The sequence below is a fragment of the Camelina sativa genome, chromosome 1 (genome assembly GCF_000633955.1).
Source record: "Camelina sativa cultivar DH55 chromosome 1, Cs, whole genome shotgun sequence".
Classification (NCBI taxonomy): domain Eukaryota; kingdom Viridiplantae; phylum Streptophyta; class Magnoliopsida; order Brassicales; family Brassicaceae; genus Camelina; species Camelina sativa.
The window spans coordinates 21,760,953-21,833,041 of record NC_025685.1 but is presented as its reverse complement, the minus strand read 5'-3'; the positions used below and the strand labels follow the sequence as shown (position 1 = coordinate 21,833,041).

The following is a 72,089-nucleotide window of genomic DNA, read 5'->3' as shown; positions in this document are numbered from 1 at the left end:
CTAGGCCTGGGGTTATAAACCAAACCGAAATAACCAAACCGAACTGATATTTTGGGTGTTTGGTTATGGCGGCTAAACCGATCGATACAAATTTTTTTTTTCAAAAAACCGAAATATTTTGGGTTACTTCTGTTTTGTTTTCGGTTAACCGATTTTTTTTTTTTTAAATTTTTTTATTTTATTGTTTAGGAAAAATCTAAGAAAGCCGACATATACTTCAAAAATAACCGAACCACCCAAAAAAACCAAAACCTACCAAACCAAAATATTTGAAATAAAACAAAAAAACTGAATAATCCGAAATTATCTCTAAATAACCAAAAAATTTGATTTTTTTTGTTTATAAACAAATTTTGGTTAATTTCGGTTTTTAAATTTTAAAACAAAAATAACCGAGAAACCGAAATAACCGGTTCAGTTGAGTAAGATTTTCAAAACTCAAAAAAACAGAAAAACCGAAATAACCGAACTGAATTCACCGTCAAAACCGAAGTCCAAGGGCTAAACAAAAAGATTGTTTAAAAACTCGACATTACAAATAAATTAACATTGATTAAATAAGTCTAAAACATTGATATAAATACATATATATATATATATATATATATATATATATATATATTCAAAATTGTATAATCTTGAATTATTTATTTTTAAATTCAACAAAAATATTTTAATTCTTTTTCTTTATTCAAAATTTTAAGATAAAAATTTAATTTATGTAATCATTATTTAAAATAGAATAAATATTTTTTGTTATAATGTATATTAATTTATTCCGAATTTAAATTTTTTTAAAAGTAATATATTTATAAATTTGAATTACTTTAAAATTTAAATTTAGTTTAAAAAAAAATTAATTGTTAAATTTTTTTTAATAAAAAGGGTATACGTGTCTTTTTTTATTTCAAAATGTATAATTTTCAAGTAACTATAATATTGAGTGTAATTTTCAAATTTCTTAAAAAGTTAAGTATATTCTTAAAAATGTCCCTAAAGACTATGACAAAACATCTTAACATAAAAACAAAAAACACGTGGTGTTTGTGAAAATAGCTGTATAAACTAATAAAAAGTAGGATACATATATTTAGCTTCGTGAAGAACTTTGTGGTCTCTTATTTTTGAGAATTTGTTAAAAATACGTTTTTTGGGATACCCCTTTTCAAAACTACCATATTTTTTGAACATTTTCATTTTTACTCTCTTTTACATAATTTCAAGAGTTATTTAACGGTAATGCCATGAACAGTAAAAAAATTTAAGTAAAATGCCACAATGCTAACTTCTTTTCCGCAGTGCCACAAGAAGAATTTAAAATGATCATAATAACCTTTCATCATAAAGCATTTTCAATTGCACGTGTCTCATTCTATTCTTTTATTTTCTGCCTAGTTTTTATCCTCTTTTTTTTTTTTCATTTTTTTCTTTCTAATTCCTCAGGCTTCGTCTTCTTCTTTTCCATTTCACACTTTTCATTTTCTTCAACACTTAGAAGTTTAAGAAAACAAAAATGATGTTACTTTCTCAAATCTGTTCTTCAACATCTCACTTTCTATGGTGTTTATAGTCAGATCCATGGATTCCTCTTTGTTCATGGAGGTTGAAGTTTTTCGATCTGGTTTTATGACTCGCCAATCTGGTATGTCAGATATGTTCTCGTTTGATTTGTTTTATTATGTGTTATAGCTGCTTTTGAGGTGGTTTAGAAGAGTTTTTGTTTTGGTTTTATGATTAGATCTAAATTCTTTTATACACCCTCTCGTCGAGAATCTAGTTGAGAAAAAACACGGTTGAATCATGTTAATGGCGAAGTCACAAAAAACATGCCCAAATCTCAAATCTGAGTCGGAGTTTTTTTTCTAATGGACCAAATTTTAATTGTATGGACAACTTTAAGTATCAATGGACAACTTTAATCATCAGTGGACACTTTTAATCTTCCGTAGACAACTTTTTTTCATGGACAATTTTTAATTCCCAATAGACAATAATTTTGACTTATTTTCTCATCTTTTACTCATATTTGCTTGTAAAGAATTTCCATAGACAACTTTAATACTCAGTGGACAAGAATTGATATGAAATCCACTATTATTATCTCTAATCTTGTCCACGACCAAGCCAATCGTTAGTCTACTGATTCTCATACTCTGTTTTTTTATGGACAAGTATGTCTCGAATTTAAACTTGTCCACCACTTAAGCATTTAATGTCATACTGCATTTAATATTTTCTTCCTTTCTTTTTAATTATATAATATTATTATTGTTCAGGGTTAGTTTTGTAATCATACAGATACTATAAAAGATGAATTATGACATTTTTAAAAAGTAAAACAAAATGTGGCATTGCTGAAAAGTTTTTTTGAGAATGTGGTTTTTTTTGGGAAAAATCCCTAATTTCAATATGTTAAATTAATTTTTAGAATTTTTTTTTTAGGTTTGAGTTTTCATTTTACATTTAGGATATAGTTTTGAGGGGTTAGAGTTTAGTATTTGGAGTTCAATGTTTAGAATTTAGTGATTCTATTCATAGAAATGAGGTATTATTGAAAATGACTAATATTAAAGGGTATTTTTGAAAATTGGGTAACACGGTAACATCTTAACAAAAAAAGAAAAAAAATGTTATTTTGCAAAGTCGACGCATTGAAAGCAATATATATGTGTGTATGATTAACCAGCGTGTATCAGAACCAAGCACAAAGCTAGGCTTGCTAATGGTTAATAATAGGTGAAAGCAAAATGGTCACCTTAAAGAAAGGGTGTAGTTATAAGTTATGGAGGGCTGTCACTTTATATATATATATATATATATATATATATATATATATATATATATATATATATATTACTATATTAGTTTTCGGTTATTTATAATAGAGAAAGTGAATTTTAGGTACTTAAATATAAAATTCATATTACTGTAGACGACCAAAAGAAATCAAATTTGTCAAAATTCATATTTGATTGTCCGAATGTGTCTTGCACTTAAATATATGTATATTAGTAGCTTTTGAGAGAGAGGCCGCAAACCCATAAATATAGTTTATGAATCATATCATCATGTGAGTTGTGCATGATGTCGTGGATGTATTCACATGCGAAGCTAGCCTATTAAAGCTTCCCTAAGGTAGGAGATAGTAATCTGAACATGTAAACACAACAGAGGAAAGTGTTGTTGCGGTACTGACTGTTTTGGTCTTTCTGCACTACAAGAAAACACGTCATTTACGACTCTTATAATAGTCGTTAAGTAGTCGAAAATAAGGGATTCACTATTACTTAGCGACCATTTATTTTTTTCTTTTTTGACAACAAAATATTAGCTCATATAAACCAATTAGATGGAAAATTGTTTAAATACAAAACATGATACGGAGTTGTACGCGCCTTACGCGCCAAAACATCCACACATACATTGAAATTTCTAGAAATAAAAGATAAAAAGAAGTGGTAAACTCCTCCCTGTCAATCTAGATATTGTCGAGGTATGTCGAGAAAGCCGGCCTGTCCTGAGCAGAAAACATAATCTTCACCAAGTCTGAACAATCAGTATAGAAAGCCACGTCATGGTAGTCATGTCCAATCGTGCAACACATAGCCCAGATGAATGCTTCTACTTCAGCATATAAGGGGGAGAAACTTCGCCGCAAATTGGTAGTTCCAATAGTTGACGAATCCTGAGACAACGTACAAAACCATCCTGCACCTGCAAACGTGTTACCGACCTTCCAAGATCCATCAACGAAGCACCGATAACCCGAGTAAATGGTATAAATTGGAACGGCCGCCACCCTCAGCCGAGGGTTAGAGTCGACGGGGACAAGGGGGAGATCCTCACCCTGACTCTCTTCCTATGCTTGCTGCCAAGATAACGCCTCACCCGCTGCTACCCGAATTAGCTCCTCGGGTTGCTCATCCTTATTTTTGAAAACCCGTGCATTCCTTGCTTTCCAGATGTACCACAAAACCCAGGAAAATATTGACGCTTGAGAACCTGGATTTTTGTGGTCCGTTTGAAAAGAAAGTGGCCCCACCAGAACATTGGATAAAGCCCACACTTGCCGAGCCGGTGGACAAACAAAAACGGCATGATTTATCGTTTCGTCATCGGCTCCACACCGTGTGTAACACCCCCAAACCGTTCTATGACCAAACCCGCCCAGAACGACCATGGATGCTACTATAGGAATATTCACCAATGATCCGGATGAGGTTCTAAAACTCATTTAGAACTTTAGCCAGTTCATCGATGATATTCTCACCACTTTAGACATTACTTAGGCTTGCCAACCCTTGTGATGCCCAAGTGTTGAGCCGACCCGGACTAGGTCATTATCAGCCAATACTCGTACACGAATATAAAACCGATTTCTTCATGAATTAAAAATATTTCACAAGTTTAACATAAAGATTTAAAGAGTTTATGGTCAGGCCTAATGCCAAAAAGATTATACATATTTTTCTTTGACGAATAAAACATACTTTTACTTTACACAAGGCACAAAAAGTATTTCTGGGCTCCTGTCGTCCAATACGCCCTCTAGCTTCTCACTACTGGTTACCTGTAGGACAAAATTCTATCATAAGTAATCTAAGATTACTTAGTGAGTCTTTGGGGTCCCTGCAGAAGATTAGATTCCCATCCCAATCCCAAATCACAAGGAATCAATCAATACACACAACAATCAATCAGAGAAAGCATGAGGAAGGTACTGATCCTACTATTGCAGATTGCTTGCATTTGGTTCTCCTCACATGCAATAGATCAAACAAACGGATCTCCATCAACGTTTGTGATCTACCATGGAATTCTCCTCACATGCAACAGATTAAACAAACGGATCTCCATCAACGTTTGTGATCTACCATGGAATTCTCCTCACATGCAATAGATCAAACAAACGGATCTCTATCAACGTTTGTGATCTACCATGGAATTCACCAACTAAAATGGAAAACCACAAGAAAACTAACAAGAAATCAAGAAGAATGCAACTATATGCACATGCAGGTCGACTCTAGTTTGGCCTACCAACACCAAAGTAGATCGAAGATATACTCCCTGAACTCACAGTTTTTTTGCAGATCTTCAGCTACTCCAACTCAGTCTCTTCCTCGCTTCAACAACTCTTCTTGCAGACTAAGCACATAAACGATCCAAGCTTCACACTTGCGAAAATTTCTCTCTGCTTCTCTCTACTCTCACTCGAACAACCTTTGGGCGAAACTCTCTTTTTTTCTTCCCCAAGTGAAAAAATGAGTGACTTATATAGAGAGTGTGAGCGACTTCTTCATGACACACGCAGGGGGTATGTGTCGCCACCACATTCACTCTTCTCACACTTGTCCAAAGTGTGGAGATGAGGTGTCTCTCCCTCCTTCTTCCATGTCACAAAGTCGAGTGAAAATAAGAAATATTCCCCTCCACTTCTCCCAAATTTGATTAAACAATCTCTTAGTGGAATCCTCCACTATTGATTAATTAATTAATCATCCACTAACTCCACTAAAGCCACTAACTCCACTTTGATTTAAATATTATTTAGCAGGTTCCTTCCCGTTTCCCGTAACCCTCCTTGGTTACGGTACTGTCCGCTGGTACGTCCGTTGGTTTGACAACCTGATCGGCCTGTTGCTCGATTTACTTTTCCTCGAATATCTCTCGGCAATTCTTTTCTGCTTTGATCTCTCTTCCTTTTTGAGCCTTTCCCTGTTCAATTCCTTAGGAAAGTTTTATTCTGTAGTGAGGGCCACTACACCGTGCGCAACCCAAATCACACACGAAACCCATCTGTCGCAAATTCGATGAAAAGAAAATGCACCCAGACAAAACTTGCCACATAAAATGCTGTATTTTAGGTGGGCATTTAACCTGCCAAACACTGGCCAAGAGAGGAGTAATCTCTGCACCACAACCAAGAACCTGAAATGTATGTGGTGCTGCTCGTCGTGCCGTATGATAACTGGACTTAAATCCGTCGTAAAAAAACATCGCAACATAGTCTCTTATTTGCGACTTAGTTCCGACTAGAAAGTATAGTCGTATATAAGTGACTAGAAAGTTTAATCGTATATAAAGTGACTAGTAGTGGGAGTTGCACATTTCTGACTAAAATGCAACGAAGTTTACTGAAGGACTATTTTTTGACCATATTTGAAGTTCTATAGTGGGAAAGTTTTGGGATTAATTACAAGAGTCTGAGTTTAGAGTTTTTATTTTTCATTTGGTTTGGTCAGAAACTGGTCACATGTTTGATATTGGTTAATTTCCAATTTAAAACACTATTAGTTAAAATGAAATTGATAATTAAAAATACTAATCATACCAAAAGATAATCCTTATCATACCATAATATCATCCTAATCATACCAAAAGCTCATCCTAATCATACCAAATCATCATCCTAAGAGAGTTTAGAACATAAAAGATCATCATCCTAAAAGAGGGGAAATACAAATAAGGTTCATACGGTGGAAGAAGTGTTAGATAAAGGAGAATTGGCAGCTGAGGTGTTGGCTGGTGTGGTGACTAATCCGGTCGCTGGTGTGGTGCCTACTCTCGTGGCTTGTGTGGTGGTTGTAGGGATGGCAGGTGTGGTTCATGGTTAGTAGGAGCATAAGCCATAAAAATCGGCCAACTCAGGACCAATGCCTCTTTAGGAAAATACTTGCGGTTGAACTCCTCGATGAAGTCAGCCCAAGACATCTCCCTCTGCACTCTCCTAGCAGCCATTGATCTCCACCACAATTGAGCATCACCACTCAGGTTGTGGACCCCTATGTCCACCCAAAACTCCTCGTACTCCACGCATCTACAATAGTAGGATCAATACCTCCCAAAAACCGCTCGGTACCAATGTAGTTCATCTCCCTCAGCATACTGATATATTGAGAATGAACTCCTACACCCGCAGCCACTGGCTGCACCTCTACCGCCACTGGCGGTACTACCTAAGCCTGAGACGGTACCACTCCCGGTGTCCACTCCAACAGTTGTTTCAACAAGCGTGCCAGGTCAACACCTTCTCCAGGAGATCTACGTGTTGGGACTCCCGCACCCGGAACCCTAGCACCACCGGCCACTCGAGCAATGACACCACCCACACCGACCCCCTCGGTGCCTATGGTCCTATCAATACCACCACCGGCCACACTCGTGGACCCCTCTTGGAAGCCCAGCGATTCGCCAACACCCTCAACTATCTCACTCTGCTCCACAACATCACTAACCACTGGGGCTCTCCCCCTACCACGACCACGTCCGCGTCCACGATCACGTCCGCGTCCACGAGCACGTCCACTTCCACGAGCTGCAACAGCACCACCTCTAGCCATCTGCACTACTCAAAATAGAAAGCTAAGCACACAATTCACAACCACACACAAAGCACACATCTTACCGTGGAATCTCACTGAAGGCTCGAAGAGGATGACACTAGGATTCCATACCACATACAAATTGACTAATTACTCATAATCAATTCCATCACGTATCATCATGCATCAACCAACAGGAAAATAATTCAACGAATTAAATTCCCTTAAACCACTCTAATACCAATCCACTTAACCGCCCGAGAACCGTAAGGGCTCTAAGACCAAACTGAAACAACCCAACCCGTTTTTTTTAATAATTAATACAATATATAATTAAGCATCCCATACTACTTAATTAACCCAACCCAACCACAACTCATTAATAAACCAGCAATAAACATAATGCACGGCGGGAACATACCAATAATACAAAACCAATGTATCATCAATCCAATAACATTCCTATCCATTCTATCCAACGAACTAACAACACTCTAACCAAGGTTCAAAAATAAACAATATCATAATCAACAACACACAAAGAGACCCTAGGTCATTTCCTCCTCATCGCCTTGATTCCATGATCACACATTGCCTTTACCTGCACCACAAACACAAATTGAGGTGCATGAGTATTGTCATAAACACTCAGTGAGGCCATCCTCCCATCTACTAGGCTATACACACAAGCAACTAAGATTCTAATATTAAGACAAACAAACCAAACAAAAACATTACATCAAACCAGGAAAACAAGTCTCAGTTGAGTCCGGTGTCGATCGACGCTAGGTCTGGTGTCGACCGACACTAGGTCTGGTGTCGACCGACACTAGGTCGGTGTCGACCGACACTAGGTCTGGTGTCAGCCGACACTCAACAAACATGGTGTCAACCGACACTTAACTGGTGTCGATCGACCTCACCTTCGCAGACACGATCTGCACGAAACCAAACGACAAACCTCCGCTCCAAAGCGCCTCCAATCCATCCCAAACTCTCCCAAACACCACATGAACCTATAGAAACATGAAACTAACCAACCCACGCAAGCAAAAAACCACAAACAACAAAGAACAACCAAAACAAAAGAGAACTCAGGCTTAGATCAGCCATGGTCAAGCACTCACCTCTTTTACAGGAAGATTTGGTTGAGAAACGGTGGAAATAATCCCTAAACAAGCTTCTCCTTCGTTCCCAGCAACAACTCTCCCTTCCACAGCTACAGATCTCACCAAAATCACCTAAAACAAGCCAAAAACCTCTCAATCCCCAAGTTATCTCCTTTCTCCCTTTTCTTCTGCAAACGGAGATATAACACTCTCTCTAAACCCTCAATTCGTCGCTTCCCACTTATATATTTGGTTTAGATAACCCAAATAAACCAAACTAACCCAAAATCGCGAATTAAAACGAACTGGTCGAACCAAATATTATTGGTGTCGACCGACATCCCTATGGTGTCGATCGACACCCCTTCCAAAAACTCACATTTTGGTTCACGGATGTTACACTAAACCTCTATATTTTAGAAGCTTTTTTCTGTTGTAGCACATTGGGTAAATTCCTCTATGACTGTAAATATTAATTTACTAGTACTGAAAAAGTTCTCTAAATATCATTACTTGATCAGTATTGATGGTTGTAAAATTACCTTAATATTAGCTTAACTTAAGGGGTGTTATATGGTTCTAATTTCTAAAGAATTTTGATGATTTGAATAAAATCATAGAAAATGAATAAGTGAAAGATTTTAAAGGATTGCTAGAGATTTTTCTACAATCTTATTGATTAGTTTTTATATAAATTTGTAAAGTCTCCCAAACAGTATCTCCATTTAATGATACTTTCTATTACTTTATTGTGTGAAAATGTGTATAAAATAATAAACCAATAATATAATAACTGAATTTGTCTACAATCCTAGATTGTTTTTTTTAGTTGAATAACACAAAACTTTTGTTGTCTATATAAAATTCAGAATTTAAAATCCCTAGATTTATTAAGATTTTAAGTGGTTTTATACAAATCACAAACTAATAACACCAAAATTTAACAAAGTTTTAAAAATCTTGATTAAATAACAACAGATTTTACATAGTCTTTAACTGAAATTATTAGTAATACCCTTTTATAGATACCCCTTTTCAAAAATATCATTTTCGCCATTTTAAGTTTTTTTCTCTCTTTTGCACGACTACAATCTGTTAAATTGATTTTCAGAAATATTTTTAAGGTTTGGGTTCTCTATTTTATATTTAGGGTATTGTTTTGAGGGAGTAGAAATTGAGATTTGGAGTTTGGAGTTTATAATTTAGTCATTTTGTATGTAGAAAAAAGTATTATTGAAAATGGAAAACAAGAGAGAGTATTTTTGCAAAAGTGTATAGCGAAGGGGTATTTTCAAAAGGGTACAGAACAATGGTATTTTTCAAAAGGGTATTTTTGAAAATATCCCAAAAATCTAAGTCATTATGAAAACATCAAAGAATATGAAGAAAATAATTCTTTAAGACATTACTTATTATGAAACATTATTTATTATGAAACAGAGGGAATATAAGATTCAGAATAATATAGTCAATATATGAAACACATACACTATTTTTTAATTTTCTGCATTTCTATATTCAATTATTAACTTATATTAGCTTTTATTAAACTTGCAGAAAATCTATGGCTTGAAAATGAATCTAACTTTGATCTGGTAAAGTTTATGTACTCCACTCTAGATCTTCTTTGTAAATTCAAAAACATGTGAAAATTATAGATTTATATTTTTAAACACATACCAATAAATGTGATTACATCATTTCATCTTAGAAGTGCTAGTTATAATATCAAATAGTCTCACAACAACATCTTGATTTACCAAGACAAAAACCATGATTATATCCTATATTAAAACAAGTATGACTGCAGAGTTCATTTTCACACTCGTTATCCCTGTAGCATTTGATTGGTGATCGCGCAAATCGGCTAGGTTGATAACCTACATACAATATTGAAAATAATCACTACCCAATAACAAAGAGTGAAGTCATCATGATGATAATTACAAAAGGAAGGTATGAATAATAATTAACAATTACCTGGACTTTTAGCAGTTGTATGAAGACAATGAACAAAAGATATGATGAACATAATGGTAAAACAAAATGTCATGAAAGTTTTCATAGTGATAGCAATTATTTTAGTGATATTCCCTCAAATTTTTTTTTATGAGTTGTTCTTCACCTAGTTGATTATATATATATATATATATATAATATATAACAACACTAAATATGTTAAATATTTTTTTCCTGGTCAAAGATGCAAAATAATATAATCTTTTGATTTATTTCCTTACAAATATAATTTCTTCAAATATATTTCTTTTCAAGCTATTTATTTTCTTGCTTTGATGTTGGGAGACTGACTCACTGAATAAACAATATCTTTCCTTGTCAAATATGCAAAATAATATAATCTTTTGATTTATTTCCCTATAAATATAATTTCTTCAAATATATATATTTTCCAGCTGTTTATTTCCTCCCCCTAATGTTGGAAAGACTGACTCACTGAAAAAAACAGCCTTTGCATCTCAAGATATTCAATCATCAAGAAAGATTTATATCCAACATATTTCCAACATTCTTTCAAATACCATCTTAATCAATGTGGTGGATCAACTTTACATGTGTAACACATTCAGATGGAATATCTCTTGTTTATGATACAAACCAATTGTAATGGAGAGTACTCATGATAATTCGTTGGCCCGATACGAACTTTGACATATAGAGTCATTTATGTCAATTACATAGCATGGTTTCACTACCATCATCAATTAACTAAATACTCTCGAAAAATCAAGGTTGCATATTGATAACAAAAATATTTGGTGGATGATCAGTCCACAATATCTACTTGTATACGTAATAGAAAATTGACACTATTCAAATTCATGGGATTAGTGAAAGCCTGAAACGACCGACCCATTTTTTTAAATAATAATAATAATCTAGTGATCTTATATTCACCAACTACCTAACCACAATCAAACCAAACAGCAGAAATAACCAAATATTAAACCAATGAATTAAATAACCGAATAAATAATTCAGTAATATCTAATCATCCATACCAAATAACATAACCAACTCATAGAACAATGAAACCGCAACCTAAAAAACAGTTCTAGACCACTACATTCCATCATAGCAACCTAACAACAACATAGAACAGACAACCAAGCCTCTAGATCATCCTCCTCTTTATCCCCTTGATTCCACGATCACACTTTGCCTTTTCCTGCACCACAAACACAAATTGAGATGCATGAGTATTGTCATAAACACTTAGTTAGACAATCCTCTCATCTACTGGGCTATACACATAAGCAACTGATATTTAATGTTAAATAAGCAACAAACAAACACAAACAAATCAGGGAAACAAGTATCAGCCGCCTGCTGACAAGGTTGGTGTCGACCCAATTGTAAAATAAATCAGTTTTTCAGTGGGATAACATCATTATTTTACCCATTTTAGCTATCGTTTTAGTATACATGTAGGAAGAGTTTGATATGATTTCAAGGCTTTAATTTATATTATCAAGTATTCTAGGTTTCAAGAAAATTTTACAGGTTTTATAGCAAAAAGGACCAAAAGACAAGGAAAATATGTTTCATGAAATATTCAGAGCTTTACGGCCACTTTTGAAGAATTTCCAGAACACACATTTTGACGTGTTATACACAATCTTTCTTCTCGAAGTAGAATCAAATCAATCTGTTCATTCACTAAGAAGTTATGCCCGATTTACCGAGATGTGTCATAAACCGACGATAAGATAAGTTTGAAGCCAAGTGGACTTTAATGACGGCCCAATTAGCAACCATCACGGCGGCCCGACGCGGAAGAGTCATGACGGTCCAAAACCTTCCTCAGTCACCCCTTGTCTGCACTCAACAAGAAAAGACATTTCTATCCTTATAAAACCCTAAGCCTTCAAAACCCCTATAAATACTCTTATAAACCTAGGGTTTAGTGTGTGCAATCATTGGAGCAGCCTAGAGACACGACAAGAGGAGCAACCGACAACCTGACGCTCTCTTTCATCCCTCTCTCGAAGCCTTTGAAGATCCACCAACTCTTTCTATTTCTTTGTTCCATCGTTTGTTCTAGTTTTCTAAAGGAAGAAGATCCTTACAACTTTGTTTGAAAATCATTGAAGTTATATCTAAAACCCTTTTCTCTATTTATTCTTTTATGTTTATGAATTGTTTAAACCTAGCTTTGATGATTCCCTTAAACATGCTAGAGTAGTTTTCTAGTTGGGTCTAAAGGGATAATCAAGGGGGGGGGGGGATGATCTTAATTTAGGTGGCAATTTTTAGGATTTGTTAGATTTATATTGTGTTTATTCTATACGTTAATTCTAAGTCTTTGCTTAATGCTTTAAGTTAGCCTCATGAATTAACTATGATCTAAAGTGTGTGTCCGTCACCAAAAACTTGCACTTGTGCTTAACCTAGCTTAGATGTGTGTCGTGGCATGGATTAGACTCCAACCTGTTTTAAATGCTTTGATCTATGCGTCGTTGCCTGCGAAAGTTGAGCAACAAAGTATAGAGATCTTAGACAGCTAGCTTGTGATCTATAAGTTAACAGTTCATTTGTGTTTCGTAGTCCGAGTCTTAGATAAACAAACTAATCTTAAACTTTCCTAGATAGATAGATCACTGATCCCCTGCGACTTCCCTTGATGCCCAACGCTTGTCTCATTTATTTTACTTGCTTTTTATTTACGTTATTGCTTACTTACGTCCGTGACAACCAAAACATCATTTTTATTGAGTCCTAGCCTTGCATATCTTCTGGTGGATTCTCTAAACAACAACTCTCTCTCTCTGTGGGATCGATCCTTAAATACTACTACCGATGAACTTTGCACTTGCAGTAGTCGTGTGATCTTTTTAAGGTAAAAGATTTTGAATCGAAATATCACACGCATCACAAGCTTTTTGGCACCTTTGCCGGGGAGAGATTATTTGTTTACAAGAGTCTGGGAACTAGAGTTACGTCTAGGACACCGTGCTTTTAAATTTTTCTTTTTGATTTTCACTTGTTTCAGGAGACCTTGAGGATGAACATCGACGCTCTCCCAAGAGATTTTGAGAATCTCACAACCGCACAACTCATCCCACATTATCGAGCCACGGACAAGGACCCATCCAGTCCACAAGCTCACTCGCTGCAAGGTCCTTTCCTTGGTCACTCTCGACCAGTTCATGTACCACCACTTAGGCGTCCTTGTCGCCGCTCTCTGATATGTCTATATTTTTCCTCTGCTTAGCATGTATTTTCCATGAATTTAGCTAGGATAACTAGTTGTTTTTCATCATTTTCTAGCCTTTAATACATCTTGCATGTTGAGGTAGTTCTTGCATCATCGTTGCATACATTGTGCATATCGGAGTATTTCAGGTATCTAGGAGATGTCGGAAATGTATAGCTCGAGCCACCCGCTAGAGCCACCCGTTCGAGCCACCCGTTCGAGCCGCTCGAGCCGCGCATCACTCAACCTCGCTCGATCCACCTTGCTGCACCGAATTGATCGCACATGTTAGGAAGAAAGATGCTTGTCTCACACACTTCAGGAGATTCCCTAACCGACTCTTTACCTTGTCGTTTTAAGTTTTAGGGCTTTCCATGTTTGACTATATATACATTTTGTTAAGTCTTTGCTCAGTACATCTCTTATCTCGTTTTTGTTCTTTTCCTTAAGGTTTACCTAGCCACCTAAATGTTTTGAGAATTTGTAATCTGATATCTTGGAGTTTATTCAGTTTTTGCATTTAATTTCTTCTACAAAGTTGTTCATCCCATTTTTATCTATCTAATGATGCTTGATTCAATGTTTTTTGAGCTTTACCATTGATGATGATTTCTAGATCTGAGTAGTGTTAGAGTTCTCGAGGATGGGATAGATCAGGTGGATGATCTTCGTATGTAGGTTGTTCAAGTGTAGATTCGTATGATTCCCTTCTGGACTAGAATTAGATATACTAGTTTCTCTCTGATCAATTGGAACTAGGTCTTAGACATAAACACACCCAAAAGGTGTTTGATGAAATGTCTGACCAACTAGTGCCAGAGACTTACATTCCTAGCCTAAGAGATTAGTTGCCTAGGATGTTTGTTGACGTGAATGAACTTGTTCGTCATGCCTGCTTGATCATGTTTCTCTAGCGAGAGCTAGGTTTGGAAGTGGTTGAGTCTGAGTAGCTTCTGTCAAGAGATTGGATTAGCTAATTTGTGATGTTCATTGTTTAGAGATAGCTTGCTTGTGGCTTGTTAAACACTCTGTAGGCTAAGAGACTCTAGTGACATCAATTACCCTATCCTTAAGACTTATATCTTCCTGATTGATATTGCATTCCTGAGACCGTTTCTGATCTTGCTATCTAGTTCTTGCTTAGACTCGTTTTCGTTTTCACTCATGTTTACTTCTTATCATACATAAAACCACTCTTTGAATTGGCTTGACTTGTGATTCCTTGATTGCATCTAAATTGTCAGTAAAGTTTGCCAACTGAATTGACACCTTAAATATTACAACTGCATAAGGTTAATTAAACCTGCTAGGACATACAAAAATACTAGTATCACTCTCTCACTCAACAATCTCAAGGATGGATCATTCATGGGACCAGCTTACTACCCAGCTGACCATTCTTTCACGTCGTACCATGCGGATGTGCCATGCTTTGCAACAGACCATCACTTTGATCCGAAAGAAGTCATGAATGTCGATGTGAAAGAAATTTTTTTCTATGACACTCGAAAACCAATCACTTCAAGGAGTTCTCACACTGAAGACAAGCTCATGATATGATGGAAGAGCTTATATCAAGTCAAGAGGAGGCTGATAAAGTCCAAATGCAAAATTGGATAAGATGAGTATTGAGACTATCACCAAGGACGTTACACGCTTGGAGGAACAAATCAATGCTGTCAACAATCAATTCTTAAACAACATGGAGTATATTGATGATTATAGGACGAAGATTATCAACATGGGTTACACCATTGACACCATCGAGAACCGCCTAGAATGGAATATTGAAGCTTTACAAACCTTATTCAACAACCCAGACGAACGCAACAGCTGGAGTTATGAACAATTCTTTCAACCTACTGATGCGGAAGAAGGATATGGAGTCTCACATGATGACCCAACCGATCCTAACAAGTCGAAGGAGTGGACTAGAGAAAAAGATTACCCAACCGATGAGGAAGAAGCTTATTTCGAGGAAAGAGCTATAGAATGCCATTATGGAGATTTGCCATTAGAGAATGATGAGTCTTATGATCTATCAACTACTAGAGAAGATGAAGAAGAATAGTTCAAAGACTTCTACTGTTGCATAACATATCAGATCCCTAATGAAGAAGTTCCCGAAAACAACAATTTTCGACGATTTCAACATCAAGAAGAAGCTTTCTACCAAGCTAACCCTAGGACCCGACCATCCCCAGCACCATATGATGTTTATTAAGATTGGGAACCTGTCCCAATTTACCGTCCAAGACGCTTTCAAAGACCCTATCCATGGAGAGTCGAAACCAATTTAAACCGCTCATACCATTACCGAGACCCTATTCGATTTCCCCATCAAGTTTAGCAAGATAACTTTCATGTGTCTACACAACAAAAAGATGAATAAGAAAGGATGTTGAACCTAATAAGTCAGTTAGCAGATCTTCAAGATGAGACTATGAAGATGTTACATGAGAAGCTTGACAAAGCCCAATCTAATCTTTTGGGAAAAATGGATGACATTTCTGTTACAGTTAGAAGCATAGAGGATCAAAGATCTAAAGAATCTGAAGCCATGGAGAAGAAGCTCCATTGTCTTGAAGAAGAACATAATCAGCATTGAAAGGAGATAAGAGAAAACGCTAAGGAGATTAGCGATTGCAAGCTAAGAACTAATGCCTTAGAGAGCCGTTTCTATAATAATTCCAAAGCCATTCTTAAAAAGACCCTCGACCTATGCAACCATATGGAGGAGTATGAAGAAAGAGCTAAGAAAACCGAAATCAAAGTGGAAGAGATTGGTAATCAACTTGATACCTTGGGAGACACTCTATCTGCAGAGTTTACTAGTCTTCTTGTTCCACTACTTTAGTCTAACATTGGAGCTAAGCAAGTTACCATTGAAAAGAGAATCAAGTCTCTTGAAGATAATCTTGAGAGCTCAGTCTCATGTGTTGCTGGACACACCAAAGAAGAAACTCCAATCAATAGAGAAGAAGAAAAAAGAAAAAAGGAAGTCCTTGACGAAAAGGGAAAACATTCATGTTTCCTTTTTGAAAAGGAAAACTTTGGCCGTAAAAAAACAAGGGAGAATCCTACTTCTCCTCTACAAAACCATGACTTGGGAGCAACCTTAGAATCCAAAGAATAACTTGAAAAATTCGTTGGAGGCAAGGTAAAAGGTTTGATGGAGACCAAGAGTTCTAAACTCAATTTGCAAGAGATCTCTAGAGAAGAAGAAGTTCCGATCCTTACCAAGGATTGTTTTGTTGTAACAAATCTTGAAGCCTCATCACCACGAGACCTATAAGGTCTAGGAGAAGAAGAAATCGCTGAAGAAGAAGAGGAGTATGAAACCGATTATGAGAATGAGTCCATTGGAGATGATGGATCCGATTTTTCTAACCCTCAACAAGGAGAACCAGAAGCTGAGCCGATCGTATGAGAAGGAGAGGAGCACCAAATCGTCAAGTTTTCAGAGATTCAAACAGTCTCTAGATGTGATGAGCCCCAAAGAGACAAGTTTAAGACTTTGATGAAAGCTATTCCACCCCACATCTCATTCGAAAAAAAAATGGAGCAAAACCTCATTGAAGCGTTTCTTCATGGAGAGCTATATTACTGAGGAACATGTGGAGGATCACTTTAGAGAGGCGAGACTCTCTCTCTATCCAAACGCACCAGCCGAAACACAAAAATTATGGCGTAGAAGACGCATTAGCAAGGAAGACTTGGAGAAGTTCAACAAAGCCATTAAAGCTTTACCCCTTGGTACGTCTTATATGAATGCTTGGTGCCAACATGATATTTATCGTTTCTTTTTGGAAAGCGGAGAATTAGTAGAAGACATTAGAGATCTGTTCCTAAAGATTTTGGAACCCAAAGATTTGCGAACACTACACAAAGTTGAGAGCCCTGGCCGATTCCTTATCACCTGTTCTATCAATGGAGTTAAATTCGAAGATGCATTATGTGATTCTGGTTCATGTATCAACATCATGACAACCGATGCTGCTAAGAAGATAGGTTTGAGACACTTACAACCTTCAGACATACGCATAGGACTCGCCAACTCCTCATTCACAGTTCCCGAAGGAATGGTCCGAGACATTCATGAAAGACTCGGAATCTGCAATGTCCCAACTGATTTTCAAGTTATCCATGCTGAGAAAGGAAGGTTTACACCACTTATCATTGGAGAAGCATTCCTAGCCATAGCTGGAGACGTCATGGACTGGCCTAACCGACGAATGACTCTCACCAACATCATTGGAGAAATTTTTTATGAAGCTAAACCATTCATTTCAACAACTCAAAGATGTAAAGAAGAAGATTATGCAAGAGAGACACCTGATGCCTACACTGGAGAAACATCCAAGAGAGCTTGTCTAAGGACAACCAACTCTCCTCACCCTGCTTGAGAAAGCAAGCTAACGTCGAGCCAACGACGTTAAACAAGCGCGCTTCTTGGAAGGCAACCCATGTCTAGTAAGTTTTTATTTTTAGGATTTATTTTATATTATTTTTAATATTTTTGCATTTTAGGTTCAGGTTTATAAAAAAAAACACAAAAAATAGAAAACAGAAAAGCTAAAAAAAGGGGAAGAAGAAGGTCCACCTACTGACCGACCATTTTCAACATGACCAAAGTACGCTGAAGGCAACGGATCAATCACAATCCTCATGTGATCGATGTCGAGAGTCCCCACCAGCCATACCAACCGTAGCCAATGCCATGTACCATTTTTTATATGTACCGCGTACCATGCCCATCGTATCATTTTCTGATGTCCACGACCGTTAATCCGTGTACCGTGAGACAACTCCAAACCAACACCATCCTACCACCATCCATCACCATTCATTTACTTAGGTATGTTTTACTATTTTTATTTTATCATTATTATTGATGGTTTTAGGTTTTTGTTTCAAGGAGGATGCATTTAGAGATATATCAAACACAATTTGAATGGACTTAGCCTAGTTCATATTCGATGTCAAGCAACCAAAGGAAGTACAAACGGTTAGTCACCACACATCATTCCACAGCCAAATTCTAGATAATTTTTAGGCAACCTGAAAACGTCTAAGAGTCGACACAACATCATTCCATCAAGGTGACATTGTTCTTAAACCCTAACCTTTTCCTTATGATTTTTAATCCTCAACTCTTTTTTTCCCACCGAGGACGGTGTGATTTAGGTCTGGGGGGAAGGATGTCCATCCTATAATAATGCTACTTTCTATTTTGTTGACTTGAGATATTTTTCCACTGTTTACATCAATAATATGACGTTTTTATCGAGTCACATTTTTTTATTGAGTCAAAACTAGTAGGGGATTATGATCTTATTCTAGCTATTTATTTGATTTGGATTAACACCCTTATGAATCTTGATTATGCTTGACAACATAACCAAAGTTCGGAAAGACTGTTAGCCGACTCTACAATCCCCAAAGTCACTATTCGATGGATATTCGGATGATCTAACGTTGTCTCTAACATTTATAGGACCTAAACCGGATTTAATTATCAAGCCGTGGGATTTGGTATACATGTGACTAGATCTCTACATTCAAGCCACACAAGACATTGCACTTCTTCAAAATTATGTTCCCCTCTCTCTTCCCTTCGTAACTCTAAAAAAAAGAGAAAAAGAAAATAAAATAAAATAAAAAATAAAAAAGAGAAGAAAAGAATAAGAATATAGGTAACAAAGAAGTGAGCCAAGGGATGTCGCGTAAACTCGTGCATACTTTGGATTTCATGGAAGTTTGTCCAATTAAAAAAAAAAGATCAAGGGATCTATTTAAAAAAAAATGATACCCTAGAAAATTAGGGAGAAATAGATTCATTGGAAGTGATAAAAGGGAGAGGAAAAGAATCATACGAAGAAACTCTTGTCTTGAAGAAAGTCGCCAAGCCATTGATCGATTTTCCCATGGTAAGATTTCACTTTTTATTATTGCTTTTATTTATGTAAAGAGATGACAATGGAGATTCTGGAAACTCTGAAAAATTGTGGGATCAAGGAGGGTTGATGATTGATTCTCATGGATGAGTGAGGTGTCACTCTCCTGCTACTCCATATCACAAGTGGCTCCCAAGAGAATATTCCCTCCACTTACTCCCATTTTATGATTAATTAATCACTTAGTGGAATATTTTGCACTTAGTGCTTAATTTTAATTAATTAAATCATTAGTGGGTTCTCCTCCACTAACTCCATTTTTATGATTTAAAAATCCTACTTAGTGGGTTCCTTCCCACATCCCGGACATGGTCCAGTTCCGACGGCCCTTGGTAAGCTGACCTATCCTTCCCGCGTACGCCTGTACGATCGACCGTACGACTGAACATCTGGTCAATTTTCACATATGGTTGCTGATCGATTTACTGATCGACTGTCGGTCGATTGTTATCTCTTCGGTCATCTCTCGATACTTCTTTTCAGTTTGGCATGTCCTTACTTCCACGTCTGTCCCTCTCATACTACATAATGTGGGTCACTACAGGTGAGCTGTTCCAATAATGGGAATCAACTACTTGGATTAACAAATGTGGTAAAAAGGAAAAAGATAATCCAAGTATGTGTGTTGTGTTAATTAGTTTAATTTCAATGCATTACTTGATAATTATTAATCAGTATTATGTTCAAATAAGATAGGGAATGAAATCAAATCACACCATGCTTCGACTAAGTTTCAAATGCAGGTATAAGTATTGAAGGTGTGGTTCAGTTCTAGTTTTCAAACTCAACCCCAACAAGCATCAAAAAGCTAATAACGAAGCATTGAATTTATCCTAGTTTATCAGCAAGTTTATAAGACTATAGTCATCATAATCCCCAATGCATATATAAAAAATCCTATATGTATTAATTTAGACTCAATCCTATAATGCATCAGAATTGCACTAATCTAAAACTAACCGTTAAATGTAACAACATTTCAACTTTTATGAAATTAAATTCATATACAAAGATGTGAGTATTTTTTTTACTTTCCACTAAATGAGACAGAGATTAGCCTCAAAAAAAACTTTTGTTATTGAGTTATATATACACATTCACTAGTCCTTGTTAAAGATCTACCAAAATCAAAATGTCATCAAATTTTCATGTCAATGTGTAGGAGCTAGCCACTATTCCTTTACAAGTTGGGCGATGCTGTACGGTTTAGTTAGGAGTCCGTCGAACGAACCCTTTGCCACTACCATATTGGTGGCTTCCGAGCTGTGAAGATCATCCCAAAAGACATACGCAGTCCTGTTTGAACAAACTGGCTTGTTGGGGACACAAAGTTCATCCCCCGGGGTTACGGTGCAACAACCCTTGTGTCCAACCTTAAATCCTATATATGAAATCACAAGAGCGTGGAAAAATTAGTTCAACTGTTATATTAAAATTAAAATATTCTTATATAACACAAGGGAACCAAAACTTGTTAAAAGTCATGAGTTCAATACGGTTTACCTAGAAAAGTGTAGGCTAAGGGATCTCCACCGGAGAAAAGATCAACAAAAGTAAACTTTGAACCTTTGACCTTCTTATTAAAGTCCATGACAAGGTCGTCAAGGTTCATATTAAAAATCTTCACTGCTTCGTTTACTTCGCGGGAACAGCTTTTACCGTCACTGTGGGACTTCATCATCTTTGGTGTGCACCCGATCTGACTGAGTCCGAAAAGTGCCACCTTCCTCGCTCCTAGACGGTGCAAATTCTACATGCACATAATCAAAATAATTACAATTCAGTATAAGCAATGAACGAGTATCTTAAAAATATGTTAGATGACAAACATATTTAAATGGTACCACTTTACCTTCAAGTGAGAACGGTAGATAATAATAAGAGAATATGCAAATTGTTTAGGAGTGTAGCGTCGCTTAGTGGTGTACGGCTTTGACATAAAGTAATTGTTGATGTAATCGTTGCTTCCGATGTTGATTGCGTAGAGACATTGTTGCAGTTTTTCTGATGATACATTTGCTTTCTTTATCGCCCTCTTGTGATTTTGTATTTGCTTTCTTAGACTGATTCTACCTCCCTATATATATATAGCCAGATATCATCAGTTTACAATAATTAGTGTTTTGTTATTTAAAAAATTAAGGTACTACAACTAAAAGATTTCATCAAAACTCTACAGTTAAGCCCGTATGAGCAAAAGTAGTGTTAAGATAGATAACCTCCGGGAAAATCCTCCCATGCATTACAATAAAACTACTGAAACTAAACAAATTCCAAAGAAATCAGAGGTCAGAGCAGGGGCGGATCTAGGCTTATGAGGGTGGGGCAAGTGCCCCATACTCATTTTCTTAATTCTTGTAAATATTAGCTAAGTTGTATGGTATATCTATCAAAATCAAGAATTTTTTTCAGTTTCTTAAGGTCATGCCCCGAGTAAAAATGCTAAGTTGTAGTATATTTATTAACATCAACAAAAATATCAGTTCTTTAAGATTGTGCCCCATATAAAAATTACTTCTGCATCGCCCACTGGGTCAGAGCTAAGCTAAAGTTTATGAGATTTTAACGGCAAGTTATTTATCACCAAACGAAGTCTACTTATAAGTTTGTCTAGTTCTTACTTCTTACCAAATGTTGGCTAGTTTCTTCACGAAGTCCACCTCCACCGGAAGCGTAGTTAATCCCGGTCTGAGCTTGATACGGTGATGATCCGGCGAATGACGGTATGAAATCCTTAAAACCCGATAGTTCATCTAACGAGAAAAAACATCATTAATCTACACAAACACATGTAAAGAATATGCATACATATATATAATACGAGACATATGACTAAGATTTTTTTTTGACATCAAATTTCGTAATATAATACAAATAATAAAACTGCATAGAACCTACAAGTATTTGTCTCTCAAATCTCAATATACGTAATTATTACGCATATGAATGAAACACAGAAGGTACGAAATGGAGAGACTAGCTGTTGATGTCACAGTTTTAACTTTTTAATATATTATAAATAAAATTTGAAAATATTTGATTAAATGATACTTTGAATATATGTGTTAACCTAGATATTTGTTATTCTCTTGTATCTAGTGACATTATTGTAAAAATGGTTTACGAATCAAATGTTATTTTACGAAGTATTAATTGATGAATACCAATTATAGAGTTTCTATTACGATTTTTTTTCATTTGTTTATGAGTTTTTAAAATATTTTCTTTCTCAATTTTCAAAACTAGATAAAGGATATACAAATGTATATTGAATAAATCGGGAACTAACCGATAATATCCGGAATAGTGCGGCCATTGGTAAACCGGCCGGTCGGGCCATTTGGAAAGTCAATACCATATGGTGAATAGTTGACTTTTGCCTTGGATTTCAAGTTATTACTGTTGCCATTATCGGAAAGTGAGTCACCAAAGATGAAGAAACACGGCACTTGTTGCCCATAGACCACCGTAGCCGCCGAAGACACGATGGCCGCAACTAACCAAAAAGCTTTAGACATTCCTTTAACCATTTGTTTCAAACTTTAAATAACAAGAAACTGAACAGAAGAAATATTTTTTGAAGTAAGAACTGTTTTTAATTGAAGTTGTGATATAAGAGAGGCCGGAAGTTTAAGTTTAAATTTGAAATTGATTCTATGAAGAGTATTAAAAAGGCTATTTAAAGGAGGGGTAATGAGATAATTAAGGGAGACTACAATATTTTGATTTTGGGATTATCTTTAATTTTAGTTAACCATATAATTTGTGATAGTGAATCTACTCGGATTTTATTTTAAGAAATTTTCAAATAATTTGTTTAAGCTATCCGCATCACATCAAAGCATAATACTAGTACTTTGTACTCCCTTGTTTCAAAAAAGTGTAGTTATGTTCATATTTACTATAATACTAATAAAAAATGGTGATTTTAATTTAAAATTAATAAGTTTCGGTAATGATATTATTAGATTTTCACCAAATGGAATTGGTGATCTAATGACAATGATTGTATTTGTGGTCATTGTGATCCGACAAAATCATTCAAATCACAAATACTTATAGTATGCGCAATTTATTCTTTTTATAATTTGGTATAATTAAAATAGGGTTATGAGACTAATTTCTATTTCTTGTAAACGGGGAGTGATCCGAGTTTTTACCACCTGACAACTAATTTCATAAGTGACTTCAGCCGTCAAATAATTATTATTTTAAAATCGGTATAATTTAAAATGTTATTCATATACTAAATTTTGGTAGCAGAACTAACTAAACAAACTAAATAAATGCAATGAGCACTTAATATATATAGGCATATACGAAAGATATGAAATGAACGGATTAGAGAAGACAGAATATAAACAACAATCCGAAATGTTAATTAAAATTATTGTAGAAACTGGGTTTCACACGATGAATTTGTTTGAAGAGATAAAGAAATTCACTTAATAACTCTCTCTCAACAATCGAATCAAAGCTAGAAATTAAAAGAGGATTAAGATTTCTTGGAAAACAAGCTAGGGTTTTCAATCAATAGTAGAAATTAGGGTTTTGTATTAATTGTTGGATGTTTTACAAGGAGAGGGTACATCTCTATTTATATGAATGCATTAATTACAAGATAAGTCTATTTTCCATAAATCTCGGATTAAAGGATTAAAGATATGATAAATTTCCTCTTCTGATGATCAGGTCAGGCTAAGAGGGCGGTCTCGGAGGCGGTCGAGTGTCTTCGTCGGGCTTCTGCTTATAGGCCCGTTTAGCTAGCCCAAAAGGGGTTCTCCGATTTAATTGATGTGCAAAGTTACTCGGTTTACCTTCGGTTTAGATCGGTATGTCGTGGGTGCTAAATCCTGCACCAACAATTACTATAATTATTACTAAGATTACAATCTATTAGATCTATCTTTTGGATATAATGATCATTCGGATCTCTCAAATGAACCTATATAAATAACAAATTTTATTTTACTAATAAAGAACGTGCGAAAACAAATGAAGGCGTTGCCCAGACTTGGCTGTTTTGATTCTTAAAATTTGTGAGAGTTTTAACATTCGTACGTAAGACGTGATGACATGCGTACGAATCTGATGAATGGCTTATAACTTTATAACATCCTTTTACATAATCTAAAGTATTATATAGTACCCATGTGATGCTATGTCTTGTTCATCTTCAAAAAGACTTGAAATGAAACTCCTATAGTATATAGTGCCAATCAATTAGTACATTAAGAGTCGTAAATAAATGATCAATATTGTCATGCATGTCTTGATTAGCTTTGCCTTATAAATCAGGTCATGTACGTAAGGTTAAGAGATTCTCTCATAATCATATCATATACATAGATTAATAGAAAGCTGCTAATCAAGATCCATACAAAGGAAGAAACAAACTCTCCAATACAACTGACCGTTTTATTATATTCATATATATACAAACTATATAGTGCTATAACATAACATAACAACATAAGAAATAAATGTAATATGTATATGTTATACAAATTAACATGTTAATTTGAACAAGACGCAGTACACTTGGTCGTACAGTCAAATGAACATCCTCCACTGCGGCTGGTGCTTTTATAACCATCCTTGTTAACGTTGGTTGATTTGTAGCACTGCTCGGGACACGTCAGCTTCTTACCGCTACAAGGTCCTTGCGCCGAGCAGGTATGTGTCGGATTCATCACATCTCCAGAAGCGAATCCTCCTCCAGAACCACCAGAGGTCCCCGAAAATCCAGAAAACCCATGAAACCCAGATTTGGATCCAAACATCTCACTGAATCCACCATCCCAAAGTTGACGACTAGCCTGAGATGCTGAGACGAAGATGATTATTAGAAGAAAAGGTAAAAGAGTTGACTTTGTAAACATTTTGTTCTTGTTGTTGTTGTGCGTGTAGATTGTTTGTTGTGGGGTAAGGGTAATGTTTCTATATATGCATATATATAATATATTGTGACTAGAGATATATGGCCAGTGATTTTCTTAAGCTATTTAAAGAAAGAGCAATGAGAAAATTTAGGCAGACTACAATTATTTGGGAAAGCTCTCTAATTTTAGATTAATTATAGAGGGTTAGATTATTGGCCGGGCAATTTCATAACAATTTTTTTTTATATACTAAATGTACTTTTTCATAATAAGGAAAAATTTTGAAAGTTTTCTCATAAATGTATATTTTTGGCAAAATGAAACTTGATTCAAAAGAATGAATTGTCTTATACTCCAATAGAGGAGGAAATGGAAATAGCCACAAAGGCTGACTTAGCTAAGAAGTCTCTCTAAAAAAGAAAATGTTCCAATCATTTGTGGTCAATAAATCTTAGGGGGTGTATTGAACCGGGGATTTTAAGAGATTTTGGGATATTCTTAAATCTCCTATTATTTAATTGATGATTTTTTAAAATCATCTGAAATCCTATGTTATTGAATGTGAAATTTATAAAAATTATTTACAATCTCTTGTTATTCAATCAATAATTTATAAATCTTACTTCAAATCTACTGTTATTCAAAAAATCACAAATTTTTTTAAAAAATCTATTGAATGGGATTCTATGAGACTTTTCTAACATTTTTAGTTCAAAATTATAGCTTACAAAATTTCACCTCTAAAGGTGATATTTTAAAATATTTGTTTTGAAAAGACTTTTCTTCGATCTACAAAAAAAAAAGACGACTTCCAACACTAGCAGTTTTTTTTCACACTAGCGACTTTTCTTCCACACTAGCAATTTTTTTTTTGCCGAACTCTCTCTCTCTCTCTTTCTCTATTTCTCTCTTTCTCTCTTGGAAAAATCCTATAATTTGTTGATGTGTAATCGAGTTCATCTTCTGCAGGAATCAATGGATGGTATCTGGAACTTCATAATAGATAAGGTAAACTGTCTTGTATCTTGATTCTTGAGTAAAGCTTCAAATCGTTTTGTAATTAACCTCTTGAGAATCCTTACAGCTTATTTTCCCTAATCCTTTGAAATTTCTTAGGTACTTTTGAATTTGCAAAAAAACCCAAAAAAAACTGCAGATTTGATTCACTTTTTGATGAAATTGGTGTTAATTTGATGGTATGATATCAAATTCATCAAACGTGAATCAAATCAAATTGGTGTTAAAAAAAAAACATGTCTTTATACGAACCCATGATAGCAAATGCTTAGGCCTCTCTCTGATCAGATTTGTACGAACCCATGATAGCAAATGCTTAGGCCTCTCATCTGTTTGGTATTGACTGCCATAAGAAAGTTTCTGGAGGCCGCAAATGGAAGAGGTTTGTATTGCTTTTGTTAACCTCATTATTTGAATAACTCTGTTTATTCTTTTTGCAAATTTAAGTCTGAATGGTTTTGCTGACACTTGTTTTTCTCGCAGAAACTTCTGCAGGGTTACAAGCAAGGAAGTGGTATAGTATGTAGCTGCTGCGATACAGAGGTAACACGCTGAATGCAGTGACTAATGTAAATTGACATTCTTTCTTTCTGGCAATTTTTTAGCATTAGTGGGCTGCTCTTTTTGGATCAAAGAATTCTATAATATATGGGCTTTTCCCCTTCCTTTCTTGTTAGCTAGGGTTAGTTTATTGGTGTATATATATATTCAAGATCGGCAGCTTTCTTCTCTCCTACTATCATACTTGAGGTTTATTTTCTTCTCTGTCAAAGTGAGTATTTTCTATTACTTTTTACTTTTCTTTATTTCCACGTTTTGTATCATGTTGCTCACTTTGGGAATAAAGAAAATAGAGAATACAAAACATGTTTGTGTGTATGTTATCCCATAGATATACATACCAACGAAAGAAATTTCTTAAGTTGGAATCGATTTGATGGCCAGCCAGTTTATAAATAATACTTGTTTGAGATCTGTGGGATATATCATAACTCATGAATTGTTTGTTTGTTTTTTTTTTGTATGGTATGGATAGTTAACATACACACTACAATGGGAGATTCACAGGCTGTGAAAGCTAAAGGTCAGTATAACCAGTGGTTAGAACATGAAAGCAAGATGTTAGTACAGCTGCTAGTGGATGCAATCAATCAGGGTTTTTGTGATGGTAATGGAAAGTTCAGCAAATTAACCGTGGAGACAAGAGTGTTACCGACACTAAACAAAAATCTTGGCATTAACAAAAGCTTCAAGTAGTATAAAAATAGGTTAAAGATCTTGAAGAATAAGTACAATGGCTTGTCAGATCATTTTCGTTTTAGTTCTGGTTTTGGGTGGGACCCTAAAACGAAGAAATTCACTGCTCCAGATGAAGTATGTGCTGACTATTTGAAGGTAACCAAATTATAACATAGAATTTGTGAACATAGTAGTGTTGCTCATATGTATCAAAATTACTAAAATGTTTTTATTTTCAAATAGGCTCATCCAGGTAAAACAAATCTGCGTGATGACTCATTTGAAGATTTTGGAGATTTACGAATGATTTTTGAATCAAATACTGCTACTGGAAGGAATGCTGTGGGATTAAGTGATGCCATTGATACAAATACATATGACGTTAGAGAGCATGAAGGGACAACTAATTCAAGTCGTGACCAAATAATAGAAGATGAAGAAATAGCATATGAAGAAACATCTGTTCAAGAAGTTTTCTCTGCATTAGAGACAAGAAGAGGGGGAAAGCTACCTCCAAGAAAGAAGGCTAGAACTGAAACTGATGCACTTAACTCAAACAAGGCTGTTGATGAACTGCAAGATTCAGTTCAGCAGATTTTTGGCATGATACAAAAAAGATGGGAAAAGGAAAATGAAGAAAAAGAAGCTGAGGACAAAGCTAATAACGTGTGGGATGCTATCAAAGAAATTCCTGATTTGGATGATGGTTTGTGTTATGAGGCCATGACATTGGTTCACAGCTTAGGTATGAAATATGGATTCGTCCATATGTCTATAGCAGATCGCAAGGGATGGATTCTAGGAAACCTTTGTAAACCATGAGATTGAAGTTGAATGCATCAACAAAAATTGAAGAGGGTTTTTATTTTATTTAATAGTTTTCGTTTTCAAATTAGCAATACCTTATGAGCTCTCTTTTTATTTTATTTTTGATTTAAGTCATTTCTTCCTTTTAAAAATAATCAACTCTTTTGTTGTTTCTTGAATGAAAGTTGAACAAGAGATATTTAACCAAAACAAAATTTGCAAAAGAATCATAAATTTGCATCTTTTACTTTCCTATGGCGGGTAAATTATGGTTCGTACCAATATTATGGCGGGTAAAAAACTAAAGACCATATTAGGGTGAATATATATATATATGATTTCTTTCCTTCTCTCATTTGTTCTCCATCTCCACACTAGCCGCCGCCTTCCTCCGCTGTTGCTGCTCGTAAGTTCTTCACTCCATCTCCACATTGTTATATTATTATATGATTTTGTGTCTTTATATAATACATGTTCTCCATCCTGGTACATGCTTGTTCTCCATTTCCACACTAGCCGTTGCATCCTCGTACGTTTTTCTTTTTTTAAATTAATTGTTATATAAAAATGTACGTACGAAGATACACGTTTCTCCATCCTCGTACATGCTTGTTTTTCTTTGTATCTTTATATAATACATGCTTGTTCTCTAGTCGATGATATACATGCTTGTTTATGTGTAAACTTTCTCTATATGATGATGTTTCTCTCTATAAAATACATGTTTTGTTTATGAGGTCTGTCAATGGTTTTGTGTAGGATTTGGATAATGGATCACATTGTTCATGAAAGCGAAGAGATACAAGCTAGAAAAAAAGAAGACGGATGAGAAATTTCAAGTTAGATATTGATATCATGATGCTGGTTTTGTCAATCATTGCGAAGATTCAATATTCCGTTCTGCAGATACCACGCCAGATAAGAAAGCCAGCTTCAAGACTTGGACATGAATACATACAATACCAATTGGTTCATGAGAAACGTGACACTTTTCGACGTTTGTACCGTATGGACCCAGAAGCATTTTTGAATCTATGCTCTATTTTGAGATTGGAGATGGGTTTGAAAGACACAAGATATGTTTCAGTTGAAGAAATGCTTGCCACATTTTTGTTCATCGTTGGTCAAAATTCAAGATATGTTTCAGCTGAAACTAGATTTCAGAGATCAAGATTTTCAATAAGTAAGAGCTTTAACACAATTCTGAAGGTGTTAAAAGCACTTGCTCCAAAGTATATGGCTAAACCTGGGCTTGCAGTGCCTACAAAAATAAAAGATAGCACACGATTTTATCCTTATTTTAAGGTATGAGATTGTTTTCTTCTGCTTGTTTTCTAGTATTTCAAAAAGCTATATGACTAGCTAATTTTGTGTTTCTATTTTCCTTAGGATTGTGTGGGGGCTATTGATGGAACTCATATCCCCGCAATGATAACAGGACAAGACTCGTCTAGCTACCGTAATCGGAAAGGACAATTATCGCAAAATGTGTTAGCTGCATGTAATTTTGATTTAGAATTTACATACGTTCTTAGCGGTTGGGAAGGTTCAGCTCACGATGCAAAGGTACTACACGATGCTTTAACTAGGAACACCAACAAATTAATAGTTCTAGAAGGTACGTCATTACATTATGATAAAACTAATATTCTTTGTTATTAATTTTTATGTTATCTCACTTATATTTGTATAACTTTTAAATTGTAGGAAAATATTATTTAGTTGATTGTGGATTCGCCAATCGTCGTCAATTTTTAGCTCCATTCCGAAGTACTCGCTATCATCTCCAAGACTTTAGGGGACAAGGAAAAGATCCTGTAACTGCAAATGAGTTGTTTAACCATCGTCACTCTAGCTTACGAAACGTAGTAGAGAGGATTTTTGACATCTTCAAGTCAAGATTTCTCATTTTCAAATATGCACCACCCTTTCCATATAAGACGCAAGTAGAGTTAGTACTTGCTTGTGTTGTTTTACATAATTATCTTCGTCAAGAATGTCGTTCAGACTTGTTTGAAGATGTTAGAAATGCAGAAGGAACTGACGCTGATGAAAGAGTTGATGATGAGAATAATGAAGAAGAACAGCTTCATGGTACTCAAGACCAACAAAGAGTGCTTGCTAATAACTGGAGAGCAACTATAGCGGAAAACATGTGGACAGATGCTATGAATATGGAATCATGATACAATACTATTGTGCTTTATATTAGATTGTTTTCATATTTTCTATTGGTTTATTATTTTTTATCCAATACTTTTTATTGAGAAATGCTTTGGCTCCTTTTAACTACAATGTCTATTTTCTTCTTAAGTGTGATCGAATGAAATGTGATTCTTCACATGACGTTGAATCAAGCTGTTTTTTTTTTTATTATTTGTTTCTTTCTTTTTTTAATTCTAAAATCACCTAAAATTTATAATCAAATCTCACCACATCTCAAAACCTAAATCTCAAAAAATCTGCCAAAATATCAAAATCTCCTAAAATTACACTCAAATCTCCCAAAATTCTAAAATATTAAAATCCCAGCAAATCTTCTAAAATATCAAATTCAATACACCCCCCTTAATAAATAAATTGACTTAACGAGAGAAAAATATTGGACGCAAAATGTAAAAACTGGAAAGTATCTTCTCTAAAACAATAGTTGCATAAACTCTTGTAATCTTCCAGGATATATGTAGATTGTTCAACCTCCATATGTCATTTGTAAGTATACATTTAACCTTTGTATCCTAAAAGATTATACTTATTCAATTTTGATATGTCTTCTTTACCGAAGACGGTTGTAGAAGAAAGAATACTTATCTAAATTAAACTAATGATCGAAAAAAACAAAAACTTAACATATATCTAAATTGTGCAAAAGAATAGGCTTCATATAATTTAGTGTATAAGACACATAATTTTAAAAATATTCACCATCTTATATGTCTCGATTGATTAAGCTTAGTATTTTCTTTCAAATGATGAATGTAAGTTTAAGGAGGAATGGTTTAAACTGACTTGTGTTATTCCATTACGTTATGTTCCCTTATATAGACATGAGTAGATATACATAAATCTAGACTAGAACTTATCTCTATGAGATTTACATCTGTCTCATTAACAATATTTGTATCTATCTTTACTTCCACAAACAACTAAGTCGTCCACATAAACAAGAACACGTAGACTCGTTTCACCCCAGATGTAGGTGAAGAGTGAATAATCGGTATAGGACTGTTTAAAACCATAACTCACCAACGCCAACGACAACTTTGAAAACCAACAGTGGGGTGCTTGTTTGAGGCCATACAACGACTTCTTCAACTTGCACACTTTTGTTAGATCAGATGTTTGAAAACCCGGTGGCAACTTCATGTAGACTTTTTCGTCTAGATCACCATGTAGGAATGCGTTATGAACGTTCATTTGATGAACTGCCCATTATTTTGCTGCAGCCACTTCCAACAGAGCACGCATCGTTGTCATCTTAGTAACTGGTGCAAAAGTATCATTAAATTCCTCCCCCTCGACTTGATGATTCCCAAGTACGACTAGTCTGGCTTTGTAACGCTCCAACGACCCATCAGCGTTAAATTTCAGCTTGTATATCCATTTGCTGCCAAGTGATATCTTTCCTGCTGGAAATGTTTCCAAACTCCAAGTGTCATTATCTTCCAAGGCTTGTATCTCCTTAGCCATAGCTTCTCTCCACTTAGCATCCTTAACAGCATCATGATAATAAACTGGCTCAACTCCGGCACTAACTGCTGCTAGAAAGATCTGATGTTGCTCTAAAAACTTATGATCAGATATATAATCACACAAAGGATACAGAGTGTTACCTTGAACCGACGAGGAAGCTGGCAGCTCAGGTTGAGGAACGTGAAGTGGGTGTTTATCGGGGAGTACACGAGCATTGTAAGTCTCATACCCACAAAGTTTAACTGACGAAACTTTCTCCTGTAACCCTTGCCAAGTTGTTCTTCAGCTTCAGGCTCATTTGTATCTTCAACTGCAGTCTCTGTTTCGACAGGAACTGGTGGACTACTATCAACCTCCTCTGCTTCGACAGGAACTGGTGGACTACTTACAACCTCCTCTGTTTCAACAGGAGCTGGTGGCTCGGTATCTTGAACCGGACTTTCTTCACGGAAAACATCTGCAACCTGTACGGGAGTGTGATCTTCCAAGATGAGAAGAGAAGGGGACTGAATCTGCTCAAAAGGGAACTTGTCTTCATAAAACGCAACATCCCTAGAAACAAAGAACTCATTTGCTTATATATCATAAACCCTCCATCCTTTCTTCCTAAATGGATATCCTACAAAGACACATTTTCTGCTTCCAGTCCCAAACTTAACCTCGCTTTTCTCAAGAAGCAAGTATGTCCATACTGCCCTAGAATGATCATCTACTATTGTTAAGAAATAGTTTGCTCCACTAGAGGAAGGCACACAATATGGTCCCCACACATCAACATGAATGAGAGAAAAACATTCGAAAACTTTATTGATACTATCAAAGAATACAGCTCGGGTCTGTTTTGACTTAAAACAAATCTCACATTCACTAAGCTGCCTTGAACTACTTTCAACACCAACACCAAAAACCAAAGGCAAAAACGATAAAACTTGAAAAGATGGGTGTCCCAGCCGTCAATGCCACAAAGTCTTGTCTTCAACAATTTGAGCCGTGTGCACTCGTGCAGCTATTACATCCCGATAAACATAAACACCATCACGCTCTTCACCTACGCCAATCAGCGTCCTCGTAAACCAGTCCTGCAATACACACAATGTATCAGTAAAAACAGCAAAACAACATGTTTGCTTCAACAGCTTTGAAACAGACAACAATGTGCAATTCAAATTTGGGACAAGAAGAACGTTTTGGAGAGAAATCTTCTTCGACAATGGAAACACGCCATACTGTCTAGAAAACACTTGACTACCATCCGCGAAATTAATAGGACAAGACACCATATCCTGCAGATCATGAAGAAGACTCGCATCCCCAGTCATATGGTGTGATGCACCAGTATCAAGTATAACATCACCTGTTTGTTCTTTACCTTGCAAACGTTCAGGGATTGTGGAGCTTTTATGTTGCTCCAACATACGTTGCAGGGACTCCATCTGATCAGGTGTAAAGTTTAGGAGCGGCAAAGTTGTCGTGACATTTACTTGAGCAGTGTTTGCGCGGAACTGTGGTGTTCCTCGTCCTCTGCCAGAAGATAACCCTCGTCCCCTGCCTCCTGGTGGAGTCCCTTGATATTTTTCTGACCACCATTCCGGGAAGCCGATTATCTGCCAGCACTCTGTTTTCTCATGACCCCTTCGTCCGCAATGAGAACACGACGGTATATGCTCTCGTGTTCGTGTTGCAGCAGCCAAAGGTGCAGACAGTCTCATAGCCTCAGGATGGGTCTCTGATCGTGTAGCAAAACCCACTGCATCGGGTTTGTGCTCATTCCTCAGAGAATTCAACCTTCGCTTTTCTCTAACAATCTTTTGATAAACTTCATTCACATATGGTAACGGATCATTACCAATGATGGCGGTGCAAATATTCCCAAAACGAGACTCGTCCAAGCCCATCAGGAACTGGTACACCTGCTCCGCTTCTTTTTCTTTCACATACGGCGATGTCCCTCTAAAGGAACAATGACTTATGGGCTTGTAGTTGTTGAGTTCTTCCCACTTGGAAGAGAGCTTCCCATAGTAGTCGAGGACCGAGAGACCTTCTTGTCTACAGGCGGCAAGTTCCGCCTTCAATTGATACACCCGAACAGAGTTTCCAACCGCAAATCTCTTCTTGAGATCAACCCACAACTTGTATGCTTCGGGTGTAAACATCACCGTAGAGCGGATCTTCGGAGAGATGGAGGAACGAATTCATCCTCAGATCATGGAGTTCAGATGTGGTGGATGGAGCTGGCAAGCTCCCATCTATGAAACACGTCTTAAGCTTTGCACGAAGTGCGTTTTCCCGCTCGGTGGCCCACTCTGAATAGTTTTCACCATTCAATTGTACCCCTGAGATCACTGATCCGGGATTATCCGAGGGATGAAGGTAGTAAGGTGAACTCACTAAGATCTCATTGGAGGATTTTGTTACGACTGCAACTTGTTTTTTGTCATCAGAAGCACTCATTTTTTTTTAGGTTAGAGAACCTACTCTGATACCATGTTAATTTTGGGTTTATCTTGGGCTTCTAACTAAAAACCAATTGGCAATTAGTAAATTGGCCCTAACCCTTTATATATTAATGATAGTTTTATCAAACTTCAGATGTGGGACTTGGATTGTATTCCAACAATCTCCCCTTCAAACCAAGGATCACATATAAGATCTTAACACGCCTCCTCGAGATGATAACTCCATCTCGAACTGATCCCACTTGGACAGATAATAAACCTCTTCTTGGGCCCTATTACTCGGGTTAACAAGAAGCATGTCCGTATCCATTTTTCTAGGTCCACCAGAATTTTTACCTTGGGTTTTGATACCATGTAAGATTAAGAAGGAGGAATGGTTTAAACTGACTTGTGTTATTCCATTACGTTATGTTCCCTTATATAGACATGGGTAGATATACATAAATCTAGACTAGAACTTATCTCTATGAGATTTACATCTATCTCATTAACAATATTTGTATCTATCTTAACAATGAAGAAGAAGATTGTTCAAATCATGGATCTCTTCTAAATTAAAAGCAAAAAAAAATGTCAGCTTTTTAATACACCTCGTTACTTGTCCAAATTTGTTCATTTTCAGTGTGCATTCTTAAGTTATTTGAAAATATTGATTAAGTGTTCTTATCAAAAAAATTGAATTCTTGAATAGTTGATAAAGATATGAATCTAAGATGGAAAATGGTGTGAAGAGGCGAGTGTGATTCTGGGAGATTGGGTGTGGGGATTTCTTTGTTCTACGATGAAGTAAGAGGTTATCTGGTTGGATTTGGGTCTCATTTATTTGGGGTCGATTTGGTTATTTATGTTTCTTGATTCGATTATCTGGTGTGGAAAAGGAAGGATGTGGTTTCCGATCTTTACAGATTCGATTTAGTTTGGTGGCAGAGATAAGCAGGGACTTTTGCTTTTCACAAGATCAGAGGATCCCTGGTTTGAATGGTCTGATTGGTTTTCCTTATCTGTGGCAATCTGTTCCAGGGATTTCTGCACAAGAGCAGGGCTTGATGGGTTCCATATCTGTTCTGTTAAGGAAAGAGGGTCTGTTTTCGGGATTCAGTGCTTCGAGGTTTGGTCATCAATTTCCTTCTTTGGGGATTGGTCAGGTGTATCTTCGAGATTCAATGTATCATATACAATTGATGAGAGGGTTTTGGTTTCAGTATAAAAGGGTTGTTGTATCCAACAATTTGTGGCATCACTCATTCAGCTTTCCTTCATTGGTTCTTTCTTTATCTCTGCTGTCTCAGTATACCGTGTGGTTGAGGGAGTGTTTTTGGGTCGGGATGTCTCAGGTTAGTCTCATCGGGAAAGGTTTGCTAGGTCAGAAGGAGGGTGAGGCACAACCAAGGCGTAGGATCAAGATATCATATTTTAATAATTCTGATCTTATTGCGGGGTACTCCAAGACGGTTGTTGGGCGAAGTTTCATTCCACAAATGCAGGACATGAAGTCCTTGTTGCTCATGTTGCCGCGCATTTGGCAGGTTGAGGGGAAGGTTGCAGGTGCTGATCTCAGTTCTGGCAAGTTTCAGTTCGACTTTGATGAGGAGTCGGATATTGTTGAAGTCTTGTCAAAAGAGCCGTTTCACTTTGATTCCTGGATGGTGTCTTTGGTCCGGTGGACACCGGTGGTGGATCCCACATATCCATCATCTTTGAAGTTTTGGATCCAAGTCTCTAATGTTCCCATTCAGTTTTGGGCAGAGCCTACATTTCGTGATATTGGCTCGGATCTGGGTGTGTTCGAAGATGTTGATATTGGTAGAGGTCGAGTCCAAGTTACGATAGATGGTTTAAAGCCTATTTGCTTTGAGTTGGATATTGAGTTCTTCAATGGGGAAGTCACGGTTGTTAAGCTTTTCTATGAGAGGCTTTATGGATGGTGTAAGAAATGCTTCAGCCTTTGCCATGATGAGGCAGTCTGTCCTCTATCTGGGGGTGGGTTTAACAGTGGTAACCTGGTTGGTTCTGAGGTGCAATCTGAGAAAGCTCAACTCATGAGCTACAAGGGAGCTGTATTGGTAGATGCTAGGCGAGGTGCTGGTTATGTTGGCTCTTCCAAGGGGTCTCACACTGGTGCTCAGTATGAAGGCTCTCGAACTAGGACAGACCATCCTTCAGGAGTCTCATCGAGACATAAGGGTCCTTCCAAGGATTCCTCCAGCATGGGAAACTCAAAGGATTACCGGGGTCGAGCTGGTCTTGCTCGGGGATACACAAGACTAGGCATGACCAAAATTAAACCGTAACCGTATTTTGGACCGTAATCGGACCGTTTTTAACCGTAACTGTATAAAACGGTTAAAAACTGTAACCGTAACCGTAAAATCATAGTGGTTACAGTTACAAAAATTATTAACCGTAACCGCTAATTAACCTTAACCGTATAAAAACCGTTGGTTAACCGCATAATTAAACCGTCAAATTATAACCGTAGACGTTGTATAAATATAATAAACTTTACAATTAACTACTCATGTATAATTAATATGTTATAGAAACATTACGTATAAGACATATTTATCGCTCAAATTTAAAAATATTAGTATTAAATATTTAAATTTTTTAGTAAATCTAATTATTTAAAACATTTTGGAAGAAAACCGTATTAATTTAATGTAGTTTTAGAAAATATGGCGTTTTCTTAATACAACAGTTTCTATTTTAAAAAAATAAATGAGATATATTTAGTTCATTTAAAAAAAAAACTAAAACAAAGAAACGAATGAAAATAAGTTTAATGTGTCCATACACTCCACTAGCTAGGACCACTACGGCACTACCCTTAAATAACAGCTATTTTCTGTTAATCAACTCATTCTTAGTTTATAAACTTAGTCTATGTAATGGTTTCTTACCAGAAGAAATTTTCTAATTTCTATAGTCTAAAATATCATTTTTTGGTGATTCTTTTGGACTTTCTACTATTGTTTGGAGTCATTAACAATGAAAAAATGACATTAATTATAATCATTGCACTACAAATATTTTATATTTCTAGAAAATTAACAAAACTCATTGTAATGACCAAATGTTGTTTTCATTGTGACAAGAAAAAAAACTTATATGTGTTTGACTATATGACTATTAATGTGATTATTAATATATATATATATATATAGTAAAAAAAATTTAAAAAATTACGGTTTCTAATTTATTAGAGATATATATTAATAATCACAATACTAATTTTAAATTTTAACCGTATCATAATAATTAGAAACCGTAACCGTATATAACCGTAACCGTTTAACCGCAACCGTATTTAACCGTACCATTTTAACTTTATATAAAATTTCTAACCGTCACCATATATAATATTTCTAACCGTAACCGTAATAACCATAACCTTGGTCATGCCTACACACGACAGCGGAATGGTACCTTTCTATCATCGGTCCCTGTTGAGGATAGGGTCCCAGTGGTGGAACAAAGGCAACAAAAACAGGTTAAAAAAACTCTATTTCAAGAGTCCACCGTGGAGGAGGCAAAGATAGCTAAGGTGGCTCAAGGTTCAGGTCTCTCTGAGGAAGGACAAATTCTGGAGGGCACGGAGGAGGATGTGAGCGGTGCAGTTCCACCTGTGGGGGAGGAGAGTTTTCTTGGGTCTCATTAGACAAACTCGGAGGTACCAGTGGCGGATGTTGGGAGAAATGGTTGCGGTCCCCGTACAGGTTGTCGCTCCTGATGTTATCATGGATCGTATTATGAACGAGCATGAAAGTTTGCCTAAACATCTTTTGGCTGCGGATACTAAAGGTGGTGGCAGTTTGGAAGTTGAGGCTGATAGCGGGGAGGCTTCGGAGGGAGGGACGGTAGGGGAGACGTTTGGAGAGGAAGTGGATATAGCGGTTGATGGTTCTTCCTTGGAGGAGGAGGCGGTGGATCAGACGATCAGTGAGGATAGTGGGGACTTGGGGTCAGCGGAACCACCCAGAAGACCCAGGAAGGGGTTCAGGGATATCACGTTGGGGCTAAGCCACCAAAGCCTCATATTGTTAGATGAATATTTTAAGCTGGAATTGTCAGGGTCTCGGAAATAAGGCGACGATTGGAAATCTCAGGGATTTATGGAATAAATATCGGCCAGATTTTTTATTTAAAATTGAAACAAAACAACCTTTTCTTTTTTTTGGAACAATTTGTAGGCCATTTTGGCTATAAAAATTTAAAAACAGTGGAACCTATTGGTTGTAGTGGAGGATTGGCTTTATTTTATAATAAAGATGATTTTAATATTTCTGTTTTATTGGCGACAAACAGGTTAATTGATATTGAAGCTATTCATAACGGACAGCTTTTTCATATGACTTTTGTATATGGTGACCCAGTTCCCAAGAACCATGAGCTGGTGTGGGAACGACTACTAAGGATCAGCTCCTCCAGGTCAACATTGTGGTTGATTGTTGGCGATTTCAATGAATTAACTGGAAACCATGAGAAACGAGGGGGTACGCTAAGACATGCCTCATCGTTTCAGACTTTTAATGGAATGATCCAGGATTGTGGTTTTTTGGGATTCCTGTTTCTTGGTGATTTTTTGTCTTGACGAGGTTGGAGGGACAAGAAACCGATTCGTTGCAGGATGGACATGGCTTTAGGCACTGAGGACTGGCATTATCGGTTTCCAGATACGGTCACAGAATATTTGCCTATGATTGCTTTAGATCATAAACCCCTAGTGGTCAGTATCGGTGCTAAATGACTGCGAGGGTGGCAGTGTTTTATTTTTGACCGTTGTTGAATTGGTCAGGAGGGTTTGATGGATGCTATCTCACAGGGGTGGGTTGGCGACAATGTAGAGGATTATCCTAATTTCATGGCCAAAATAGGAAACTGTCGACAAGCAATCTCTAAATGGCGTAAAACGCAGATTCCGTTTGGGAGGGATACGATAGAGGATCTTAAGAGGCAGCTGGAGGTGGCTCAGGGGGATGATAATATTGATCCGAGTGTCATTTCGGTTTTAAGTTCTCGCCTGCGGGATGCGTATCGAGATGAGGAGGTTTATTGGTTTATGAAAAGTAGGAATCGCTGATTGCGTGTGGGGGATAAAAATACAAAGTACTCTCATGCTCAAACAATGAAGCGGCTCGCTCGGAATAGAATCATTGGTCTTTATGATAGGAATAACAACTGGTCTATGAAGGATGACGATATTTGCAATACTGCAGTATCGTATTTTGAAGATCTGTTTACTTCGATTAATCCAGATTCATTTGAGGAAGCTTTGGGTGAGATTGATATGGTAATTACGGAGGAGGTGAATGCACTCTTAACAGCCCCAGCTACTGAGGCGGAGGTAAGACGGGTTCTTTTTATGATGCACCCGAATAAGGCACCGGGGCTGGATGGCATGACCGCTCTGTTTTTCCAGAAGGCATGGGGGATTATCAAGGCCGATTTGGTTTCTATGGTGAATCGGTTTTTTGAGGAGGGGGTTTTTGATAAGGGTTTAAATCGAACACATATTTGTCTTATCCCCAAGGTGACTAGAACAACTCGTATGGCGGAGTTGCGTCCTATTAGCCTATGTAATGTGGGGTATAAGATTATCTCTAAGATTTTGTGTCAACGGTTAAAAACGGTGTTACCAGGACTTATTTCGGAAACACAATCAGCTTTTGTTCTAGGACGTCTAATTTCTTATAACATTCTGATTGCGCAGGAGATGTTTCATGGCCTTAGAACAAATCTGTCATGTAAAGGAAAATTTATGGCTATAAAAACGGATATAAGCAAGGCGTATGATAGGGTCGAGTGGGGTTTTATTGAGGCTTTGCTCAGGAAGATGGGTTTTGCGGACAAATGGATATCTTGGATCTTGTTTTGCGTTCCTTTGGTTGAATATAAAGTTCTGCTGAATGGTTAACCTAATGGTTTGATAGTCCCAGAAAGAGGGTTGAGGCAGGGAGATCCGCTATCTCCCTATTTGTTTATTCTTTGTACGGAGGTGTTAATTGCGAATATTCATAAGGCTGAGCGGGATAAGCGGATAACAGGGATCAAGGTCGCGAATAAATGTCCGTCGATTACGCATTTGTTGTTTTCGGATGATAGTCTATTCTTTTGCATGGCAGATAAGGATCAGTGTGGTGTTATCTTGGACATCTTAAAGAGTTATGAGGCGGTGTCGGGACAACAAATAAATTTGACAAGTCTTCGGTGCAGTTTGGGCACAAAAACGATGAAGGGGTGAAGAGTGAGGTGCAACAGGTTCTTGGAATAACAAACCTGGGAGGGATGGGTTCTTACCTAGGGTTACCTGAGAGTTTAGCAGGGACAAAGACAAAAGTTTTCTCCTTTGGCTGGATAGACTTCAGAGTCGCACAAATGGTTGGACAGCAAAACAGCTTTCCCGAGGAGGGAAAGAAGTGATGATAAAGTCTGTCGCTACTGCGGTACCGACTTTTGTTATGTCGTGATTTTGGTTGCCAAAAACGGTCACGTTCAAACTCACGAGTGCAGTGGCAAAGTTTTGGTGGAGCTCAGGCCAATCGGGGGGGGGGGATACATTGGTTAGCCTGGGAGAAGTTATATGGTAGTAAACAATTGGGTGGATTGGGTTTTAGAAATGTTGATGATTTTAATTCAGCATTGTTGGCTAAACAATTGTGGCGCCTGATAGAGGCACTAGAGTCTCTTTTTGCTCGGGTTTTCAAGGCCAGGTATTACCGGAATTCGAATTCTATGAATTCGATACGAACATACTCTCCATCTTATGGGTGGCGGAGTATAGTTTCAGCTAGATCTTTGGTACACAAAGAGCTTATGATACGGGTTGGTTATGGAGAATCCATTTCTATATGGAATGATCCATGGATACCGGCTCAATCCCCAAGACCAACTTTATGCAAGGGACCTTTTAACGATCATTCTTTAAAAATTTCTCATTTAATCAATCGCCAGACAATTCTTGGCGTATGCATGTGCTCCATGAGCACTTTGTTCAGGACGATGTTACATTGATAATGGAATTACCACTGGGTAACTCTCAGTTGGAAGACTCACTTACGAAGACCGGGAAATATACTGTAAAATCAGGGTATGATATGGAACACTTAGCGAAACACCAGACTTCCCAGGTAATTCAGTATGGGCCTGATATTACTCCTCTTCTTACGGGGGTCTGGAGGGTGTCATGTCCTCCAAAAATTCGGCATTTTATGTGGCAGATTTTATCAGGGTGTCTTTCAGTCACCTCGAATTTGAGACGGCGAGGTATTGATTGTGATTCTGGCTGTGCAAGATGCAGGGACGATGAGGAAACAATCAACCATGCTATTTTCCGGTGTCCACCAGCACGTCAGGCTTGGGCTCTAGCTCAAGTGCCTACCGGATCGGTATCATTCCCCACAGATTCTATGTATGCCAATGTGGATCACTTTCTGGGTTCTTCAAATCCGGGTTCTCAGATAGCAGCTTTTCCTTGGATTATGTGGTATATATGGAAGGCGAGGAATGCTAGAGTTTTTGAGAATCAAATGGAAAAACCGGACGATATCGTTAGGGTAGCGTTAGGAGAGGCGTCTACGTGGTTACAAGCACAAACCAAGGTTGTGGGTGAGGATTCTTTCACCATTCTGAGTGCCTTTGGAGCGTCGGTGTCGGGGCGCATAGGACACCTTCCTGGTGTGTTTCCCGGGTATGTAGATGGTTCGTGGAAAGCAGGTGATGCATTTGCAGGTGCAGGGTGGACGTGTTCGTCCAGTTTGCATGCAGTGACAACGAGGGGTGCCGCCAATTTCCGAAGAAGTCTTTCCCCATTACATGCTGAAGTCGAAGTCTTTCTATGGGCGATGCAGTGTATGATTGGACATGATTATCGGGATGTGGCTTTTTATACAGATTGTTCAGACTTGGTGAGGATGGTGTCTTCTCCTCAAGACTGGTCGGCCTTCAAGACCTACCTCGAAGATATCAAGACAGACACGGAAGAGTTTTCATCCTTTTCCTTGTCTCTAATTTAAAGAACTGAAAATATAAGTGCAGATTCACTGGCACGCCAAACGCGTACGTATCTGTCTCATGCTTTGTTTGTAGATTCTTTTCCTTCCGATTGGCTCATATGAGTTGATCCTTTTGTTGACCAAAAAAAAACTGATTTAGAAAAACAAAATTATTTATTTTAGGTATTATAAGATGGAAAAAACCTTAAATGATTCCAAAAACAAACTAAATTAGGTTTTCACCCGCGGTACACCGTGAGACTAAATTATAAATTATTGCATTTTAAAGAATAATTTTTAAGATATTTAGTTTTCAAATTCTCAATTAATTAACTGTTCTCTAATTAATTAATAATTTTGTTTAAAATGTTTTTTCCTCTTCTTACGTTTTATACAATTTAGAACCTAATTACATTATATATAGAATATAAAATTTTAAAACACTTACTTTTGTTTTCTATAATTAAACAGAGGTATATGTCTATATGGTATGTTGGTGCATATTTATGTGTAAACAATTTTTATTTTATTTTTTGGAATATTAAGAAGTATGTGTAATATTTTGTAGTTCATATACTAAATAATTTATAATTTAACTTTCCAAACAATAACTATAAATCTATAGTATATGAAATAAACTAATAGTTTTAGTGTTAGTTATATAGTCCAAACCCGTCATGCTAGGTGGATCACGCAACATGTTTAAAGATTTTTAATCTTCAAAAACTCATCTAAAAGTTACTTTTTATCAAACCAAATTTTCAAATTTTTATCAAGTAAAGAAAAATACTTAGGTTCACGGGTTTACTTCTAGAGTAAACTTCTTCATTCACCTCCATATAAAATAAGGAAATAAAATCTGTATACATTTGCAATTATGTTTGTTACCTTTTAAAACACTTAGTTTCTATAAAAAAAATCGAATATAAGTAAAGTTAATTTGTTTATTAAATTAATTATTTAATGCTAATGGTATTCCTGTAAATAAGTGTCAACTTCATGATTTATTTTATAAATGTCTCCCAAAATGTATATATATACTGCTAAAAAGAGTAATTTAAGCTAGAAACTAAAGGAAAACTTAAGTGGTTGCTCCATTTGTGTCGAATGATATTATTAGACTAGGTAACAACCCACACTATGTGCGGGATAAATTGATTTAAAGAAAATTATTATAAATAAAATTATTATCCTAGAACTAATATTTGTTTGTGTCAAACATAATATGTAGCTAAAGTTTTTTATCAATTTATTCAAATCTGAATTTTTTTTTTAAAAATATATTTCACCCGTGAAATCTTTGAATGTATAAGAGGTTTTATGATAGAGAAAATATTGATAAAATGTTACTATTTATTGCAAAATGTCTTTTGTGTTTGTGTTGTTTAAAAATCAAATTCATATCTCTTATGTTTTATTTTGTAATCATAACAATTTTGCATGTTTCTTATGTCACCATAATAACATACACTAAATTACTCGGTAGTTTAATTCAAAAAAAATTATTATTTGTCAGTAACAATTGGATTCTAAACTAAATTTTATGAAGATAATCTAATTTATTGATTTAATATATTTTATTAGGCTATTTTAATATTTTGAGTTAGTCGATTTGTTAATATGACAGATTATTACCAAAAAACCATGAAAAATTAATGAAATTCCAAAATCAACTTATTTGTGTAAGAATACATTTTATCCGTGATATATGTGAACGTGGTAAAAACAACATTTATAAAATGTTACAATTTATGGCAATTTATATTTTTTGTGTGCTTTAAAAACCAAATTTATATCTATGGTTGATTGATTAACTATAACAATTTTGTATAATCTAATAATCACTCATTTTAAATATATTATAATTTTTTTTGAATACTAAGTTTATTTCTAATGATAAGGGTTATTGTCTCATTTCTTTTTAATAGCACATAGATTAATGTACAATTAGAACGTATATTTCTATTCGGTTATCAATATTTCCACTTTTAATAAAAAAATCACACTAAATACTGAGATTAATTAGTTTCCATACTTAGATATATATAAATAATCACATTTCATGAGATCCCCTAATTTGTTGTCATTTTTATATTTATTTATAAATATATATAAATCTATATTTATTGGGAATAAGTTTCTTTTAATGAGTTGGAAATAATTCAGGAGTACTATACTTCTTTTTATAATCAATTATAATAACAATTGAAAAATTGTTATTTAAATTATTATGGTAATAATACTAACATAAAAAATAACACTCATTAAACTAATAGACTGCAGATAGTACATGTTATTTTACAATTCATATGTTTTGATAGCAATACTAATAAAAAGAAATTTCAAATCTTACATGGATTTACGATAATCGAACGAACATAAGTTTTTTTTTTTTTTTTTTTGACAAATCTAACGAACTTAAGCTAGAGTATAAAAAACATTGGTTGTTGCTTCGGGTAAGAAGTCACGTGACCACGTCGGACCTCTCATAAACAAAACATGATCAAACGTATCGCAGCCCATTGAATACAACTCATTTTGATTTCATGCAGCAATTCGATTTTATGTATATTTTAAAAATCGCTATGAAACCGATTTGCTTGATTAAATGGGCCTCTTTAATAATTGATAGGCCCAAAATTCTTAAAACTATTAATGTCACGTGGGCTGTCACGTGATAATCATCTTGTTCATAAGATACTAATAAAGGTAAAAAAAAAAAACCTAATCTGCAAGATCTACAGAAAAAAATTTGAAATCCTCAGAGGAGCAAAAAAAACATAAAAAAATCAACAACCATGGCGAATCCAATTCAAGAGGTACCATTTAGAAAATGCAATTTTTTTGATTCTATCTTCTGCAATGGATATAAGTTATCTCGATTTTGATTTGTGTTTTTTTTTTTTTTTTTTTTAATTCCATGGTAGATTCTGGAGAAGCAAGTTCTAACGGTGGCGAAAGCCATGGAAGATAAGATAGACGACGAGATCGCGTCTTTAGAGAAGCTTGACGAAGACGATCTAGAGGTTCTGAGGGAGAGAAGGTTAAAGCAGATGAAGAAAATGGGCGAGAAAAAGAAACGTTGGATGAGTCTCGGACATGGCGAATACTCTGAGATCCATTCCGAGAAAGACTTCTTCACCGTCGTTAAAGCTAGCGAACGCGTCGAATGCCACTTCTACCGCGAGAATTGGCCCTGTAAAGTATGCGCATTCGTTTCCTCTCGTTACAATTGCGAATGTATGATCTTTGATTAGAGATGTTAGGAATTCAAAAATGGTGCTTCTTGTTCATTGCCTCTAGACCTGTTTTGGTAGATAAAGATTCAAGTTTGTGAATCATTCTGCATTGCTTGATTCTTCCTTGTGATCTTGGAGTTTGGATGTGATGTAGGGAAAAGATTTTGTCGATTTGCTCGTCTCTATGAAGATGATGATCTTTTGTTGTGTGTGGTTTGGATGATTAGTGTTTATAAATGGTGTATTGGTTTTAGCATAGCCACTAGACATGTTTTAACCATAAGATTCAAGTTTGTATCTACTTGCATTGCTTGTTTCTTCCCTGTGATCTCTGAGGTTAAAACTAATAAACTATTAATAAGCTGTATGATTGATGTTTATAGAGGGATATGTTTGTGTAGGTGATGGATAAGCATATGAGTATATTGGCAAAGCAACACATTGAGACGCGTTTCGTGAAGATACAAGCTGAGAAAAGTCCATTCTTGGCTGAGAGGCTCAAGATTGTTGTTCTTCCTACTCTTGCCTTGATTAAGAACACTAAAGTGGATGATTATGTGGTATTGATTATGATAATTGCTTAAACACGAATCTTTTGTTAGTCTCTTTGGGATATGATTTTAATGTATGATCATTGTTGTTGATAGGTTGGGTTCAATGAACTGGGAGGGAAAGATGATTTTAGCACAGAGGATTTGGAAGAGAGAATAGCCAGAGCGCAAGTGATATATTACGAGGGAGAGTCATCTCATAAACCAAAGTCTACTACACAAGTCAGAAGGAACGTAAGGCAGAGTGCTCATTCTGATTCTGACTCGGAATAAATCCCTGAAGTTTTCAAACACTCTTATCTTTCAGCATTTTCTTTGTGAGTCGTCTGTATGTGTGAAATCAGTTGTTGTGATGTGTAATACAAAGTAGGAGATGATGTCAAATGGATTTTGACCTTTTTTATCTTGGGCATTCGAAAGAACTTGTTGGATGAACTTTGCCATTCAAGTACCTGCCACCATCATCAACTCATAGGCAAAAGCTTAGAATCAGAACTAAATTGTCAGACCAAAGACAATCACAACGTCAATGTGTCCATATATGAACTTTGCCATTCAAGTATTGTTTATAGGGAACTAAAGTCCTGTGTGGATCTTAATTTGATATTAACTTGATATTTCAAATGAACGAGATGTTGTTATATACAAATGCCCCAAGTAGATAGTTTAGGCAAGAAATACAATACTCTTTTCAATGAAATTCTAACAAGGGAAACACTCACAAATGGAGACTATTTAGATATCTTGACAAATGCCAAGTGCGTTGGAAGGTACCTTTAGGGAGTTCGCACATTAATGTTAAGGTGAGAAGTGTGCCGGAGCTGCAGCCATAACTCATAAGATTATGCATCCAGCCACAAGATTATCCACGCTCTTCCAATTTTATGTACAAGCCAATTAGTTAATAATATAACAGCCTCCAAATTTTTTTTAGGTGATGTTCGTTTGCTAATCCAGATGCAGTATCTGGATGCAAATACATATTCTTGTTTGTTTAGTGATAATTAAGATCATAATCTGAATGTTGTATCTGATTGCATTTTCAAAACTCATTCAAAAAAATTAGAATATCTGGATGAGTATTTTTATAGAGTTTGGATAAGATGATCTCATTCAAAAGTGTTTAAAGTCGAAAATACCCTTAAAATCAGTTCCTCAAATTCTAATTTTGACAACCCTAATTTCAAAATCGATATGTGCGACACCATAGTCGAAGCTCGAAGCTCAACAAAGCTCAACAAAGCTCGCAGACAAATCGATTCTCCACCATAGAAGAAGCTCGCAGCTCCATCGATTCGCCACCATAGAAGAAGCTTGAAGCTTCATTTTGTTTCTCCAAGCTCACGACACTCGTAAGTCGATTCTTCAAGTTTTGTTGTTTGATGGTTTGCTTTTTGGTTTTAGTTTTGTGTTGCAGCAGAAGCAAACTCTGCTATGTTTTAGTATCGATCTTGATTTTTTTGCATCTGAATGTTTATGAAACGATGAGATAGCTCATGTTCTTCAGAAATTTGCTAGTTTAGTATCAAGCTTTAGACAATACACAGAGGGAGTTACTACTCTTTTGTTTACACAACAATCTAAGAGAACCATAATCTTAGGATTACAACTATTGTGTAAAGCTTGATAATTACAACTATCATTACAACTATCAACAATGCAACTTAATGTGAGTCATTTTTTTATTTTTTTGGTCGTCTGAGGGGTTAGAGATTTTGCACACACAAAATAACAAAATTTTAATGTGTTTATCAGTCAATACACGAAAACTAAGAACAGCCAAGAGATTATGTCACAGGCTGCGTAGTTTCTTCCTTGAATCAAGGTTTCATTGCATGTGATGAGCTGACATTGTTTAGAACTCTCAATATTTATATTTATATTTGTCTTAATCCATTGGAGAAATTTTCATATAAAAGGCCAATCAACTTAATTCACTGCATATATCTCATCTCCCGTGAAGATTTGTCATTTACAAAAAACAAGGAAAAAAAAACAAAATGAAAAAAAAAAAACAAAAAAACAAAAGAAAAAAGTCTCCAATTTCGTAAGATTATTTTTCTAGTGATCATTCCTCGAATGTAATTGCATTACAACTATCAACAATGTAGCTTAATAATTAGTATTACACACGGACACCCAAACATATGAAATAATATTTTGGACTTTTTCATGGATCATCATCATCAATCACACGAACAAAACAATGTCATTACGAAAAACTTTAATTTTGATATTATACCAAATCATAAACACTCTTTTGATGTGCGATCTCTCGATCATATTTCCCTTGGCTTTTTTTTTTTTAGCAACGTATATATATCCTACTTTAGTATGGTCCTTAATTATTCATTACTTTGTGAACTTGCAAGACTTGTCAACTTATAATAATGGTTTCCATACCAAAGGTCACTTTTCATCACTATTCAAATTTAGATCTCATCCCTCGTTTTAAACTTAATTAGATCTTGAGAAGGATGTAATCATATAAGATATATAGATCAAGTCACATGAGTTATCTTCTTTTTAGTCCCTCTTGTTCAAGTAGTTGCTACGAAGTGGTAACATGGCTTTGAGTTGGCAAAGATAAGATCATGATCAACATGAATTTAAACTTGACACTGAGATTGATATAGATTTTACCAGGTCGACAATCTTAGATTTTGCTTTGGGTTCAGAAAATTATATTTGTGAGAATAATACATTCTTTTTTTAATTGTAAGTTTGTAACTAACAATAGTTTGTCTTCATAATTATGTTTTCAGTCAATTCAACTCTTTTAAATGCATCATCTAATTCTAAACTGTACTCCTATCTTATATTGAGGGATTGAATAGTAACTTATGTTTGAATTTTATATTTTACCAAAAATGCATGGTTGAATAACGTCCCGACCTAAGCAATTATATAGCCGATATACAAGAACAATATAATACAATAAATTAAAATATAAATGACTGTGTGAGCCTCACCCTAGCCTCACGTCAAATTGTCATAATCTATGATTGGACATTACAGAGTGTAACAAAGTCATTATCATAATCGTATTCATCAATACTATAAAACTTGTATATTGTATTGTGCATGTACCATACGTAACCATTAATTAAAAAATGATCCTCCCTATATAGATACAAACACACAACACAAGAAACAAAACATTAACTTTCTAAGCTATGAAGAACCAACGCAGCTTCTCCATTGCTGCTCTTCTTCTCATTATCCTTTCTTCATCTGTCTCTCTGCTCAGCTTCAGACAAACTTTTAGTGGAACTCATGTCCTAACGTCGAAACTATTGTCCGCAACGCCGTCCGCCAAAAGTTCCAACAGACGTTTGTAACAGCTCCAGCCACTCTCCGCCTTTTCTTTCATGATTGCTTCGTCCGTGTAAGATTTTTTTTTTATGTACAAAAAATTCTTGATTGTGTCGTTTAAGTTTAAACGAATTGTTTGACCACAAAAAAAAATAAAAGTTTAAATGATATTTGGTAGAAACAAGCTATAGTTTCTAGCGAGATTTGCACAATAGCACAATAGCACATTTTATCTAAAACTTCTTTCATTTGACACACTTTTTGCTATTACAGCATTTTTTGCATCATATTTTCTACTATTCATTAATTTTATGATTATTATACCCTTACTAAAAGCAACAGAAAAATACAAATATTTTTGTCTCCTCTCTCATTCTTCTCTCTTCATTTCTTGTCTTTTCTCTTATCTTCCTTCTCTCTTTTTCATTACATATTTTTTTAATTATTTACTATATCCTAAACTTTAGATCATAAATTTAATTTCATAGCAATTTTAACAAATGTAGCCAAGTCTGAAGAATTTTTACTAGAAAACATGAAACTGAATAATTTTTGACACCTTCTGTTAGATTCTTTATAAATTTCCAAATTCATTGCTGTTTTTTAATTGATAAAGAAAGATTTGAGAATTATATCACTGGTTTTTGTGCTAGAAACACTTGGAAAAGCAGAAAGATTGAAACTCTCTAACCAAGTGTTAACTAGAATTGCCCACTTTTTTCTTTATCCTTTTCTTTCCTTGTTTATCTCTTTCTCTCTTTGTAATCATTTTATTTAATTATTATGACAAATATTTTCAATTTTTTTTTATGATTCATTATAATTTTATTTTTTCTACATTTTAAGATCCATTTTACTATATTTAAAAATAAATAATTGTATTACATATTATCCAATTATAGTTGTAAATTATTATGTGGATACTTATTTGTGGATACTTTTTTATGGATACTTATTTGTGAATACGTTTTTGTGAATAATTTTTTTGTGGATACTTTTTTGTGGATACATAAGAATGTCTAATTAACATAATAATGCATTGTTTCCAATAAGAATGTTTCTCTAATGGTGTCCATTATGTATTGTTTATGTGGACAACATTCTTTACAAAATTGGTGTCCATTAATTTGTATGGAGCGGATTGTATTTGTATCTTAAAAACTAGGTTTGTATAATGAAAATTTGATGCCATCATGTGGATGAGGTGCTATGGATACTGATTAGTTATACATTATCTATTTATATTTGAATATTTGTTCGCTATTATGTGGATGGTTAACATATCTAGATGAATACTTACTTTTGGATGATTAGAGAAAAATATATGAATACATAATTATCCAATTATAGTTGAATATTTTTTAATTGTTACGTGGAAGCTAAAAATGTCTTATTATGTTGAGACGTATTTGTGGATACTTATTCTAAAACCAAATCCACATGGATGATGAGTTATACACGTCCACTAAAAACTACTTGTGTTTTGGTGAAACAATCGTTGTTAACTATCAAACAATTTTAACCTCATCATATCTCCTAAAAAACTAAGCATGAGACCGTTCATTATATATTATCCTAAACCCTAAACCCTAAATCTTAAACCCTAAAGCCTAAACCCTAACACCTAAATCCTAAACTTTAGACCTTAACCTTAGATCATAAACCATAATCATAAATTTAATTTCATAGAAACTTTAACAAATGTAGTCAAATATGAAGATCTTTTACTATAAAACATGAAATTGACCTACCCCAACCTATAAACCCTGAACCTTAATTAGGCCAAAATTTTGACTTCTTGCATTACAATCTTTATAAATTTCCAAATTCATTGATGTTTGTTCGCTATTATTTGGATGGTTAACATGCATAGATGAATACTTATTTTGGATGACTAGAGAAAAAACATATGAATACCTAACTAGTTAAACAACTTGTGGTTTAGTAAAGTAGTCATGGTAAACTATCAAAGAATTTTAATCTTTCATGTCCATAAAATCAAGTCCATATGGACGCTAAATTATACACGTCCACTAAAAACTACTTGTGTTTTGGTGAATTAGTCATTGTTAACCTCATCATACCCCCTAAAAACCTAAGCATGAAACCGTTCATTATATCCTATACTAAACTCTAAACCCTAAATCTCTAATCCCTAAACCCTAAAACTCTAAACCATAAACCCTAAATCCTAAATTTTAGATCATAAACCATAATCATAAATTTAATTTCATAGTAATTGTAACAAATATAGTCAAATCTGAAGATTTTTTACTAGAAAACATAAAACTGATGATCAATAACATATGAAAAATATTTGATGGATGATATTATATATATTGAACATGAAACTAAATAAACATAAACATATAAGCATCTAGATTTGATTTTGTAGATGATAAATATATCAAAATACAAAATTTTTAAAAAATATAAATGTGACTAAGAAATATATATATTGTTATCCACTACTCAAGATTATTCAAACACATATATCAAAGAAAGGGAGTAAGATAAACAAATAAAATAAAAATTATTTGGAAATAGAGAGAGAGTTAGAGAGGGTGAGAAAGAAAGATAAAGGAAAGAAAATAGAGTAAAAAATAACAAAAATAAAAGAAAGATGTGTGTTGAGAAGTAATGTGTTTGGAGAGAGAGAGTTAGAGGGGTAAAAAAGTAAAAGACTATAAAAAAATGTGTGGTGGTCCAAAAGTGTGTTAGAATGCAATGTTTTTATAGAAAAATGTATTATAATGTAAATATTCCTAGTTTCTATGGATTTACTTGGTTCTATGATATTTAAATCCCACTCAAAAGCTCTTTGTTATTCAAAATGTATAGTTACACATCGAAATTATAATCTAACTTTTTAATGTTTTTAAAATATAAATATTTTAATCTATATGACTAATGTTTTATTATTGAAGATATTTGGATTTTTTTTTAATTTTCAAAATTTTCCAGTTACAAAACATCAACAAATTGTATCAAAAGAAAACTATCAATAATCCTTTATAAGACTCTTGTATCTATTATTTGACTATTTAACGTTATTTATAGGGATTCGACACGGTGGTGAAGGCGAAGCAGGCCGTTGATAGGGATCCTAACTGCCGTAACAAAGTATCATGTGCTGACATTTTGGCTCTCGCCACTCCTGACGTCGTCGTTCTGGTATAAATATATTTAAACTCTTATTGATCTTTTTCCTTTTTGACATCTTATTCAAAATTCTAGTAAAAGGAAATGTCACACGGAAAAAAAAGAAAAGATGTAGGCTAATTCTAGTATGCCTTTTTTTGTGACACAAAGTAACAATATTACTGTTTCGTTTACTTTGATTTTTTTTTTTTATGTAACAATCTATCGTGATCATAAAGATCAGAAATGTATATTACCTAACTTAGTGAAAATTATAGGATTACTTCTTTTGTAATTTATCCTAAACTATAAACAGTACGTACTGTTCATTAGGTGTATACACCATCGATTAGGTTATTATTATGTTTTTTTTTTTTTGACAATGGTTATTATTATGTTCTTGTGTGATTTTATTATATAATTGGGGTGTCATAGTTATTAAAAGATGGTGAGATTAAGAATAATACTACTGTATGTTGGCCAAACTATCCGGTGGAGCTAGGAAGGAGAGACGGAAGACTATCGACAGTGGGTAGCGTTCAACACAGTCTGCCTCAACCTGGTTTCAATTTAAACCAGCTTAACACTAGCTATGTTCGCTCGTCACGGTCTATCCCAAACTGATATGATCGCACTCTCAGGTATTTAAACCAAAGCAACCCATATTATACCGACTTTAGTTCATATATTGGATCCGACTTCTCCAAATACCTTTGACAATGCTTACTTCAAAAACCTCCAAAAAGGGATGGGTTTGTTCACGTCCGATCAAGTTTTGTTCTCTGATCAACGGTCTAGATCAACTGTCAATTCATTTGCTTCTAGTGAAGTAGCTTTTAGACAGGCTTGTGTTTCTGCTATAACGAAGTTGGGTCGGGTTGGAGTTAAATCCGGTAACGCTGGTGAGATAAGACATGATTGCTCACGTGTCAACTAGTGATTTGTTGTTTTTTATATTTTTCCGTTAAGAATTTTGCTTTTTTTTTTATTTAAAATATATGTATTCCGGTGGTTCATTGACGGAAAAAAAAAAGCTCGACCACCTTATTTAGATGTTGGAACCCCATTTCTTAATGTTTGAAAAAATATTGATAATTCCATAATTTACATACCACACTTAAAAGTTGTGTAATATTGATAAGGATATCCACAATTTACATACTATAACCCATAGTGTTTATATAGACAAATTGATCAAACTCAAACCATAACCCATAGTGTTTATATAGATAAATTGATCAAACTCAAACCATAACCCATAGTGTTTTAATAACCGGGTCGATAACTATCAGCCTTAACCTAGAGGGCTATATATACCATCAAAATATCAAATCCATTAGGTTAATTGGGATTGACTCATATAATTTTTTTAAATCCATCAGTTGTGACTCTTCTCTCCCTCCGCATTGTGCAAGGAAAAAAACAGCTTTCACTTGGATATTCAAGAAATTTAAAAATTGTTGTAATAATTGGAAAAAAAATATAGGCACATAAATAAGAGACATGTTGGCAATACGTTTTATTATATTAAGAGCTGCTTTGTTATTGCTTGAACCTTGCTGTTTATTAGGCACTTGTCATCTTAAAGAATCTTAAATAATTCCATCATGTTCCATTGTTTATATAGGTCCAACACCATGCTTCATAAAATTAGTTCTTTTTTTGTTCAAAAAAAAAAAAGATTTCGACGACTACCAACAGGGAGAAAACTACTTGGGGCAAACTCGGTGACCACACAAAGCAAATCTCAAACATATACACTTATAAAAGAAACAAGCTGGCATTTCAATAACATTTCATGTTCATGAGTAACATCTGAAGCTTACAAATGAGCATGATCACATCACAATAGATATCAATCAAAGTATATGGTGTCACTAAAGTGAAACACAGAACTCGAAGGAGGTGGAATTTTCTCACCTGGATTTCTTGTCTAGGTAGAACACCATGGGTTTGTATAAATCCACTTTATTTACCCCAATTCCAAATAGTTTTAAGAAAACTGTAGTTAAAATCTACTAAAATACACCAGCTTGTGTGGCTAAAAATCAAATCCGTTTTGTGTGTATAAGCTTGTGTGGGTGTGTTACAAGTTTATTGCACGCGATGTACGTAAGATTTGTTTCGATAAAAGATTTCGAATTAACAAAACTTAAAAAATGGCAAAAAAAAGATGTGAAGAAGGACGAGACTCGTTGTTGCAATTCTAACCAAAAAAGAGGAAATCAGGTCAAACTCGTCAGTCTCTCTATAATAAATAAAACCAATTAAAGGTTTTTTTTTTTACTAAGTATGGAAAATAACATCACCCAATCTTTGACATATTGAATCTAAACTAAATCAGGATTGATGTCCCACTTATAAATAGCATTCTAAAAACTGCGCTGATGACCTCTAGCATTTGTGTGGCTTTGTGCCTTTGTTTATATCAATCACCATAAGTTTCTTGAATACATTATTTTCAAAAATATCTTAAGCACTTGTATAAACAGAATCGTCTTCCTGTTCTAACAGTTAAAAGATACTAAATCATTTTTAAAATTCTTAAAAGTTCAAATAAATTATTAACTAATGTTTTTGAATCATTCCAGTACTATGGTATACAAAGGATGTAAATGAGGGGACTTAGGGATACAACTTGTAATGTGCATGCACGTGGAGGCATTTGTGGGAATGCATCCAAATTAAGAATACAAACAATGTACTTAATTCAATCCACATGCATGATCCTCCCGGCCCCAATCCAAAACCATATCTTTGGGTCACCTTTTTAAACTATATTTAATCAAATCAGCAAATCATACATAACATGCCCATTTACCATCACAGACTTTGTACAAAATTTCTGACATTGTTGTACGATTTATCATCATTCAAACCGACAAAATAGTTCAATGTATCTCTTATTATATTATTGGTTATAATTGAATGTGCGGAATCAGATTTTCATGAGATTATATTTTATGATACTTAATTCGTTCGTTTGTTTAGAAGAATGTACGGAAATAGTTACTGTTGTCTTTTTAGAAAATTAGCTAGATTTTGAACTTTGAACATATATGAAGGAGGATCAAAGTGGTTTAGTAAGTGACACTTCGATAGATAAGAAGTTTGATTTACATTTGATTATGTCAGGTTTAATAAATCCCACTTATATATCTCACAGTGTGGCTAAACATTTGAATTGGACAATATGTTCACAGTAATAGACAAAAACAATTTAGAGATATAGTAGTAAATAATTTACGAATACCATAAATATACATTATAATTTTGAATTTTACAGTTTTTATCGAAAAATATAGGGGAATTTGAAATGTTCTGTTTTAAATTTTGAGGATATTATATTAATTTTGATTAGTGGTTCATGTTTATTTTTTTAATGTAATTATGTGAGAATGGCTTTTATGATTTCCAGAAATGTGATAGTTAACATGAGTACTTCCATCTGATTAACGGCCAAAACTCAAGTTTGTGAAATAATATTTATTATTACCAATAAACGTTGAATTATATTTTTAAGTCAAATCATAATTTTTGGTATGTAATAGAGAAACGTTGAACCTTCTGCGTTTAAATAGATCAGATACGTTGAATCATTATAACAAAAAAAAAATAACGAAAAGAAAAATCAGAAACTGTGTAAGAAAGCATATTAATTGGAAACTACTAACGTCTTAAGTCTTAACTTTCTTGTGAATGGTGAGCCGAAAAAGTGCAGTGTGGTATGAAGAAAATGTGATACTGTACGACTGTAATTACTATTCACCAAAAAAAATGTGATTTATATGCGGTGTATGGTTGAAGTACCATTCACAGTTTTTGTTATAATTTTTAAGCTACACTTAAGCCACTTAAATTAAGGAAGGTTCAAGTGCTATAACTATTCACAAATCACAATGTTGAAGAGATAAAATTCGTGTGCCATTGATTGTGATTCTCAACATAACGGCTACAAATCTTTGTCACGTTATTAATACAAACAAAGTTTAATTTGGTGTTTTCAAAATTGCAAACAAAAAAAGGAAGGATGTGGGTGGTGAAACCAATAATTCCAAAGTCATCACAAGTGCAGCCAAAGAGAATAATCAAAAGGAGAGTAATTGATGAGGGTGGTAAAGTAGAGGTATAGGACAAAGATAGAACAAATGGGTAAAATCTCAAGGACATAAACACATGCACACATGGATACATATATACATGACATGAATTCGTATACTCATACAATGTGTGGATGTTATTGAGAGAGAAGGGCATGTGAAGACATTAATAGGAGGTGGGGTTTGAGTGTTGATGTCTTCATATTGTTGCAACGGAGCCACATGGTAATGAGGGAACTCAAGCCCCCTCTCTTTTAGGGTAGGTATGATTCATCCAAATTTAGAGCTCTTCCATGTGACTCCATGTGTTTTTTTCTTCCATCACCCATTTATTCACTTCTTCTTTTTATTTCCCTCTCTTTAATATCAATCTTGCTCAACTAGCTTCCAAAGATCGTATACCGAATATTGTTGATGCTAATCTTAAACCGAGGGAATTGCACTATACATTTTTTAATCCTTTTGATTTTGGTTAACATTTTCTAATTAATTTCAGAAGGTTTATGAAAAGAGCTATATAAGTATTCTTTCTTATTAGATCAAATTTTGGATAAAGGATTTTTGTTCTCTTAAAGATTTTCAACCGTCATGTAAAATATGCTGTGACTAGACAAAAACATATATGCATGACACGTATCAAATTTATCTCAAAATAGTTATATTTATAAAGAAAAAAAGAAACTCATGAATAATATCAGAATTTTACTTGTTATAACCCTCTTTCACTATTTTCTACATTTCTTTTTTACCATTTTTCATATACTTGTGTTGTGCCCACACACATATTAGCTCATTTATATCCAAAGAAATAACTTCATAAAGTGTGATCGATCGTGTGAAATATCACATTACTTCTTCACATCTACATTATCAAACCATCATCTCTCTCTCTCTCTCTCTCTCTCTCTCTCTCTCTCTCCTTGTGAGTTTCTTGCTATATATATAAGTATCTCCTTTGTAGACTTCCTACGAAACAAACAAAGTATCACATGGAGAGGCGAATCATGAACAAGAGGAAAAGAGTCTTTTCTCTCCACCCAAACAAGAATCCTAAGGCGGTCTTCGCTAGAAGATACGCGAGTCACTTGGTTCCAGCTCTCAAGAAGATCAACATGAACAAATCCTCTTCACAAACCAACCGCCAAAGTTTCGAACAAACCGTGAAACATGAAGTAGACATGGCTTTTGCCTTGTCTGCTCAAGAATTTGCCTGGAGCCGTTTCTTGCAGCAGAAGCTATCACTTTCCCCTCATGATGATCCAGTAAGCACTACTTCTTCTTCCGAGATTCTAGAAAGATCGAGCAAGAAGCAAGGAAGAGAAAAACACCAAGACCGCGACAACGGAGAAGGAGAAGAGATCAAGAAGAGGTTGAAAGAATTGCAGAAGCTTTTGCCAGGTGGAGAAGAGATGAACATGGAGGAGATTTTGAGTGAGATAGGAAGCTACATTGTATGTCTTGAGTTGCAGATGATGGTTCTAAAATCTATTGTGCAAGATAATTAATACTTTCTTGGATATAATTTAATTCATTGTTTCATGTGTTATCTTTACATCAGAAGAAAAAAAAAAGGTAGCTACGTAATTTCAAGAAAATATTTTAATATTACAAATTTACGATTGGGTTTTTATTTTTTATTTTCAACAAAACCTTAAAGCTAACTTAGCTACTTTTTCTTGATTTTTCTCAAGAAATGAGTTTTTAAGTAACGCTAAGAAGTTTTTCCTTCGCTGAATTATGACAAGGATAATCACAAGCCAGAAATTATAAATCTATATAATATGGGTTATATTGACGTAAAAAAAATTGGTTGAAAGTTAGAAATTTAGAAGCTAGCATATATATGAATAACAAGTATAATGCAGTTAAGTTCAACATGTGAATAAAAGTGTGGTCAATAATAATTATTTATTTGTTGATGGTTTACACATTTTGATTTGAAGTAGTTGTTGGTTGTGGTGACTTGTGATGCATCCAAAGATAGCATGTGTTACCCAGGAGCATGTGTTACCCAGGCCAGATCCTTTGTTTTGTCTAGTTTCTTTTTCCTTAAGAAAGTTCAGTATTTGATTTTAGTTCATATATATATATAGTATTCCAAAACAAACCAAATTTTTGATAGTATTTTTATTTTTTCATTTTAAGACTGATTTTATTTAATTATTCTTTGCATTGATGTGTTGTATTCGTGAGTCACAAAATATGTATTATCTGAAATGATCGGTTGGCAAAACTAAGAAAATGATCAAATAAGACATACTTTTAGATGAATGGTGACATAATAGAGGTAAGATCACAGCAAGTGTTATGATTTGAAGTCATCATCCATATCTTTGCACGTGACTCGCGAAGTCATTCTTTACTACAATCTCAATCTATCTCAGAAGATAGACATCTTGATTATATATAGAAGTATATATCAATTCTCTTTGTAAAACTAAAGAAAATTCTCGCAGACTACAATGAAATTAGATATTATCTTCAAGATGAAATTTATCAGACAAAACAAGAGAGAAGAGTGACAAGATCACATTAGGCCATTAAAAAAGGGTGGTAGCCAAAGTGCTAAAACACAAAGAAATAAAAAAGAAATAAGGGTTGTAGGCAAAGGCCTTGTTTCTTCAAAGGCAAATTTTCAAAGCTCAGATCGAGTAGTACAAGTTTAAGAACAATATGACTAACAATAAAAAGAAAAAAAGAGTTTTGGAAGAGTTATGGCAAATACACAAGAGTTCTCTTCCCTCTACTGTAATGACATTAAAAGAGATATTTGTGAAGAAGACAAAACAAAAGAGGAGTCATGGTGAGGTTGGGTTGGTAGTAGTAGTGTTTGTGTTGTGCAACTGCAACTACACAGTGTAGTGATGTCCTGCGGTATCAATGTCCAATCCCTTTAGCTTTGCCACTGATTCCACATGTCCCTTTAGTGTGTGAAGCTCCCTAAGCCTGTCGCAACATTACATCAAGCATTCACCAATCAGAATCATATCAATAGCATTTTCTGTGGAGCTTTATTTAATCACTACTTACCTAGCTATCTCGGCCCTTCTCTTGGCTTGCTCTGCGATCTCAGACAACTCTCTGTAGCTTCCTTTCTCTGGGAAGATGTTAACGTCTTCTTTTGGCTGCAGACCATGCAATGTCCTTTGAGCAAGTGCCCACTGAGCTTCTCTTTCTCCAATACCGTAATCTTTCTTGGTCGTGAAAGCGGTCTGTTAACGTAGCAGAAGAGGTGATTAGTATGTTACCATCAGGTTGTAAAAAGAGGTCTCTATAGTGGGGTATAGATATAGAGAGAGTTAGTTATATGTACCCTGTTGTCAAACAAGCTGGTCCAAGCCTTTCCACTCAAGATGTATCGAATGGCAAACTTCAAAAGGTCCTGTGGGAAGTATGTTACGATACTGTAAATCCATATCACACCAGCCCATCCCCAGCCGATACCCTTCACCTTTGCAAATGTCCAGTCGGCATAAACAGCAATCAATGTCGCAACCTGCATTTGGATGGAAGAGTGAATGAATTCAATGGGTTTCTTTTACCTAATAGTATTCCAGAAAATATGTGTACTTGATGTTCTTACCAGTTGTGCAATGACGAATGCAATCATCAGAAGCGCCCCAGGACGTTCCACAAATGACCAACTCCTAGACCTGGTGACAAAGATTAGAGCTTGACTGATGATACTAACTTGTAGATACACAGCACCCATTAGTTCATCGTTATTGTCCCTGATTGACCTCACTCCAAACTTGTCCTGCAAATTAAAGGTGATATAATTTTAAGATTCGGAGCAAAAGGCCTGGCCATATATCTATATAATCCCTGAAGCACTTGTACCCAAAGAGCAATAGAAATAAGATAAAGCGATGATGATTACCGAGAAAAAGTCGGTCTTGTGAGCAGCCCAGAAGAAAATAACACTCATTATGGCTTGGTAACCTCCCAGCACAATTCCGGTGGCGAAAATTTCTTTCAGCTTCCAGCTATCAGGTGTTGGAGATGGCTTGACTCTGTCCTTTGATATTGTCATAATAGTACCTACGAGATAGTGATCACATAATACCATAAGATATAGTTGATAAAGTATCAAGACGTGGTATAGAAAAGGGATAATGACATTTGCTCACCGTCATTAAGGATGGCAATGATCAGAACCATGAACGCTGAGAAGTCAAATTCCCATATCAAAGCAATAAGCATGAAACCAAACTGTAAAAGTCGCAACGTAATATGATCAGTACATACAAAAAAAAAAAAGGCTAAACAAGTGATAGATTTCGAAACGGGGTGTCTACTTACCACTATACGGATTGTGATTGAGACTGCATAGATCTGTGACAAGCAGGAAAAAGGAGTTAATTAATCTCCGACGCAAACGAAAACAAGTGGTGGGCATGAAAAAAAAAAAACAAAATTAAGAGAATGCGCACTGTGTAATTCTTCATTCGTTGGAAGATGGCTCTGCTAGTGAGCACTGCACTAATGATGACACTCAGTCCAGGTTCCGTGAGAACAATATCTGAAGCACCACGAGCAGCATCTGTAGCATCAGCCACAGCAATACCAATATCCGCTTTCTTCAATGCGGGAGCATCGTTGACACCATCACCCGTCATGCCAACAATGTGCTTCCTCTCCTGCAGCTTTTTCACAATTTCATATTTGTGCTCTGCAATCAGAAAACATAAGAAGCTTGGATCAATATAACAAACTTTTACAATGAACATATGATTAAGGTTTAAAACTGAAAGCAAGTTATAACCTGGAAAGACGCCGGCAAACCCATCAGCCTTCTCAATCAACTCCTCAACAGGAATGGATGCAATGTTCGAGTCCTTGTCAGTACCGAGAAGAGCAGCAGATGGGTACATATTGGTTCCCATTCCAAGCCTACGACCAGTTTCCTTACCAATAGCAAGTTGATCACCTGGCAACGTAGTTAGAGCACATGTTAGAGGAAAACATCAAAATAACCTGCGAATGGACCAAAAAATAGTTATATGAATAAATATAGTTACCAGTGATCATCTTAACATTGACACCAAGATTCAACGCCCTGCGAATGGTTTCGGCACTGTCGTGTCTTGGAGGGTCAAAAAGAGGCAACAAGCCAACAAATTCCCATGGTCCACCTGGGCTTTCTTTTGTTTTCTCGGGGACCACCTAAAAAGGAATAAGAACAGGCAATTGAGCAATTGGTTCCAGGCAAAAAAATAAAAAATGCAAAAGACTGAAAACGTAAGAATCAATGATATATAAGTAGTACCTGACGAGCAACTGCCAGTGACCTAAGACCGCGCTCGGCATACTTGTCAATACAAGAGAGTACCTTCTTCCTAAGGTCAGGCCTGGCATTGGCAAGGTCAAGGATCTGTGTAGGAGAATCGAATTAGTAGACCGTATAAAGAAAAAAAAACATATGTGGGTGAAAGTTGACGATTCATCACCTGCTCGGGAGCACCTTTGCTGACTCTGTGCCAGTTACCATCAGAGTCGATGTAAGTCAAAGCAGTTCTCTTGTCCACAGGGTTGAATGGAAGGAAGTGAACCTCCCTGATTCCAGCTCGGGCCTACGAAACACCAAGTGAAAATAAGAACTAGTTTTCTCGCATTCACTAAACTTCAGAAGTAATTTAAACCTGTAAGGGTTATACCTCCTTAGGATCAGCAAGCATTCCAACCATGGCTGCATCAATAGCATCCTGGTTCTCCACCCTAGAAGCCATAGCTGCAAATAGTAGAACCTGATCTTTCTCCACACCCTTGCAGAAAACCTCAACCAAGTTTTTATCCACACTCAATTTATTGAGGGTTAGTGTCCCGGTTTTGTCACTGCACAGGACATCCATACCAGCCATTTCTTCAATGGCTGTCATACGTTTGGTGATGGCACCCTGCTGAGACAACCTGTGAGACCCGATAGCCATAGTCACAGACAAGACCGTGGGCATAGCAATGGGGATACCACCGATCAAGAGGACTAAGAGATTGTCAATTCCATCTCTGTACTTTCGGCGTTGGATAGGGTACATGACAATTATTTCAATCACGATACCGATAGCAATAGAACAGATACAGAAGTTTCCAATGGATGTAAGAACTTTCTGGAAGTGCCCAACTTGGTTAGTGCTGTCCACAAGGTGAGCAGCTTTACCAAAGAAGGTGTGAACTCCTGTGGCTATGACAACCGCTTCGATTTCTCCTTGTTTACAAGTTGAACCAGAGAAAACTTCTTGACCAGGGTGCTTGGTCACAGGAAGGGACTCTCCAGTTAGAGCAGACTGATCAACCTTTAAAGGATCTCCTTCAAGAAGACGGGCATCAGCTGGGATAATGTCTCCAAGTTTAATGCTAACAATATCACCAGGGACAAGAATGGCAGCTTCTTGTTCACTCCATTTTCCATCCCTAAGAACCTGAAAGCAGAGAAACAGGTTAAGCTCAAGAAAAGTCTCTGAAATGTTTTGTACAATAACGTCACAACAAATACAAACACATTACCTTGGTTTTAGGAGCAAGACCAGCCATGAGAGCAGCTGCGGCATTTCCGGCATTGTTTTCTTCAATGAAACTGATTGTGGAGTTGATGACAAGCAGACAGATGATACCCACAAAATCTTGCCAATCCGGAGGTCTACCATCACCATTGGCCAAAGCAATGGCCATGATAGCAGCAGCTTCCATGACCCATGAAAGCGGATTCCACATGAACCCCAGAAACTTCAGAATTTTGCTTTCCTGTTATTTTTAATGAAACAACAACCTCGTGAGTTCCAGTGAGATTCACAACAGTATATACAAAACCAAAGCATTCTGATATCAGGAAACAACAATGCTTAGTCAAACTCGAACCTTCTTCTCTTCGAGCTTGTTGGGGCCAAAAATCTGAATCCTGTCTTCCCCTTCCTGCGTCGTCAACCCTTCCCTCGTACATTTTAGCTGCTGGAAAACTTCCTCAATCGGAATTTTTTCCTGAGAGAATCCACAAAAATTTTGATCAGAAACCGAACCAATAGTAGTAACTCATACATCTTCAAACAACAACAAAAGGGTAAAAAAGATAAAAACTTTTTTAGTTCTGAAATCTTGTTACAAATGTCAGAAACGATCCAACTCGGCGACTCGGAAGATGTAGAGTGGCGTTGACTCAAGTTGTGACAAAGAAAGGTAAAAAGAATCTGGCAGTGGAGGAGACAGGGACCACCACCACTACTACTACTGCTACTACTATTACAACAATGCACGTGTCAGGGAACGTCCAACACACGCGCCTGCGGGATTCCCTCCATGAAAGGTGGCTACTTTCCGGCGTGAAAGCCAAGGTCCGGTTAAGGGTATTTCGGTCAAAAACAATTTCACAAAAAAAACTGGATTTTTACAATCAACGAGGAATCCACAAGTTGCGTCTATTGATAGATGTTTTACTAAAAGCCAAACAAATGCATTAAAAAAAAAACGTACTACGGAAAGGTACATCAATATTCTAACCTCAACAACAATTAAAAAAAAAATGTTAAACTTTTTAATTTATTATGGGTGGAAGATAGAATATTAAGCAAAAACGTTATCTTGGGAGAGAAAAAAAAGGATGACTTTTATTTTCCTTTATATCACAAGCAAAATCTTTATGTGTATATTTTGTCCTTTCTCCTATAAATTAAAATTATGTGAAAACGACTTTTAATTGAGACGTAGCTTCTTAAGCTTAGCTCCACCACTAAAAAAGACGATCTGTTTTCTTATCTCTCTTTCTTTTTTTTTTTCAGCGTTTCACATGTGTGTAGTAGTTTAGTAGTTGTTGTTTTAGCGTAGATCTACTTTTTTTCTGATGAACAGTGAAAAAAATCTCTACTTTTTTTTTTGGTCTAATAACACCTAAAAGCTGAACAAGACTTCTGTTATTTTACCCTAAATCTTAATAAAGTTTTAATCTTTTTTTTTTTTCTATGATCCATTATTATGGGTAAACAAAACAAAGTCCTGATTTGGGTTTTTGTATCGGATCCATGATAGAATCATCGGGAATTGAGGAAGCTAGAAGAAGGAAACAAAAAAAACCCAAATTATTTTAACAGGGAAAAATCTGAGATTTTTTTTTGTTTAGGGGATTTAAAGATTCAGTATCCGATCCCAAGAAAAAAGGAGAAAGAATCATGAGATAATGATTCGAACAAAAGAATCAATCAAAACGCGAAACCCATGCAAAGAAACAGATCTATTTTTTCTCATTCAAGCATATCATCGAACACTTTGTGGGCATGATTATAATAAAAACGCACTGATGATTAAAAAAAAAAAAATAAAAAAAAAAAAAATAACGATCGATTAATCTAAAAGCGAGAAATATTACCAGATCAACGGTCTCGTTCTTGATATCTTCGAGACCTGACATCTCTCCTTCAATGAAACGACGTCTCTCTCTCTCTCGTTTTCACCACTCGATCACACACACACACACCAGAGAGAGAGAGGAGAAAGAAGAAGAAGAAGAAGAAGAAGAGGAGAGAGAAAGTGGGTGAAGCGAGCTTCTGTTGCAAAGGAGATACGCCTTCTCTTTTTATACCACTCAAAACGACGAACCTATCCACCGTTTTAGTCTTTTCAATATTTGTTATTTGTTTTTTTTTCCTTTTTCAGTTCCACCGTTGATTATGATTTGGTGTTCATCAATGGTTGTTATTTTTTTTAAATAGGTCCTTTCTCGCTTGGGAAAACGTATATTTGACTTTGGAATTTTCTGGTTTTATTTATTTACAATTTTAGATAATATACTCTGTTTTTTTTGTAATGATTTATTCTGATCTGGAGTTTAAGGTATATATATCTACCTACAGTCTCTATATCCTTAAAAAATATGTTTAATTAAGGGTATAAATTTTAATTAAAATAGTAACATTAGGATGGTATTCTAAATTTAAGATGAGAATTTATATTTTTCGGATTTCTTGTATTTTTTAGGTGGGATTATTAGTTTTACGATTTTAATGGATTTGAAAATCCAAACAAAAATTATGTGTTATTTAATTATTGATTTTAAAATACTTATCAAAATTATGTGTTATTGGTTATATGATTTACAAATACTTGTTAAATACTTACAAATACTTATCAAAAAAAAAAGGAGAGGATCCGAGGTTGGGCGCCTGAAGCCACGCGCGGCGATTTCTCTCTAACCTAAAGCCTAAAGGTTTTTCTTGCCGTCATCTTGCTCGCCTCTCCGGTGTCCGGTTTTGACCAGCGCTGTGAGAGAGCCACCACGTTTTTCTTTTCAGCTCAGGTTCTGGCACTTGTGTGAATCGACAAGCCTCTGAAGTGCCCTGAAGCTCGCGGTGAAGTTGAGTAGTTCCGCTGCGTGTGACGGCCACCTCGTGGTGTTGACGACGCTCCTCCGTTCGACTCTCTTTGCTAGTCGACGGCTTGAGTTTCGACGGAGATCCAGCGCTTTCATTTGCATCCCACGACTTCGACCAGCGAGGATCTGTTTTCAGATCTACTCCTCCTCCTTCGCAAATCCTACAACGGATTCAAGCTCTGCTCCGCGTTGCTGCGGCGTGGCTTCTTCGTCTCTTTGGGTTTCTCAATTTTCAAGTCTCTTCTTGGAAATCGGCCGTGTCGACTTGCAATTTCCGGTGGTTGGGCTTATCTCCGATGGGATTTCTTGCTGATTGATGGCATTGTTCCTGACGTTTGTTGCCCATGTCCCCTCCGTGTGGGTCGTCTCGTCTGTCGGAGCTGATGGCATCAAATGGTCTACATTGATTGCTCTTGCTTCCCTCCTTCAGATAGGTTCAGGGCACCTTTTTTCTTGAGCATGTCGCTGGTATGATTGGTCACCCAATTTTCTGCCATCCCGCTACGCTTAATCTCACAGATTTGGAAGTTGCTAAGGTCTTCACGATAGTTGACATAACAAAACCTCTCCCAGAAGCAGTCTACGCCCAGTTTGAGTCAGGTGAAACATGTAGGATTGAGGTGTCAAGCCCATGGCTCCCCCCTACCTGTGAGTTCTGCCAAGGTGTGGGTCACTCCATCAAAAGATGCCCAACAGCTCCTATTCTGTGTTCTAGATGTAACTCAACTACTCACTCAACTGATGACTGCTCCCGGAGGAAGAAGGACCCTAAGCCGTCTAATGAAGATGCAACTCGTCCAAAGCGGAAGAACCCTGCTAGAAGACGTAAAGAACAAGCCAATAAAGAAGTGGTAGGACTGTCGAGTCCTAATGAGGGAACTAGTTCTCGCAAACCCGGCGCCCTGGTACTTGATATTGGTCTTGATAGCTCAAGGAAGAATCCAGCAAGCAAGAAAGTTTCTCCCAAAAGTGTAACCACATCTTCTGCTCCTTCCTCTTCGGACTCTGAACCGCTAGAGGAATCCTCTTCTTCTGAGGACCTATCGGAAGAAGATGATAATCCTGCATATAATGCCCGTTTCATCAAGGTTCTGTCTAAGAAATAAAAACGTCTCAAGAAAGCCTCTGGAGGGAAGGGGCGACCATTTAAATCATATCGGTAATGGTAAAAGTGGATATTTTTTGTTGGAACGTTAGAGGTTTTAATCGGAGTATAAAGCGGCAAAGTTTTAAGAAATGGCTACGGCAGTATAAGCCGATTTTTGGTAGCTTATTAGAGACGCGGGTAAGACAGCACAAGTCTCTGAAATATATTCAGTCTACTTTTGCGGGTTGGCATTTTGAGACTAATTATGAGTTTGCTGAGCTTGGCAGAATTTGGGTTGTTTGGCACCAATCGGTGAGAGTCACTATACATTCTAAATCTAGTCAGATGGTGACTTGTATTGTGTCTCTTCCCCCACGAGGATCAAGAAATAGTGGTATCTTTTGTCTATGCGGTAAACTGTAGATATGGGAGACAACAGCTTTGGGAGGAGTTGTGTACGTTATCTAGGGATAATATAGTAAGCACTAGACCATGGGCAGTTATGGGTGATTTCAATCAGACGCTGAGTCCATCAGAGCATTCTTCTGGAGGAACGAGAATTAGAAAAGGGATGGAGGAGATTCAAGACTGCCTTCATTATGCAAACCTCCAGGATCTGACTATCAAAGGGAACAAGTTTACTTGGTGGAACAATCAAGATCAGAATCCAATTGCTAAAAAAACTAGACAGAGTGTTTATCAATGACGAATGGATGAATGCCTTTTCCCTCTCCTATGCACACTTTGCAGAACCGGATTTCTCAGACCACATTCCAGCAATCATTGAACTTGGTCACCGACAGAGGGGTCGCAGACACTTCATGATTAATCACTATCTTCTGCATCACGTAGAGTTCATCCCAAGACTGCTTTCTTTTTGGCATAACCTTCAGATTCATGGATCTGCTCAATACTCGCTAGCTAAGAAACTGAAGGCTCTAAAAAGAGAATTAAGGGATCTAAATCGTGAACAATTCTCTGACCTGGAAAAAAGTACGAGTGAAGCACAAGAGGCACTAATTCTTTGCCAGTCTCTTCTCTTGAGTAATCTTTCGTTGCATACAACTGCTCAGGAGAAACAAGCGTATACGAAGTGGTTGACTCTCGCCACTGCGGAGGAGAAATACATTTTCCAAAGGGCAAGAATCAAATGGTTTGCGTGTGGTGACCTTAACACAGCTTATTTCCACAGAATGGTTGCCACTAGAAGAGCCTCCAACCATATTCATTACTTAGTCAATGAGCAGGGGCAGAGACTTCACAAACCTGAAGATATCAAACTCCATTGTGTGTCCTACTTTGAGGACCTTTTAGGAGGTCAACCTCAGGCTCTCTCCAATAGCGACTTGGACCAGGTTCGGGAGTTTACTACATACAGACTGGATTCTCAACTCTCTGCAGGCTTAGTTGCAGTTGTATCAGCAGAGGAGATCAAGAGGGTGGCATTCTCTATGCCCGCAAACAAAACTCCAGGCCCTGATGGGTACACTGGAGAGTTTTATAGGGCAGCTTGGGATATTTTAGGCAACGATATCACTGAAGCTGTTCAGGAATTCTTCCGCACTGGAAATCTCCTTAAACAGCTGAATGCCACGCATTGAGTCTGATCCCTAAGGTAACTGGAGCAGATACAATCACAAACTTCCGGCCAATCTCCTGTTGTAATGTAGTTAACAAAGTCATCTCCAAGATCATCGCTGGGAGATTAGCGACTGTCCTCCCTTCAATGATATCGAATACCCAATCGGCTTTTGTCAAAGGCAGATTAATTGTGGAAAATATCCTCTTGGCTTCTGAAATGGTACAGGGATTTGGTAGGAAAAATGTCACTCCTAGAGCGCTTTTGAAAGTGGATCTGAGAAAAGCATTTGATTGTGTGAAGTGGGATTATGTTCTGAAAATTCTGGAAGTTGATAATTTCCCAACTGTATTCATCAAATGGGTGGAACAATGCATCACCACAACCTCTTTCTCTATCAACATCAATGGAGAGTTATGTGGTTACTTCAGGGGAGGACAAGGATTAAGGCAAGGTGACCCTCTCTCCCCCTCTCTGTTTGTGATTGCTATGGAGATCCTCTCAAACATGCTCTCAGCCAAATTTGCTTCAGGCTAAATCGGATATCACCCTCTTGGAATCAACCCGATTGTCTCTCATCTGGCTTTTGCAGATGATCTAATGATTTTCTTTGATGGAAGCATTGAGTCCCTCCAGGAAATCACCTTATTGCTAGAGGAGTTCAAGCTTCTATCAGGACTGAGTATGAATCGAGACAAGTCAACACTGTTTGTTGCTGGTATTCCGGAAGGGCAAAGAACGCAAATGCAACAACAAGAATTCTCATTAGGCAGCTTTCCAGTGAGATGCTTAGGGATACCTCTTCTCCACCGCAAGCTCAGGAAAAATGATTACAGTCCACTACTTGACAATATCAGAGTTCGTTTCAACTCTTGGGCCTCCAAAGCACTTTCCTTTGCTGGTCGACTTCAACTGATAACTGCGGTAATCTACAGTTCAGTAAATTTCTGGTCATCTGCATTTACTCTTCCTAAAGGATGTCTTAAAACTATTGAATCGATATGTAATGCCTTTCTTTGGTCGGGGGACATCCAGAAGCGGTCCTCTGTCAAAGTTGCCTGAAAACAGTATGTTTGCCTAAGAGAGAAGGAGGTCTGGGTCTTCGAAACTTCAGAATTTGGAATGACACACTAAATCTCAAGCTGGTCTGGTTACTGTTCACAAATAATGGATCACTGTGGGTAGCTTGGATGAAGGCCCATATGCTAAAGTGTAACAATTACTGGCTCACGGAAAATCGACAGGGTGCTTCTTGGATTTGGAAATCTCTAATCTCCTTGAAGCCTCTAGTTAAAGCTCTTCTAGGCTGCACACTGGGAGATGGAACAACCGCAAGCTACTGGTTTGATAACTGGAGCCAGCTAGGTCCGCTGATTGACTTAGTTGGAGAAGAAGGTCCGAGACTAATGGGCATCCCAAGAGATGCAACAGTTGCTCAAGGTACTGGTTTGTCTGGTTGGAGACTACCTTCTCTCAGGACCAGACACCCGATACTTCAAACGATCAGTACAGCTCTCTCTGCGATGAACCCTCCTTCTGCTGCATCAGGTCCGGACTTATACTCTTGGGGACTAGAGGAAAACATAAAGGATTTCTTCAATATGAGGATCACTTGGGAAATTTTACGCCCAACAGCTATTAACAAAGACTGGTATAAAGCAGTCTGGTTCAAACGTGGACTGCCTAAACACTCCTTTACCTTCTGGGTCGCAAACCTTAACAAGCTTCCAGTCAAATCGAGACTCTCCAATTGGGGAATTAACCTGGATCCAATATGTGTTCTTTGCACTAATGGGGAAGAGACTAGAGATCACCTGTTTCTCCACTGCAACTTCTCTCTCCAAATTTGGCACAAGGTTCTCCACAGATTGGGACTTCCGCAACTCATGTTCGTGGACTGGCAAACAATGATACACTGGCTAATGGGACACTCCAACGCTCTTCCTTCCACTCTAAAGAAGTCAGTCACCCAAGCAATTGTTTACTTAATTTGGCAAGAAAGAAACTCTCGCAGCCACAGAGGATCTACCACACCTGTTGATACTCTGTTTCGGATTCTCGACAGAACAATCCGGGACATTCTGCTCGCTCACCAGTACTCAAAACAATGCAAAGGATTGCTATCTAAATGGCTCTCCTATGCTGTCTCATAAAGAACATTGGACTAATAGTCTAGTTTAACTATATAACTTGTAACCTATAGCTTTTTATTTTTTTTGGGCTATAGTTTTTAATTAAGCTTTTGTAAACCTCAAGTTCCTTTTGGTAATATAATTAACAGTTATCAAAAAAAAAAATACTTGTTAAAATTTCATGTTATTCATTTAATGATTTATTTTTGGATTTCAAAATTCATCTTATGTTTTAAATGGATTTGAAAGTGTAAAATAGAAGGATTCAAATCCAAGGATAAAACATGTTATTTCAAAATCCATATCTTTTTTATTTCCAATATTTACAATTCTATATGTATTTAGAAATCACATCTCCATTAACATCCCCTTAAATATTTGTATATGTATGTTAGAAGGTAATGAAAAAGATAAGATTGTAATGTAAAATAGATTTTACAAATTCATATTGAGTTATCAAAAGAAAATGATCTAAAGCTACAGTAAAACCTCTATAAATTAATAAAGTTGAGACCATTAAAATTTATTCATTTAAAGAGGTTTTAATTTATTGAGAGATTTTCCTAATTTGGTAACTTTTTCAAAAAAAGTTTTAAAAATCAGATTTAATTAATATAACTAATCTTTTTATAGAATGAAAATAATAATTATCATATGTTGAAGAGAATACTCAAAGTTTTTTATATAGTAAAAATATTAGATATGAACTCTAACAAAAATTAGTTTGTATATTTACACATATATTTTGATAATTTATATAGTTATTAATTTATATTATTGATGGGACCATATCTTTATAAAGATTTTCAAAAAAATATTATCTTATTATTTTATCGAATTATGTCTAAAATTACACTGGCCCAACTTGAGACCGAAAAAATATATTAATTTACGAGTAT

At 35.9% G+C, this 72,089-nt stretch overlaps 6 protein-coding genes and 2 long non-coding RNA genes across 11 annotated transcripts; 5 read left to right on the top strand and 3 right to left on the bottom strand.

The window, feature by feature from the left end:
- LOC104701047 (GDSL esterase/lipase At2g19010-like) lies at positions 20,701–23,187 on the bottom strand. The gene is made up of 5 exons (XM_010416680.1): positions 22,896–23,187; positions 22,235–22,359; positions 21,459–21,683; positions 21,110–21,356; positions 20,701–20,987 (listed from the first exon to the last, which is right to left on the bottom strand). Exons 1-5 carry the CDS (start codon positions 23,134–23,136, stop codon positions 20,779–20,781), a joined length of 1,047 nt encoding a protein of 348 aa, XP_010414982.1. The 5' UTR covers positions 23,137–23,187; the 3' UTR covers positions 20,701–20,778.
- On the bottom strand, positions 24,975–25,517 carry LOC104701038. The gene has a single exon (XM_010416670.1). The coding sequence runs from the start codon at positions 25,486–25,488 to the stop codon at positions 25,123–25,125; it is 366 nt and encodes a 121-aa protein (XP_010414972.1). The 5' UTR covers positions 25,489–25,517; the 3' UTR covers positions 24,975–25,122.
- On the top strand, positions 26,416–28,702 carry LOC104701025. Of its 3 annotated transcripts, none has more exons than XR_753704.2 (5): positions 26,416–26,887; positions 26,989–27,048; positions 27,183–27,277; positions 27,542–27,900; positions 27,988–28,702. It is a non-coding gene; the product is annotated as an uncharacterized LOC104701025 (long non-coding RNA). The 3 variants fall into 3 exon arrangements; XR_753693.2 differs by having other exon boundaries at positions 26,989–27,074; XR_753702.2 differs by having other exon boundaries at positions 26,422–26,496; positions 26,989–27,074.
- On the top strand, positions 29,788–30,737 carry LOC104710575. Its single transcript, XM_010427204.1, has 3 exons — positions 29,788–29,856; positions 29,941–30,169; positions 30,586–30,737. Exons 1-3 carry the CDS (start codon positions 29,788–29,790, stop codon positions 30,735–30,737), a joined length of 450 nt encoding a protein of 149 aa, XP_010425506.1.
- LOC104701018 (thioredoxin domain-containing protein 9 homolog) lies at positions 45,415–46,929 on the top strand. The gene is made up of 4 exons (XM_010416641.1): positions 45,415–45,510; positions 45,619–45,894; positions 46,332–46,490; positions 46,578–46,929. The coding sequence occupies exons 1-4, from the start codon at positions 45,490–45,492 to the stop codon at positions 46,752–46,754; spliced, it is 633 nt and encodes a 210-aa protein (XP_010414943.1). The 5' UTR covers positions 45,415–45,489; the 3' UTR covers positions 46,755–46,929.
- LOC104701014 lies at positions 49,608–54,011 on the top strand. The gene is made up of 2 exons (XR_753685.1): positions 49,608–49,869; positions 52,857–54,011. It is a non-coding gene; the product is annotated as an uncharacterized LOC104701014 (long non-coding RNA).
- On the top strand, positions 57,879–58,568 carry LOC104701003 (uncharacterized protein At4g30180-like). The gene has a single exon (XM_010416628.2). The coding sequence runs from the start codon at positions 58,027–58,029 to the stop codon at positions 58,540–58,542; it is 516 nt and encodes a 171-aa protein (XP_010414930.1). The 5' UTR covers positions 57,879–58,026; the 3' UTR covers positions 58,543–58,568.
- On the bottom strand, positions 59,619–65,546 carry LOC104700987 (ATPase 1, plasma membrane-type). 2 transcript variants are annotated; one of them, XM_010416616.1, is made up of 16 exons: positions 65,391–65,546; positions 63,893–64,012; positions 63,542–63,778; positions 62,695–63,456; positions 62,488–62,610; positions 62,307–62,411; positions 62,059–62,203; positions 61,803–61,967; positions 61,471–61,709; positions 61,340–61,372; positions 61,168–61,249; positions 60,918–61,078; positions 60,621–60,794; positions 60,351–60,533; positions 60,068–60,249; positions 59,619–59,983 (listed from the first exon to the last, which is right to left on the bottom strand). In XM_010416616.1, the coding sequence occupies exons 1-16, from the start codon at positions 65,430–65,432 to the stop codon at positions 59,887–59,889; spliced, it is 2,850 nt and encodes a 949-aa protein (XP_010414918.1). In that variant the 5' UTR covers positions 65,433–65,546; the 3' UTR covers positions 59,619–59,886. The 2 variants fall into 2 exon arrangements, with proteins under 2 accessions (XP_010414918.1, XP_010414912.1); XM_010416610.1 differs by having other exon boundaries at positions 61,471–61,967.

Bases quoted from the DNA above. Each gene is read 5' to 3' on its own strand.
- LOC104701047 (XM_010416680.1), bottom strand. From the start codon at position 23,136: ATGGTTAAAGGAATGTCTAAAGCTTTTTGGTTAGTTGCGGCCATCGTG. The intron at 21,684-22,234 runs GTAAGAAGTAAG...ATATATATATAG, and splicing joins AAGAAACTAGCCAACATTTG to GGAGGTAGAATCAGTCTAAG. The intron at 21,357-21,458 runs GTAAAGTGGTAC...ATGTGCATGTAG, and splicing joins TCTACCGTTCTCACTTGAAG to AATTTGCACCGTCTAGGAGC.
- LOC104701038 (XM_010416670.1), bottom strand. From the start codon at position 25,488: ATGTTTACAAAGTCAACTCTTTTACCTTTTCTTCTAATAATCATCTTC.
- LOC104710575 (XM_010427204.1), top strand. From the start codon at position 29,788: ATGGCTAAACCTGGGCTTGCAGTGCCTACAAAAATAAAAGATAGCACA. The intron at 29,857-29,940 runs GTATGAGATTGT...TATTTTCCTTAG, and splicing joins GATTTTATCCTTATTTTAAG to GATTGTGTGGGGGCTATTGA. The intron at 30,170-30,585 runs GTACGTCATTAC...TTAGAAATGCAG, and splicing joins CAAATTAATAGTTCTAGAAG to AAGGAACTGACGCTGATGAA.
- LOC104701018 (XM_010416641.1), top strand. From the start codon at position 45,490: ATGGCGAATCCAATTCAAGAG. The intron at 45,511-45,618 runs GTACCATTTAGA...ATTCCATGGTAG, and splicing joins TGGCGAATCCAATTCAAGAG to ATTCTGGAGAAGCAAGTTCT. The intron at 45,895-46,331 runs GTATGCGCATTC...ATGTTTGTGTAG, and splicing joins GCGAGAATTGGCCCTGTAAA to GTGATGGATAAGCATATGAG.
- LOC104701003 (XM_010416628.2), top strand. From the start codon at position 58,027: ATGGAGAGGCGAATCATGAACAAGAGGAAAAGAGTCTTTTCTCTCCAC.
- LOC104700987 (XM_010416610.1), bottom strand. From the start codon at position 65,432: ATGTCAGGTCTCGAAGATATCAAGAACGAGACCGTTGATCTG. The intron at 62,611-62,694 runs GTATAACCCTTA...GGTGTTTCGTAG, and splicing joins TGCTTGCTGATCCTAAGGAG to GCCCGAGCTGGAATCAGGGA. The intron at 60,250-60,350 runs GTACATATAACT...CTACGTTAACAG, and splicing joins CCAGCTTGTTTGACAACAGG to ACCGCTTTCACGACCAAGAA.